This window comes from Coffea arabica, chromosome 10e (genome assembly GCF_036785885.1).
Source record: "Coffea arabica cultivar ET-39 chromosome 10e, Coffea Arabica ET-39 HiFi, whole genome shotgun sequence".
NCBI classification, from domain to species: Eukaryota; Viridiplantae; Streptophyta; class Magnoliopsida; order Gentianales; family Rubiaceae; genus Coffea; species Coffea arabica.
The window spans coordinates 47,841,315-47,904,282 of record NC_092328.1 but is presented as its reverse complement, the minus strand read 5'-3'; the positions used below and the strand labels follow the sequence as shown (position 1 = coordinate 47,904,282).

Sequence of the window (62,968 nt, the reverse complement as noted above, 5' to 3'; positions counted from 1 at the left end):
TACAAATCAATCGATCTAATACTCATAGAATACAAAAATGATTATTCGATTAATAAATACAAATATATGATTTCTTAATTTCTAATATCACATTGTTAAAAATCTTTAATTTATATATGTTGCTTCAATATCACATTGTTAATTTATATACAAGAAACAAGATACACACACTGAATACTAATAAAGATGTTGCTTCGATGATATTCTCTCTTAATTATTGTTTCTTTACTTTTGTTTGTTGCAGGCTTGCAACTGTGCAGCCGCTACCTTCCATTCTTTAATGCAGACGCGAATTTTTTGGGTTATCCAAATCTATATATATTCTTGCATCCTATTTGTGTGCCTTTATATATATATATATGTTCATTTTCTCCAAAATATATATGTCGACAAAAATAATGATTTTTTAGAAAAAATATATATAGACAGAAATTTTTTGTGTATCTAATAAATATAAATCAATTGTGCCACTTTGTATTAGCTTCATTAATACGACCAATTGTTTTTTAAAATATAGGATAATTTCCCTCTATTTAAAAAATGTAACTTCCATAATATTTGTTAACTACTAATTATTAATTTAAAGCTTTTGCATTTTCGAGACTAAAAAAATATTAAATATCAAAAAATTACGCAGGTCACTGAAAATCCTATGTATATCTAATACATACTAACGAATAAAAAATCTATATGTATCTAATCAATATATATAAATCGATTATAGTGTTTTGTATTAATGCAGATCAATGAAAATTATATGTGTTTAACTTATATCTAATGTATATGAATTAATAATACTGCCTTGTATTAACATATAATAAGTGTTATTTATATCAAATAATTATAATTTCAAGACAATTTCTATATTTATAATTTTCTCTCCTTCTTTATATTTATCCGCTTATTTATTAACTCGCTTATTAATTAATTTTGTCGAAAGTGTGTATATTGACAAAAATATTAACTATTAAAAAATACGCAAATCACTAAAAATGCTATGCACATCTAATACATAAAATAGCGTTCTTTTTATGTTTATTCGCTTATTTATTAGTTTTCTCCAAAATATGTATTAGCAAAAATATTAAATATGAAAAAAATGCAAATTCTTAAAAATCCTACGTACATCTAATATATGCAAATGAATAAAAATTCTATGTGTATCCAATTAGTATATATAAATCAATTATGCTGTTTCGTATTAAATATCAAAAAAATATGCAAGTCGCTAAAAATCCTATGTACATCTAATACATACAAACGAATAAAAATTCTATATGTATCTAATCAATATATAAAAATCGACTATGGTGTTTTGTATTAATGCAGATCAATGAAAATCATATATGATTAGCATGCATCTAATATATATAAATTAATAATACTACTTTGTATTAACATATAATAAGTGTTATTTATGTGAAATAATTATAATTTCGACACTATTTCTATGTTTATAATTTTTCGTCCTTCTTTATATTTATCCGCTTATTTATTAACTCACTTATTTATTAACTTTGTCAAAAGTGTGTGTATTGAAAAAAATATTAAATATCAAAAAATTACGCAGGTTACTAAAGATCCTCTGTATATCTAATACATACTAACGAATAAAAATTCTATATGTATCTAATCAATATATATAAATCGATTATACTGTTTTGTATTAATGCAGATCAATGAAAATTATATGTGTTTAACCTATATCTAATATATAAATTAATAATACTGCCTTGTATTAACATATAATAAGTGTTATTTATATCAAATAATTATAATTTCGAGACTATTTCTATATTTATAATTTTCTCTCCTTCTTTATATTTATCTGCTTATTTATTAACTCGCTTATTTATTAATTTTGTCGAAAGTGTGTATATTGACAAAAAATATTAACTATTAAAAAATACACAAATCGCTAAAAATGCTATGCACATCTAATACATAAAATAGCCTTCTTTTTATGTTTTTTCGCTTATTTATTAATTTTCTCCAAAATATATATTAGCAAAAATATTAAATATGAAAAAATGCAAATCCCTAAAAATCCTAGGTACATCTAATATATGCAAATGAATAAAAATTCTATGTGTATCCAACCAATATATATAAATCAATTATGATGTTTCGTATTAATACAAATCAATGAAAATCATATATACTTAACATGTATCTAATGTATATAAATTTAATTAATTTTCTCCAAAATGTATATATTAGCAAAAATATTAAATATGAAAAAAATATGCAAATCGCTAAAAATTCTACGTGCATCTAATATATGCAAATGAATACAAATTCTATGTGTATCCAGTCAAATATACAAATTGATTATGCTATTTTATATTAATACAAATGAATGAAAATCATATGTACTTGACATGTATCTAATATATATAAACTTAAAAATAAATCAATCCAATATTTATTGATTCAAAAAACAATTATTCGATCAATAAATACAAATATATGATTCTAAATTTATAATTTCAAATTGTTAAAAATCCTTAATTTGTATATATTATATTTATGAATTTATATTCTTCACTATATTTCTTTTCTTTTAGTTTTTCTAATACCAAACTCTTCCATTATCTAACACACGATTTTGAATCTTTGGTGAGTTTCATACAAATTACATTCCAATCAATATAATTCATACACTACATTGTTACTCTCATTTCATAATACAACTACATTTTTTCCCTATTTTCTATCTCAGGTACTCATTGGTGATATACCATCGCATATACAAACAGACAACATATGAGTCATCAATTGCTATCATGCTATAACTCGATGGATCTTTCAGCTAGAAGGAATAGAAATAACATAATGTTGGTCAATATTCACACAAAAACACTTCTTACATGAAGGAAGTGTCATCCTGTTCACCCTGCTCAATGAAAACAATTATCATCCGTAGCTCATCAGCAGAGACTTTATCCAACAATCATAAGTAAACATGTCCACTACAGCTTCTTGCACATAGCAATTATCTATTCCCTAAATTTTCTTTATTCTACTTCCACTTATATTTAACAATATAAAAATAAACATATCGAAATTATTTCGAATTATTAATTTATCTCAACTCTTAAAAAATGATTTACATTCCATTAATTTAAATAATATTTACATCCTATTACTCTTAAAAAATTAAATACAAATCACAACAATATTACTATATCTATTTATAAATATATTAATCCAATATATTGTTCCTCTATTTATTATTTCAACCCTAATATTATATAAAACACTCTAAATATTAATTATTAAATAAATCTTACATTACTTTTAAACAGTCAATAATGGGCACCCCGCGAAACTCGCGGGGCACAATGCCTAGTGATATATAATAAGCGAAAATTACCGAATCTGCAGGATCTAAAAAGGACAAAGAATAAGCAAAGAACCACCATGACTGGATCCTAACACAAAGCGGCCAATTACAACCACAAGTCCACCTTCAAACAGCAGCCCCTACCGTCGCCCGTTCAAGGCCGTTCACAGCTGACAAGAACCAGCCGCGCACGGACATCGAAGCTAAAAACACGTACTCCTACTCTAAAGTCCCTTAACGAAAACTATGTCCAGAGAAATGCAGAGCTCCTCACAACTTACAGGTCACCAATATGGCCTCTCCAAAGTGATTGGATTAGTACAATGAAGCTGCAAATTTAAAATTAAAAGTGTTCTACGAAGACTGAAATAGTAGACTCAAGCATTTCCTCCTAATTGGCAACGCGAATTCCTTGTGACTTCAAACCTCACTAAAATTGAAGTACGATGGCCACACAGATCATACGGCTGTGTCATTATAGGACCACCACGTAATTATGGTTATTAGCGCACAAGCCAAACTTAATTCGATCTAACATTTACTCTATTGTTTGTTGGCTGACCCCTCGACTTCACGTGCACAGGTGCAAGCATTATTGTCTTTCTCGAATTGTAGAATCCAATAAAGCATTGCCCCAAAAGGTATAGCCTGCCATGCACAGTTTCACTCTTGCACGGACCAAAAATAAGGATACACTATACAGCAGTGATGCACAAAGTGCAACAGATATATGTATATATACACATATATATAACGTTAAGGGTCAAAAATGAAGACTCAAAGAGACAGCCATCAGCTGCCAACAGAATTTGGAAAGAAACTACACAACGAAGAAGAGACAATGCTTGACAACTTTAAGCCAAAGTGCTTCACAAAGGTCATTGGCATCCACAATGACCAACATAATAACTTCAATCCCTGTTCCCCCTGAATGATAAATGTTGCATGCTCCAAAATTTTACATCCAGCATCCGACCACATGCAAAGAGATCAATGAGGATCAGAGAGAACGTCATTTGTTACTATTGGTGCAGAGTTGTATTTCATTAAATAGTGCAATTTGGCTAGTATTCCGTTGTTGTAATAGTTAAGAGTGGAGCGAGGGAGAGTATCTACAGGAATGCAAGAGTGGACTTTTCAACTATTGGAAGTGCTCGTTACCCTTGCACTTGAGGTAGGATGCTGCTAGCTCTGTGTGCACTCGAATGGATGCAAGCTGCCTTCTGCAAATTCATGCATCCGAAATCTTTCCAAGATTTCAAAGGGCCTGCCAAGTACCAAGGCAAAGGTAGACAGTCAGAAATCTTGTGGAAAGAACGATATTAAAATAGCCAAGAATATTTGACATGAGGACGGCAAAACAAAGAGAAATTGTTTGCTTAGCGTAATTCTTGGACATAGATCCAATTCTTCAATTTTTTTTGGATTCCTTTGAACTTCGTCTTCCCAGGAACTCAGAAATTATAAAGTACAATTTGATTATGGCTATTTTGAGAAGACAGCAATGCAGAAATATTAGGCACGACGACTAGGACAGAAACATCATTAGTGGCTTATGTTTGTGTACTTCTAAGACTGCTACCACTAATCTTTCCAAATGTCTGTATGACCATGCTTTTCTATATCATTTCTTTGGCGAGAAAGAGAGCGAGCGAGACAGAGGCCTTACAAGATTGCTTCCCGACTCTGACTTAACCTTCGCTGATTGTTTTCCATTGCATCTAGAACGTCTGAAGTCTCTGGTCCAGCCGCTCCACCAGCTACACTGGAAGGAACTGAAGCACTAGGTGTCCAAATCTGCATCAACACAACAGATGACAAACAAATTAAATCCTCACAGATACATGAAACAAATATGCCTGTTGTTTCTCATTCTAACCTTTATTGTATTGTCAATTCCACTAGTAGCCACAACACAATCAAATGGATGACACTGGATGCAATTCACAACTGTAGATCCACGAAGGAGAAGATTCAGATCAAATATACATCAAATTTACATATATATAAATTTTAACGGGAAAAAGACAAGCATTATAGAGCAGATCAATTGCCAATTGTCATTTAGTTTGAACAAGTAATAGTTACCCGCATCATCTCCATGTAGCATTTTTACTAATCTACCAGTTCTCTTCTCCCATATGAACCATCTGCCGTCGTCACTTCCACTAGCAATATATTCACCTGATTTGCAAAGAAAAGGCTGAGAAAAAATTTCATCAAAAGGTACTGAGCATCAACATGATTTCATGATCTAAAATCAGATAGTAGCAGCTAGCGCATATCAAATGCACTCAAGAGCCTCAAACTAAATAAACCTCACTTTACTCTCTTCAACAACATTGCACCCATTGCTTTACTTTATACCAAACCACTTCCAATACCAAATCGATTACAATAAACAATGAAAGGAGAATCTGTGTGAAAAAAATTGTTGCATGCATAAGACTGACAAAACAGCAACAAAATGAATCAAAGGTATACAGCACCTATGAAAAGATAATTTTAAAAAAGAAATCTTATGTTCTTTAAAATACAATTTCTAGTTTTAGCATGACAAGAATTTATATACACAAGATCAAAGAAGTCCAAGGAAAGTGCATTGAGATAATAATTTAATCTAAAGCTTATAAAAGGCATATGCCTTATTCAATATATATATATATATATATATTTATATATGTATATATGCATGTATGTATAATATTCCTATTTCCAGTCAAATTAATTAAACATGTTATGCTCAAAGATCTTCTAAGTTAGATTCGGCAATTACCTCTTTGCCCAAGAAAACTGGCTTGTTTTATATCAGTGCCAACATTACAGTGGCCAACATATCTTCGCTTCATGTCTGTGATTGCCTCAGGCTGCAAGGAAAAGACAACAAATGAATTACAGAGAAAACAAGGCAAGGATAGGTTCTGTCAATAACAGAAATTTGTGACAGCAAGGATATAACTATTGACTCTAATATGAATCCAAACGTGAGAAGATTCCTATATAATCTATTTAGAATGTGTGCATATGTCTGTGAGAGGAGACTACTATCAGATTTGTCCATGATAAATCCTGCACAAGACATTGCCAATGGGATTCAGAAAGCAAACAAAATATGATGAAGTCCACAGAACATATATTGAAGATATTAGTTTCTGCACAAAAATTGTGGAGGTAGAATATGCCCGGATAAAGAAAAGAGATATCCTGGATATAGGATCCACATTATTATACCATGGGAAAGCATATTTCCTCGGAAAATGGGGGAGATTGATACAAATATTGAGGCAAATAATAAGAGAAGCAAAGGACAAATATTTCTTTCTTTGTAAAACTCACACAACTTATAACATGAAATTACTCTATTTATAGAGTTTAAACCAACTCCACTAACTATCCCACTAACTCCACTAACTATCCCAATTACTCCACTTACTCCACTAGTAACTCCACTAATCCCACTAGTTATTCCACTAACTCCACTAATTAGGTAGCATAAACAAATATGATTAATTAACAACGGTAAATACTTCTAACAATTCCTCCCTTAAACTGAAAGTTTATCAAACATTCAGTTTAATATGATTTATTAACTGCACAGACTCCAAGCAGCTTCCTTAATTTCTGAAACGTGGATAACTTCAATGGCTTGGTCATTATATCAGCAATCTGATCTTCACTTTTGCAGTAGAGAAAATCAATTATTCCATCCCTTGTGAGCTCCCTTAGAAAATGAAACCTCACATCTATGTGTTTGGTTCTTCCATGTAGAACTGGATTTTTAGAGAGTTTGATGGCAGAACTGTTGTCACAATAAATTGTAGTAGCTCTTTCTTGCTGAAAATGCAACTCTTCAAGAATATTCCTTAACCAAATTGCTTGACAGGCACAGGCGGTTGCAGCTACATACTCTACTTCAGTTGTTGATAACGTAACAATTGGTTGCTTTTTTTAACACCATGAAATAGCTGCTGAACCCATCATGAACACATATCCAGACGTACTCTTTCTATCATCAGAATCGCCTGCATAGTCACTGTCAGTAAAACCAAACAAATCTGATTTTTCACCATTCTTGTAAAATAATCCATACTCAATGTTTCCCTGCAAGTATCGAAGAATCCTCTTGGCAGCTAGAAGATGTGTCTCCCTTGGACTTTCCATGTATCTACTAATAAGGCTTACAGCATGCATAATATCAGGCTTAGTTGCTGTCAAATACATCAAACTTCCCACAATTTGCTTGTAAAGGGTGCTATCAACCCTCTTTCCTCCTGGTTCTTTGATGAGTTTTAAACCCACTTCAACTGGCGTACTAACAGAATTACAATTCGATATTTGAAATCTATTCAGAATTTCTTGCACATATTTTCTTTGAGAGACAAAAATTCCATCAGCAGATTGCACCACGTCAACACCCAAAAAATAATGCATCTTTTCAAGATCAGACATATCAAATTCAGCCATCATAGATTTCTTGAATTTCTCAAACATGGCACTATCATTCCCAGTAAAAATAAGATCATCAACATATAAGCAAACAATCAGCAATTTACCTCCATCTCCAATCTTTATGAAAAGTGTATGCTCATATGGACATTTCTTAAATCCCTCCTTAGAAAAATAAGCATCTATACGACTATACCAAGCACGTGGGGCTTGTTTTAATCCGTATAATGCTTTCTTGAGTTTGTATACCTTATGTTCACTTCCAACCTTCACATAACCAGGAGGTTGATCAATAAATACCTGTTCCTGTAAATCACCATGTAAAAATGCTGATTTCACATCCAATTGGAAGATAGGTCATGAATTTTGTGCTGCCAATGCTATCACCATCCTAATCGTGTCATGTCTTGCGACTGGAGCAAAGACTTCTCCATAATCCACTCCAAACTCTTGTTTATAGCCTTTAGCTACCAGACGTGCCTTGTACTTGTCAACTTCTCAATTCTCCTTAAATTTCGTCTTGTACACCCACTTGACACCTATGGATTTTTGTCCTTCTGGAAGATTGGTGCAATTTCTTCATCCATTGCCTTCCGCCACTTCAAATCTTTGATAGCTTCTTCAAAAACTGTAGGATCACAATCGGAAAACAGTGCAAAATATGTAAGTAGGTCTTCAGATTGATCAATTCCAGTTACCTCATAATCAATCATCCATGCAGGTCTTTTTCTAATACGTTGAGGCCGTCCTTCATCTTCTGCTACTATTTGGGAATTTGATACATTGTCTAGACCATTTGATGGAATTTGTTCTGTCAACTGCTGCCCATTTTCTTCATCAACTCCATCAAAATCAGCAGGTATTTGTTGTTTAATAATATTGCTGCTTCATGGCAAAAAATTTTCCTCATCAAAAATTACATCTCGACTGATGACAATTTTCTTGGTGATAGGATTATACAGCTTATAGGCTTTGGATTGATCACTAACACCAAGAAAAATGCATTTTTCCCCATTGTTATCTAGCTTTGTCCTCTTTTGCTCTGGAACATGAGCATAGGCAATGCATCCAAAAATTTTGAAGTGATCCACTGTTGGTTTTTGTCCGCTCCATGCTTCCTCAGGCGTCATATTTTTAACAGCAAGTGTGGGACTTCTGTTCAATATATGAACGCTCTAGTTGACAACTTCAGGCCAAAAATTTTTTGGAACACCACCTTTTATCAAAATGCTCCTCACCATATTCAATATTGTACGATTCTTCCTCTCTGCAACACCATTCTGCTGTGGCGTATAAGCTGCTGTAAGTTGCTTCTGAATTCCATGCTCTTCACAAAAATTTATAAATTCTTGTGAATTATACTCTCCACCACGATCATTGCGAAAAAATTTTATGGATTTGTCTGTTTCCTTTTCAACAAGAGTCATGAAATTTTTGAACGCTGAAAATGCTTCAGATTTTTCCTGCAAAAAATAGACCCAAGTTTTTCGACTATAATCATCAGTAAACGTCATAAAATAACGTTTTCCACCATTAGATGACGGATTTATGGGTCCGCATAGATCAGAGTGAACCAGCTCCAAGACATTTTTTGCTCTCCACGATTTTCCTTTTGGAAAGCTATCTCGATGTTGTTTGCCAACAACACACTCTTCACAAACTTCTGAAGGAGTTGTGATTTGAGGTAAACCAGTTACCATATTTTTCTATTACAAAGTTTTCAGTCCTCCAAAATTCAAATGTCCATAACGAAAATGCCATAACCATGCCACATCTTTCGATTTTGTCGAGAAACATGAATGAGTCAAGTTCTGCAAATAGAGTGGGAACATACGATTTGCCGTCATCTTAACTTGAGCAATTAAGCCCAACTTTGCATCTCGAATCTGACATACATTATCTTTGATTGAAATCTCGTACCCTTTTTCGAGCAACTGATCCACGCTAAGCAAATTTGTCTTTAAGTCTGGAGCAAAAAGAACATCAGTAATAGTGTGGGTAGAAGAATTTTCTTTAGCTTGGATAATTACCGCTCCTTTTCCCGTAACAAAAATTGTAGAGTTGTCACCAAACTTGACAGTGCTACGGAATGACTCGTCCAATTCAGAGAATGCCATCTTATCTCCACACATGTGATTGCTGCAACCGGTGTCTAAATACCATGTGTTTTGTTGAGTTTCTTCACTCATGTGGCACACCATCAAAAGAGACACTTCTTCTTCTTTTTCTGCAAAATTAGTCCTTTCTTCATTTTGTCTATTCAAATTAGTTCGACATTCGGACTGATAATGGCCATACCTATGATATTTGTAGTGTGAGAACCCGAAAATTATATTTATATTGATATTCTCAAAAATTATATATATATATTTATATATTTGTATTCTAATCTAATTGCCTTGAATCATTGGTTAATCTAACGGTTGAATCGTGATTTTTCTCCTATTGCCTCATTCAATTTATTGCATGTTGGTTTTCGTGGGGTGATATACCAATTCGTCCAACTAGCGAGGTAGGTGCGATAAATTTTGTGAACTAGAGGGAGATTGGTACAAAAGGGGATATTGTGCTGCAAGGTGTTTTCGAACCGTATTTGTTTTGAAATTCTCTACTTTGAATGAATTATATTTCTTAGTAATTGGAAAATGATTTATATATGATTTTATACCTTCTTGTTTCCGTCCAATAATTTTGAAAACATTTGCAAGGGTTTAATTGAAGTAGTCAAACTTATTTGGTTGTGCAAACTCTATTGAGTGGAAATGAAGGATTAATCTTGGCTAATTACTTTTAGAATTATTGGATTTTTGACTTTGATCAAGACTAGTTTTAGTCTTCACCTTGGAAGCAAAATGGACCAAGACATTTCATTCCTTTTCTTACCTCTTGGCCGACCATGGAGTGGAAATATCAGCCATAATCTTCTTCTCTTGGCCGAAAAGTTTGACTAAGCAAGAGAATAGGAAAAAAAAATCAAGGAAAGCTGCAGGATTTTTTTGTTCCCTTGTCTTGCTCCAATTTCTCAACCGAGAGAGACAAGTTTTCTCCATTGCCTCCATTTTTGACCAAGTCCAAGTAGCATGCAAAAGTGGGCCAACCCAAATTTAGTTCCTCTTGTTTCTTTTCTTCAGTATAACTACCGTGACAAAGAAAACAAAACAAACAAGACCAGTCTCTGATTTTGCCCTACTTTAGCCGAGAGAGAGAGTAGACAGAGCTGAGAGGAAAGATTTGTGTTCTGCTCCAACCTTCCATCCGAGAGAAGCTTGAGAGAAAATAAAGAAATTTTTCTTGTTTTGCTTCTACTTCAGCCAAGAGCAACGAGAGAGAGAAAACTGAAAGGAAGCTTGTGTCTTACTTCCATTTCCAGCTTGCTTGATCGAGTAGAAGGACCAAAACAGAGGAGTTAACTTCTAGCTTGTTTTCAAGGTAACATGACTTGGAACTTCAATTTCTTTCACATACTTTAGAGGGCTTTTGATGTATGTTTGGTTGAGGTTGGATTGAAGTAGAAACAGGTTGTAGAGACTTATTTTTTTTGCTGGAAATTTTCCAGCTTGGATTGAACTAGGAATGACCTTTTGTTTTCTAGATTTTGGCTCTTGTTTTGCTGCAAGTTGCTAGGGAATCCTTGAATCCCTTTTGGCAGATGAAGCTTGGTGTAAATATAGCATCCATGTGAGCTGGTGGTTGCTAAAATGAAATTTCCAGATTTGACCGAGGAACAAACATGAGCTCAATTTACAGCTTTTTAGTGTGAATTTTTTTAGGAGTTTCCACTAGGAATTCATGCTATAAGTGTTGTATTTCTTGTTTAGTATGATATACAGCATGTTGTCTCTGATTTTGGTAGCAAATTGGTGGCTTACGTGTGAGAAAATTGGCAGCAACAAAGTTGAATAACTCCTGTGAAACCAATGGAGTGAAGCTGCAAGTTTGGTCCCTTTCTCCCCAGAAATCTTGCTGCAATTTATTTAAATGTACCGTGTATATCTCCTATTTCTCTTTCTAGAACCTGCACATATTGTATTGTTTACCTTCAAGAGAAATAAAACTTGATTTGTGAAGAAACCTTGCTGGAAAATCTGTTAAGTTCATGAGCCTGGACTGACTGATTGCATAAAGCTGGATATATCAGTTGTACTTTGAATTTGGAGTGATGTTTTGCTAAGATTTCATGTTTTGTATCATGACAACTATGTATATAGAAGTTGGTATGTTTATATGGTTGAATCATAGTTGTATGTTCTTTGATTTGGCTGAAAAATTGTCTAAGAAAGCTTGAACTTCGGGTGACAGTCACCTCTAGGCAGTTTTACCAAAATGATCATAACTTAGTGTAGGAAAATCGAAATTGAGTACCGTCAATTGCGTTTGAAACTAGACTCATAGATCTTTCCAATGGTATAAAATTGGAGGTGTGGTTCATTTTATATATGCACCAAAAAATCAGCAAAGTTGACTGAAAAATTGGTCCTGAACAAGTAAAAATTGGGATGCTGTGGTAACTTGTGACTCAATTTGGATTAACTTATGAACTAAATCTCCTTGAGACGTCTGCTAAAGATTGTTAGTATTTCAAGTCTAGTTTTAAACGAGATAATTTGTATGAGTTTTCGACATTTATAACTTAAGTTATGATTTTTCCAAAGAAAGAATGCTTGCTGAAATTTTAGCTTTGATCGCTAAATTTTCAAGATGATTTTAAGCTCAATTTGTTCAAAACACCCTAGAAGACTTTAAACTACAAGTATGTGTTGGAAATGAACCAAAACCATGGACCTTAAGTGGTTTAAACTCCATTTATTTCATTGTTTTCATGGCTGGAATTCTCCTTGAGGCTGACCGAAAGAGAGAGTGATTTTTTTTAGCTTCATTCTTGGTTTTGTGTTGTGAAATCAACTTGTTAATGTCCTAAACACGTGATTAAACATTAACTTTGTATGAGTAGGGAATTGGAGTAGAAAATGAAAGGTTTTGAGAGGTGAAAACTTCACTTTTACATGTTTCATGTCCCAAGCGATAAATTTCCAGTTTTAGTTGAGGAAAATGAGTGTTAATATGTTAATATCATATTTAATATAAACGTTAGCCATGTCATGTGATTTTTCTAGTTTGTACATGTTCTATTAGTTTGCTTATGGAAATTTCAGCTTGTAGAGTTGAACTTTTGCTTGATGGCCAGCCTTGGTATGGAGACATGTGAGTTGAATACTTGTCTATTTTTGGTGGCTTTATGGTCTGAAACTAGTAGCTTGTATAGCCTATCATTTGTGGTCTTGATTTGGATGGTTTAGCCATGAAATTTTGTATTGAATTCGGAGAGGAAATATAGGATAAAACAGGGGTTATGCTGTCCAAATTTTGGGGCAGCTTACTACCTTGATTTTGGACTGATTTGCTGATGTACTTGCCTAATATGCTTAGTAAACCTTTAAGCTTTGCTTATGTATTGCATTTTGGTTGAAATGGAAGGGTTTCATTGGGATTATCTTCCAAATTGCTGGCTAAAATTGTGCTTGTTTGTCGATGGAGAGTGCAGCCTATTACTTTGTTGTTTTTCTAACCTTTTAGTAATTGGTTTTGGCCAAAATTTGTTCCAAACTTTGGAGGAGCCTTTTGTGCGTGAATTTGAGTGAAAACTATGAAGATTGGGAGGTGAAAACCTCATGATTGTACTTGTTTCATGGCTGCGAAAAAATTCTGATTTGGAGGGCAGTTTTGCACCTTGCTACCTTTTAGCTTCAACGTCTTTAGTTTGAAAGTCTTTCGGACACGACCTCGCTGACTTGACTTGAGAAAACCTTGTTTCTTTTATTGGTTTGCCGCTGGAAAATTTCCCGCCATGAAGCGAATAAAGAACTTGTTGGCTATTCATGTTTCTTGAGTCCAAAATGCTCTCATACGCTTCAAAACCCTACTTGAGTTTTTACCCTAGAATATACTTAAATTTTTCCTTGATTTGCATTCTAAATATGGCTGTGTATGTTGGGTTTTGAAAAAAAACATTTAACTTGGAGAGGTATACGACTCACAGTCGAATCTAAATTATGAATTCTGTTCACTTGGTTATTCTTAGGGCTTGTTTGATCAAGGGGGCAATCCAGGAGGAAACTTTTGATGCTAGTTTTGCTTGAACTAGTGAGTGTTCCAACTGCAAGTTCCATGTTACTTGTTGCACCAATATGACTTGTAAATGACTTGTTAATTGAATTGACTTATTATTACATAGGTGAGTGTGTACTTTATCACACTCGACCTAACTTGACTGAATTCTTATTTTACTACTATAAGTGAATTGTTTACAAGTGAACTGAGATTCATGTGCATGAATTGAAAGTAACGGTCTGGATCCTAAACCCCATAGGCTAGTTAATCGAGTCGAGTCGGCAAGGGTCTGGTCGATTAGATAACGAACCCTGGGTCTGCTATTTTGTCGAGTGGAGTGTTATCTTCTCGACTAATTGGTATACTCGAGTATTACCACCACTGTTTATGTTTGGAGTTCGGGCCCGGTAGGGGGTTGATTGGTGGATGGAGATTGGAGTTAAGTGGTGATCTACTGGATTTGTTATGATTCCATGGTTGACGGAGTGTCAACAGATTCTGAACAAGCTATCACGGAACATGTTCCCGAGAACAGACTGTATCCTTTTATATGCATGTGTTATTGGCTGTACATGGTTAAATGAGTTGTTTGGATGTTATGTTCTTTATGAAAAATGTGATCATGCTATCATGTGAATGCTAAAATGCCTAATTGCTTGTTATTCTCTTGGAACCTCATTGAGCTTTTAGCTCATCCCTTCATTTGTTTTCCTTAACAGGGTACGGGGATGACAAGGACAAGATTAGTGCTAGTTGTAATAGAAAATCTTAATCTTGTATTTGGACGACATTGTATTATGGTATTAGTTTACAAGTTCTTATCTTTTGGTTTATATTTTGATTTGCATATTCGGATGATTGGTAGCATGTAGATGTTATATTGAAGAGTTTTAGCGTTATTGATTTGCTATCCAAAGAATAAGGAATTCAAAAACTATAGTTCTTATTTTAAGTAATTGTAATCCTATTTATACTTAGAGAAGTGATTGAACTACTTGCATTTCATTTCACTTAGTCATATACATAAGTTTTTTTTTTTGTGAAGTTGGATGGCTTGTAATATCTATTGGGGAGTTTTGTTCTTCCTTTAGAGTTAATGTTGTCTCTGAAATTAATGTTAGTGAGTGAGTCCTGGTGAGAGTTAGGCAGGCGGTCCGCTAACCTCTGGGGTTCGCCCTTGAGGGAAATGGGGTCATCACATGTAGCATTCAACATTGGACTTATCTGCTGACTTTGGCCTTTGATTTGTTAATTGATGGCCTCCTCGTCCTCTTCTTCTTTCTTGAAATTGATTTTCTTGGTGCTGGTATTGTTGTTGTTGGTTGCCACGATCATTATTTCCTCTACCTCTGCCTCTGCCTCTGCCTCTGCCTCTGCCTCTGCCTCTGTCTCCTCTCCATATTGAGTGACTTTCTACTGAAGCCACTAGTGCTTGCTCCTTTTTCTCTTGCTGGTTAATTTTTTGCTCATGAACCAACAAAGAACTCTGCAACTCATCAATTGAAATTGCATCAATATCTTTCGATTCTTCTATACAGCATACAACAAAATTAAATTTTGTTGTCATTGATCGAAGAATCTTCTCGACGATGGTGACATCCTTCAAATTTTCTCCATGGATCCTCATCTTGTTATCGATTGCCATCGTTCTTGCAAAATAATCAGTGACTGATTCGCTTGACTTCATGCGTAAAGTCTCAAATTCGGTCCGAAGAGCTTGAAGCTGCATCCGCTTCGCCTTTGCATTTCCTTGATACTTTTTCCTCATGGAATCCCAAATTTGTTTGGAGGTATCTTTGCCAAGAATTGTCTCCAAAATGGCTCGATCAATAGCTTGAAAAGATAATTTTTGGTTTTAAGATCTTTTAGTTTCAATGCTTCCAACTCCATTTTCTGCACCTCTGACAATATTTATCCGGCTGTTGGCCCTGCTACCCCAGATTCGACAACCTGCCAATACTCCTTGGATCTCAAGAAGTTTTCCATTAGCATACTCCAATGATCATAGTGACCATCAAAACGAGAAATTGCTGGTTGCACAAAATTGTCGGTGGCCATCGTAATTTACAATTCTCACAACTTACTTTTGTTTTCACTCACTAGCCTAGCTCTGGTACCACTGATACAAATATTGAGCCAAATAATAAGAGAAGCAAAGGACAAATATTTCTTTCGTTGTAAAACTCACACAACTTATAACATGAAATTACTCTATTTATAGAGTTTAAACCAACTCCACTAACTATCCCACTAACTCCACTAACTATCTCAATAACTCCACTTACTCCACTAGTAACTCCACTAATCCCACTAGTTATTTCACTAACTCCACTAATTAGGTAGCATAAACAAATATAATTAATTAACAACGGTAAATATTTCTAACAGAGATGGCAGATGCTAAACAGAAGACAATGACAATAACAACAATAAAAAATAGTAAAATCGCTATTCACGGCCTCATAAGGTGCTTTATCATTTTGACACAATGATGCAGGTGATTCACAAGAACCATTTGCTCGTCCAGTCTCCATATTTGCATCGTCTCTCCTATAGATCCTTAAATTTAAACTCCCATGAAGAACATTGGACTCAATATCCCGTCTTTCATCTTCTGGTAATGCTGTCTCAAAATCCAGCTCTAATTCCTCATCACATTTCATTCCAATGTCATAATACTACTTCAAGTTTGATCCAGCTAAACACGGCAGGCAGCTTTGTACAAAGGCGCTTCCCCAAGCAGATTTCAGCTCCACCTTGTAGATATTTAGATCCAATAAATTAAGCAGCTCAATTGAAATTGATTCGCGGAAACAATTTTCAATTTTGTATGTTTCATTCAATTCTTCCTCTTTTTTTTGTGACAGCTATAAGAGTGCCTATGGTATTTGAACAAAAAGAAAAGCTGAATTATTCTGTCATATCTTTTGTTCTAGACTCTATACAACATTTATACAAATGGAATTTAACTTTTGTCAATTTCATGAAATCTGTAATTTTCTAAAAATTAGGAGCTAATTTATTCTATCCTAAAATACATTAGGAGTAAATTATTCTATCCTAAAATAGAGCAGAAATCTTGGGATATAGCAGAAATCATGGGATATACATAGAAAAAGATATTCTAGATTTTCAACACTCCCCCTCAAGATGGTGAATAGATATTTTCCATTCCCATCTTGCATGTAATATCTTCAAAGTTGGAAGTTGGCATTCCCTTAGTTAAGACATCTGCCAATTGATTATTTGATGCTACATATGGAGTGCAAATCATGCCACTGTCCAGCTTTTCTTTAAGAAAATGTCTATCAATTTCGATGTGCTTTGTGCGATCATGTTGCACTGGATTGTGTGCAATGTTGATGGCAGACTTGTTGTCGCAATAGAGTTTCATAGGTTCTTCCCACTTGATTTTAAGATCATCAAGTATTATTTTGAGCCATAGCAATTCACAAACTTCATGAGTCATAGCTCTAAACTCTACTTCCGCACTTGATCTTGCAACAACCGATTGCTTCTTACTTCTCCATGTCACTAGATTCCCACCAAGAAATGTACAATATCCTGAAATTGATCTACGATCTACAACAGAACCTGCATAATCAGCATCAGAATATGCCTCTATGAGCAATCCTTCATTTTTCTTGAACAAAATTCCTCTACCCGGTGTCCCTTTGAGGTAGGATAGAATTCTATTGACAGCCTGCAAGTGTTTCTCTCTTGGATCATGCATAAATTGGCTTACTACACTTACAGCAAATGCTATGTCCGGCCTTGTATGGGACAAGTATATCAGTTTCCCAACCAACCGCTGATATCTTTCCTTATCTACTGTGCTATCATCCTTCTCTTCATTCAATCTCAAGTTAGGCTCAATGGGTGTGATTGCTGCCTTGCATCCAAGATTGCCTGTTTCTTTAAGCAAGTCTAAGACATACTTTTGTTGGGAAACAAAGATGCCTTTGCTTGAATATGCCACCTCAATGCCTAAAAAATACTTCAGCCTCCCTAGTTCTTTAATTTCAAACTCCTTTGCTAAGCACTTTTTGAGTGTTTCTCTTTCAATTGGATCATTCCTGGTGATGATGATGTCATCTACATATACAAGTAGAGCTATAACACCTCCTTTTGAATATTTTATGAACAAAGTATGATCTCCTTGACTTTGTTTGTATTGCATTGCTAGCATCACTTTAGTAAATCTTCCGAACCAAGCCCTTGGTGATTGTTTTAAGCCATATAAAGCTTTCTTTAACCTGCACACTTTCTTTTCAAAAAACATTTCATTGAAACCTGGTGGGGGTTCCATGTACACCTCTTCTTCTAAATCCCCATGTAAGAATGCATTCTTAACATCAAATTGCTGTAAACATCAACCAAAGTTAGCGGCTAAAGACAAAAGAACACGCACAGTATTCATTTTTGCAACGGGTGCAAAAGTCTCTTGGTAATCTATCCCATATGTCTGTGTATATCCTTTTGCGACCAACCGAACTTTATGCCTTTCTAATGAACCATCAGCTCTATATTTCAAAGTAAACACCCATTTACACCCCACTGTTTTCTTTCCTTTGGGCAGGTTTATAGTTTCCCAAGTCTTATTTCTCTCTAGGGCATTCATTTCCTCTTTTATAGCATGTAACCAGTTCTTATTTCTAAGTGCCTCTTGTAGTGTTTGTGGGATTGAAATGGAGTTGATGGTGGTAAGGAAAGTTTTATGTTGTGGAGAGAGTCTATGAAAAGACACGAAATTTGAGATTGGATGCTTAGTGCATTCTCGTGTTCCTTTTCGAACAGCAATAGGCAGGTCTAAATCATTAAATTCACAAGGAGCAGAGTCAGATTGAACACACAAAGAAACAGAATTTTCAGTACCTAATTGTGGTTCAGATTCTTGGATTTGCACAGGTTCAGAAATATGAACTTTCTTCCTTAAGTAGACCTTGAGTGGTGTAGTTGAATTTAAACCAGATTTTCCCTCAACTCCAAGATCAGGTTCAATTTCTTTACTGGCATGTTCAACTTCAAGTTCAGGTTCATGTTCACTGCTAGTATGTTCTCCTTTAGAATTTGGTGTATGGTCAGGCTTGAAAGACTTTAAGTTTAGTGTAGGACTTTGAAAATCAAGGAGAAATTCCTTATCTTCCCAAGAACTTTCCCCCTGGAGATGAGGATTGTTACTTTGAGAGTAAGGTTCATTTTCAACAAATGGGACATCCATGGAGGTAAAATTTTTTTTTGAAGGAGGATGATAACACTTATATCATTTCTTTGTGTTTGAGTATCTCACAAAAATACATTTTAAAGCTCTTGGATCAAGTTTCCCTCTTTGGTGTGCATGAACATGTACAAAAGCAACACAACCAAACACTTTTGGTGACAATGTGCAAGAAACATTAAAATCAGGGTAAAAAATAGAAAGAGCAGCAATGGGACTTGATTATTTAGTACTTTTGAACGTACTCTATTTATCAAATGTGCAGCAGTTAAAACAGCCTCCCCCCAAAAAGTTTTTGGAACTTTATGTTGAAACAAAATTGCTCGAGTCACATTGAGTAAATGTCTATTTTTTCGTTCAGCAATCCCATTTTGTTGGGGTGTATCTACACAAGATGACTCATGTATTAAACCCTCTTTTTGGAAAAAAAATGAGAGAATTTGATTAAAATAGTCTCTTGCATTATCAGATCTTACTCTTTTAATCAAACTTCCAAATTGTGTACAAATCATTTTATGAAACATTGAAAAAATACTGCTTACTTCTGATTTTTCTTTTATAAGAAATAACCAAGTAGTTCTAGTACAATCATCAATGAATGTGACAAACCATTTTGCTCCAAAAATACTAGAAATTCTACAAGGCCCCCAAATATCAGTATGTATCAAAGAGAAAGGTCTAGTAGATCTTGTATTACTCAATGGAAATGATAGTCTATGATGTTTAGCAATTTCACATGTATCACAATGAAAACTACTAACATCTTCATTCTTGAAAAGTGAAGGAAACATGCTTTTAAGTAGAATAAAAGATGGATGACTAAGAAGGAAATGATGAAACCAAATTTCAGATTTATTATTTGAGGAGCAGGTGAGGGATAACTGATTTTTGTTCTTCTTGTTGCCACTCATCTCCTCAAGGCAATAAAGCCCATCATTTACCTTAGCAAGTCCAATCGTCCTCCCCGTAACCAAATCCTGAAAAACACAATGAGTAGAATAGAAAATTACTCTACAGTTCAGATCTTTGGTAATTTGATAGATGGATATGAGATTGGAGGACAATTTTGAGACATGCAACACATTATTTAGGGACAAAGAATTTGATAGATTTACTGTCCCTTAGCCTGCAACAGTTATAGGAGATCTATCCACAACAGTAATTTTTCTATTTCCAGGACATGGGTTGTATGTTCTAAATCTGATCGGACTGTGAGTCATATGGCCAGTAGCTCCTGAGTCGATGACCCAAAAGCCTAGAGAAGATATGCTTGAGGCACTTAAAGCATAAGAGTTAAGGTACTTACCTGATTGAGCCAATGAACACGTACTAGAGGACTTTTCAAGGGAATTTAGGAGGTTTCTTAGTTTTTCGATTTCTTCTTTCTTGAATTCTCCCATACCAGCCTGGTTGGATTTTTCTTGTGTTTGATCTTCTCCAGCAGTTAAGTGGGCTTTTCCTCCTTTGAATCCTTCTTTACGACTAAGGACTTGTCCTTTCCCATGGAGTTTGAAGCAATCATCTCGTGTATGGCGTGATTTTTTGCAGTACGTGCACCAAATTGTGTCTTTATTTGACTTTGTAGAAATCATTGCCGAGTCTTCTAATGTTTTAGGCTTTAACATGACTTCTCGCCTATTCTCTTCAGCTCGAATCAATGATATTGTCTCATTCAGAGATGATAATCTTTCCTTCCCCAATATCTGGACTCTGACCTGATCAAATTCCATATTCAAACCTGCAAGGAAGTTATAAACTCTATCCTTTTCGATAAAGTTTTTGAAGGTGGCTGCATCTTCACTACACACCATCTAAACACACCGATATTGATCTAGTTCCTGTCATAGATTTTGCAGAAGGTTGGCATATTGAGTAACAGAAAGGTTACCCTGTTTAGTGGCCGAAATCTTTGTTTTGATCTCATAGATTAGGGCAGCATCTCCTGCCTTTGAATAGGTCTGTCGAATAGTAGTCCATATATCTTGAACTGTTGGTAGGAACATGCAAGTATCGCTTATTTCAGGTAACATAGAGTTCCACAGCCATGACATGACCATAGAATCCTCTTCATCCCAAGCAACAAATTTAGGATCTCCCTTTTTCGGTCCAGTTCCAAGCAAGTGGCTGATTTTGCCCTTTCCTTTGAGAAATGTTTGAACAAATTGTGACCAATTCAAATAGTTTTTTCCGTTGAGCCTGTAGGCTGCCTGGATACTCTGCAAATCCCCTGTTTGTGGAATATTTGAGGTCTCTTCTGATTTGGTATTGGAGTGAATTTCTGATATTTCAGTTTCAGATATGGTGGAGGTTTCAAAGAAAAATTGGCAATGAAGGCCTAATGAAAAAAAATCAGCAATGAAGGCTGGAAATTGCACTTGGCAATAAAGACTTGAAAAGAGGAAAGCACTCAGCAATGAAGGCTGACAAGAAGAGGTCCCAAGAGCAAAAGCTCTGATACCATGAACAAAAAGAAAAACTGAATTGTTCTGTCATATCTTTTGTTCTAGACTCTGTACAACATTTATACAAATGGAATTTGACTTTTGTCAATTCCATGAAATCTGTAATTTCCTAAAAATTAGGAGCTAATTTATTCTATCCTAAAATACATTATGAGTAAATTATTCTATCCTAAAATAGAGCAGAAATCTTGGGATATAGCAGAAATCATGGGATATACATAGAAAAAGATATTCTAGATTTTCAACAGTATTTCCTACATGTGTAGTGCTTAGAAGAGTAAAGATGAAAACTATGAGTAACCGCAATGAACTTGCATCAATATGCTCGCGTCATAGAGATGCTAAATTTGATGGCACCCATTAAAATGCTGATTGCATTAACAAAAGATAGCAAGCACCTTTTAGTTTCACCTTCTATAAGATTCTGTTTTCTCCTGTCTGAACTTCAGAAATTATGTGATTTCTCCTTTCATTTCGTCTTCACGAGCTGCTTCCTGGGGTTCTTGTGGAACTTTAACTGTTGCTTTCTCCTCTTCTACAGCAGATAGATATAAATTAGACATGGTCATCAATTACACATATAAGTTCAAACATAAGAAACTAAAGACTTGAGCATTTGATGCAAACATGCCTTTTATTCCTGATGCATTTTGGTTCCCCATTTCTCTTTTCATATTCAACTGGTTGATTCCTGTAATAGAACAGTACTCTCAAATAGGCACTTGATAGCCAACTATGCATTTTGGTAGCAAGTCTTTCCAACGCTGGTTCATTAATCATAACGATTCCAAATCACAAAATTGAATAAAATCATACCATCATGATGATGATGATGATCATGATAAACTGCACATGCTAATTGATAGAACCTTTAGAGAACAACATATTTTTGAACTCTTACTTAGACGTGCAATGTGTGAATACTAAATTAGTACGCCACAAGAGCTAATTTGGTGATATACTGAATAGAGAAGTTATATATATACTGAGTCAATGACTGTTAAAACAACGTCACCACACAGATACAACTCTTCAGCTAACCACACAACCAAGTTTCTTGGACTTGCCACTAAGTGTAATAACAACAAGCATAAATAATCACCTTCTGTTGACCTTGGCAAGAGACAAATTATGCAGCAAGATTTCATAAACAGGGAGAGAAGATTACTCTGAAAAAAAAAATTATCAGAAAGACGTCATAGAGTTTTACTTTGTTTTGACAAATCAGTTATAGAGAAAATTGCCCTTTCTTAAGTAACATCTGCAGTGCCAAGGTAAGATACAGAGAATCTGCTAAAAGATAAGGGACTGTGCGAAATAATACATAGACGGTGTTGGTGTAATATCAGCATGGCTACAATGCTGTCTGCAACATGGGCGTTTAGCCTAGATATTCACCCGGTCCCAAACTGAGGAGAAAAATAAAATGAGAGAAAAGCCCTTTCTCCTTGCTTAAAACGTAAAATTTCAAAACTCCAGGACAAAAGCAACAGTTCTTATTTTCAGTCGCCATGCTTAGAGAACAAGCACTGTGTCATGGTGTAGCCTATATTTGAACCCTAAAACCTCCCATTTGGCAAACAAAAAGCTACCTCATCTGGAAACTAGTGTCTCATTTAGCATCATTTTCCCAAAACCTCACCAACTTTCTCAACAAATAACATATGGATCAAAGAAGTGAAATGGGGCACAATAAAAACAGGAACAAAGACATGAAAAAGCATAACAAAAGCACCGTGGAAAGAGTAACATCAAATGAAGAGGTAAGATCAAGGAAGTTAATCAAGACAGAAAGCAAGAGAAGGCAAAGGTTACCCTTCCAAATTTCTGGACATCCTCTGTGCCTCAGGTTCGCTGGAATCCTAATAATCTGGAAACTTCTTCATCCTTTCTAATTAATCAGGATTCTAGCTTTATCCTTACGAAAAAGGATCGCAATATCTCCGGAACCGTATTTTCTCCTTTGCAAATTAAAACCATCATGTTCTGCCTCAATCCGTCACCAAAGTTGGTCTCCATCTACTTATAATGGTTCAGAAATGGTCCATTTCAGACCAAAAATTGCAAAAGCATCAGAAATCTTAGCAACTATATATGTGCACGAACCGGGACTGCTTCTATCTCAGCAACTACTGACAGGTGCCGAACCTGTACAATAATAAATACCTACTCGAGAAAAATACAGATTTTGTATATAGCGGTGAGCAGGGTCGAATCCACAGGGACTGGGGATAATTCATTTCTTCTAGAGTCCAGAGTATGGGGGGTTTTGGATTAAATGCTAACTAAATAAATTAACTGCAGAAAATAATTGATTAAGAGGAATAATTAAGGGAAAACTCTAGCCAATGGTACACTTCAGAAATGGTTCATACACTGATCATTGATGCAGAAATAATTTCAACATTTAGTAATAGATTAGTTATAGTTATCATGCACGCGATAAACAACCAACCCTTCCTTAATTTCTCGATAGTTAAGGTACGACCGTTAGCTATTTCTCTAACCCAAAAATAACCCTAGGTACGACCGTAGAATTTAATTTCTAAATTGCATTAATAATTAGAAAGGCCCAATCCTAACTAACAAACACGCTACGAGGGTTTGTTTAAACTAGATCGTATGCTCCCCTGACATAAATCCAATTACGCCAGTTGCTACTAAGATAGAGATAACGAACAATTCCGGATTCAATTACCTCCATTTAGCAAAATAGCCTATATGAATAATTAATTATTGCGCACTAATCAATCATACATAAGGACTAAAACAATTAAAAACAGGAAACACATAAATACCAATAAATGAGGAAGCGATTAAAATAATTTCGATCTCACAGTAATTGTTGAACCAAGTCTTCAGTTGTCCCCTTGACTAGAATTAAGAGATTAGTCCTCCATTAATGGAGAACAACCATGCGAAAGAGCTAAGAAAAGAAAATCTAAAACTATGCTAAAAGCCTAAACTAAAACTTGTTTCTGCCGAGAGAGAGAGCTCTCCTGAAGCCAGCGAAGGGATTGTATTTATAGAGTCCTCGTGCGGCTGTCTCCAAAAGAGACCCAGTAGTCTTCCTGCTTTTGTGGGTCAGCACTTTTAGTCAAAGAAGGAACCCAATCAATTGAAATCCAATTCAAGTCTTGTTGCCAAATGACTCTTCACGTGCAAATTGGCTAAGTCAGCATTGTTCCAGAATTGTCCCCCGCGAAGGAATCTCCAAATATTTGGAAGTTTGCACGTGGCCAACAATCCCGCAAATCCAGCTTTGGACATCATACTTAGGCGTGGGCACGCCAAACTGGGAGTCTGCTGGAATGACGATTTTCAGTACTTTTTTCTTCACCACTTCCTCCAATTAGCATCCAAACAAAATATTAGTAGAATCCACCCAATTAATGAAAATATTTAGTCAATTCATTGTGCAATAATGCCCAAAATACCCACTAAAATGCATCCTATCAACTACCCTCGGCTCCTCAATCAACAACTTCCGGAGAACTAAGAGGAAGTCTCACCTATATTGAACAAAAGAATCATCCGATTCGGCCTTCGCCTCGACTTCCGTTGAATAGTCTAAGAAAAAAAAGAGTTACCATTTCTCCATATCGATTCTCCTTTCCTTTTCCATTAACATTATATGATATACCTGCAGCAAATCCAAAGCAAAAAGAAAAAAAAAATTTGCTCCTTGGGAAGAAATTCAACAAATATGCATAATACTAGGAGGGATCACCGTGCAATTGCGCGGTGAACAGTTCTAAAATTTACGTACCCAGTTATGTTCTCATTACAAAATGCCTGTAACGAAACCAAGGATAAAAAAAATGCACGGTGTGAAATTTTAATCTTACCTAATTATTGCCCTCTAAAGATAAATTTTTTATGAAAAAACATATTATTACAATTGTAAAAGATTTTAAACTATAAAAAGTTGCATTTACAATTTGTCTAACAGTGTAAACTTTGACACTTGTTCATAGTCAAGGAATTCACATAAAACACTAAAATTAGTATTGTAGAATCTTGAAACATGAACTTGAACTTCCATGATTCCGATAAATACATATTTTAACTTAACCAAAAATAACAACTTTCTGTCATTTGTACTCGTCCCAGAAGTGAATGAGCAACTTTTGAAAGAAACTATTGATAACCTGCCATGTATAATAACAAAAAAGAAAGTAAGATATAATCCATCAAAATTAGATTACTGCTGAAAAACCAAGTTCAAAATAAATCAAGAGACTTGAATGATGCCAATATTGACCGGACAAATTCAACAAACATCTGCACTTTTGGTTACTAATAGTCTCATACAAAATTAGTCACCCCTTCTATTAATCAACCCATTTCACAAGCAAGAAACTTTTCTTTTTTTTTTTTGGTACTTTGTTTTGGGTACAGTAGTTGTCAAAGTCCAGAAATGAAAAGATTCTTACAGGTAAGCTAAAGTGTCTTGCTTGGTAACCCGAGTTCTTACCAAAGTGAAAGTATTAGATGTGATAGATCCCTAGAGATGGTATGCAAGTAAACATTTCTACAACTTGATCATGAAGCTGTGCAATTTACACAAAATGTCAATGGAAGATAAGGTGAAAAAGGAAATAAAATGATCATGCAATCAAATAGGCTAGAAAGATCCTAAAAAGTAAAAATGAAGCAGAAACTTCTCCAGAGAGGATGTCTTTATATTCTAATGACATACTCCATCCCAAAAGCCAAAATACATGCAACTCTAAATAAGGTCATGTAATTCAACTTTTATTTCCAATAATGTTCATATTACTCCAGCATCAAGAATCTATAAAATTTTCAGGTGTAAAGAAAAATAGTGAAGGCAATATTCACAAGTGTAAAGAAAAACAGTAAAGGCAATATTCATCTAAAAAATTGGTCTTCAATTATATTTCAACATTGCTCCTATTCAATATTCACAGGGTTTACATGGATTGTTGAGTCTTTTGCAACAACTTGTTTAATCAAACTTTCGATATATGTTCTATTCCTATAGAAAGAAAACACAAGTACATATGACCATTAAAAACCCCTGAAGTGAAATGCAAAACTCTAAATATATAGGGAAGGCAAATAATAAATAAGTTTCTATGAGTTGCTGTCCATTTTATCTTTTTTTTTGTAAAATCTCAAAATTAGTCCAATGTTGGTTATAAAGTTTTGCTAACCTTAATATTATTAAGAACACCAGTTTCAAAGTAGATTTATCAAGTACACTATTCCATGATTGTCACAATCAGTATTAGTTTGTTAATCATGGTTAATTGGGACATACTTCACACACTTCACATGGTTTGAAATTAACTACTTCAAATGTTAATAGCCTAAGGTTTTAAGCCAAGCATTGAATAAGTTCTGTAGATAGCATGCTTAGCAAAGCAAGCATGACATTCTAGGCAATGTTGATCCAAATCCAAAAAAAAAATAAAAGAAAATTACCTATGAAATACCTATGGAATGGGGGTAAAGGTAGTAGAAAATTACTGTTGAAAATTTAATCAAGAGAAAAAAGTATATATAAAATAGGAATGGAGAATCCAGCAGTTTTTAGAGAGAAAGAAAGGAAGATAAAAACAGAAGGATTTTTTGAGACAAAAGCCTCGAGTAGGAGAGGCTTGAGATAGGAAAAATTTTTAAATGGGATCAATTAGTTTTCTCAACATTGAGCCCAACCTTTTTGTTGCAGATACAGGAATTTGTATTTCACCCACCAGCAAAGAGGGGAAAATTGTTTTTGCATAGAAAGAAGAGGGAATAGTTTTTTTGTTTTTGATAGAAAGGATTGGAACACTCTGACGTGAGATAAATCCAGCAAGACATCTTCCCATCCATTAAATGCCAATCTCACAATTTATCATTTGTTCATTATCTTGCTCAAAATAATCATCTACTTTTTAACTGCACATACACATAAAAGGAAGCCTTGTTCCATTTTTTCCACTTGAACATATGTTTAGGAAAAAAAATAATTGAAGCACAAGATAAAAGAGACAAAAGAAAGAAACAAACATGAAAAATGCTTACTTCTCTAGTTCTTAAAAACCCAGGGAACCATAAGGAATGCCCTTTGTGAGCTAGGAGTTTAACAAACATTTTGCATGAAAGAAAAGACATGAAATAACTAAAAGGAAAAACCTACCAATAGTTGCTGTTCATTCTTCTTCTATCACATAACTGCCATGAAAACAATAAGCGAGTTTTAGAAGAGGGAAAAAAAGGAAACTGTAAAAAAAATTATTAAGTTAATAATCACTTCGTGAATAAAATAATGTTGGAACTTCCATTAAAATCACAATCATTTTGTCTTCACTCTTCTTCATCTTCTTCCACTTGAAGAAAGAAAATGAAAAACACAGCCATCTCTCCAAGTCCAACATAATCTACTAAAAAAATATATTGAAAAAGTCAGCTAAATCTTTATGAGAGAGAGATAAAAAAAGAAAAGAAAACCATGACTTGCATTCCGTATAATGATTGAGAAGTTTAGAAAAATTTTTAGGAACACAAACACAAAGACATGCTTTTTTTGTGAGGAAAAACCACTATAGGATGTACCTTAATAATAACATATTCATATAAACAGATGGAAACACATCTATTCCAAACATAATCCATTTCAAGAGACATCCTTGCAAGGAAGTTAAAACAACCCTCCAGATAATGTTTGACAAAAAAAAAACAGATAATGTTGGAGGAACATCAGTCCTAAAAAAAATCAAGTGCGGACATTATTACCGGAAGTAAGCAATAAAAACTGGTACCAGAGAGCTAAAACTAAATATAAAAACTTTAGAGCTTCATCGGCAGTAACAAGCATCTAGCAGCTTATATTTACAATGGAAATACTTCGTACAATAATTAACAGCTTCACTTTACCAACTAATTTCACATGCATGATGAAAGTTATGAATCTATTGACTGCTTTCTCTCTCTGTTTTATGTATTTATTTATTTTTGGTTGGTTGCATGTACATAATCTGAGGTTCATAGTGTTTCAAACAAAAATCGAGATTTATTTCCTCTTTGCAAATTGAGCTTATTAATTTTCTCTTACCTCTCTCCACATTAATCTCTAATTGTTTGAAATGTTTCTACAAACCCCTTTTTTTTTAAAACAATACTTCAATATTGTTAGCACAAATCACAAGTTACAAATAGGGGACAAGACTTGGCCTCCGGAGCGCATGCAAAGCTAACTGTCAGCAAACCCATTTTATTTAATGATGGATTTCTCTTTTCATGCCATGGGAACATTTTTTAAAGGAGATCATGATCCATCTGGAATAAATCCACCTTAAAAGCACTATTGCTTGCTTATGCATATATACCATAAAAAAAAGGAACAACAAAGCAGTTAAAGATGACTTTGTATGCAGTATGGGAATGAGAGCCTCCTGTCAATTTTCAAAAGAGATACAGAGAACAACAATGACTGTTAACTTCAATTAACTTCAAAGTCCTGAGGAAAAAAAAACACAGTATCTGAAGATCTTCATCACAGTAAAGGTGAGTAAAAAGATAGTCTACCGCGGCACAAAAAGATAAGAATTAGTTTCTTCATCTCTTGTTCACTACACTATTACCCCATATGTTAAACCTTACACATTGACAAGCACAAATTGGAAACAGTGACAAATTTTCAAAAGCATCTGTGACATCTAATGTATCAAATGAAATTCATATACGGTGTTCAACAAGCAAAGATAACACCATCTGTCAGATACTACCACAATTTGAACATCAGATGGACATTAAACACATGATCTTACAATAAATGCCCTCAAGCAGACAAATGCAGTGTAAAATAGAGAAGTGATGTCAGAAACAAACTACCTGATACCCATTCCATTCAGCATTTGAATTCATGCCTAGGGCTGGCGGAAATATCAGTGATACTGTAGAGCAGGGTGAGGCACTTGTCTAGGCAGCACCATGCAATTGAGTAGATCCTTCGGTAACAAAACCCGAAGTATGGTCATTTCCTACTACAGAAATAGGATTAGGATTAGATGTACCCCAATAATAACACATTCATATAGAGAAAAGAACCTTTAAAGTTGCTAAGAAGAAAGAAGAATTCATAAAAAATAGCAATAACAGAAATAAGAGAAGAAATCTACTGAGAGAGTATAAAAGCAAGTCTTACCAACAAAAATCAAACAATAAAAATAATGTCACTGATGAAATTTCCCCAAAGGGAACAAAATACTGTATATATATGTGGAATTAAATTTTAGAGAAGTTTCTATGCATTATTTTCCAATTTTTCTTTTTTTCTAAAAATGCGAAATTGGGTCCAACATCAAAGGTCAATACTGTGAAGCACAGGGATACTATTTTCTGAACATATTTTTTCCAACGAAAGATCAACCCAAGTTTCTTCAATAATTTAAAAGAGCAAAGACTGTATCTTCATAGTAGATTACATGGATTTTGCTTTTGAAACTTCATTTACCTAATTCATATAACTATGCATTCATGAATCATGAAATCAGCCATGCTCTATCTAAGTTTGCTGTTCAACTAGTGAATGATATGGAATGGGAACAAGATTTCCCAGTTTGGCTGATGGATTTAGTGAGGAAACAAATGAGGGTAGTAGCCCCTTTTTGTAATTAATTCTTGTATTATCAAGGGTTTATCATATATATAACGGTTAACGTTTGTGAAAAAAAAAATGCATTCATGAATCATGAACTGGTGAAAACATCTTCAAGGAATTTAGTCATAATAATGATTTCACTTTGCACATTAAAACCACAAAACCAGAAAAATCGACTATGAAATAAAGATTTCATCATACAACTTCCCAAATCTTGACATTACCAAGAATACCAGGTAATTTAAATAACAGATTCATCATGTTCACCAGCCAAGGAAAGAAAAGAACATAGAGAAAAAAAATATATTCATATCTAATTTACTTTGACAAAGACAATAAAACCCAAAACACAAAACACACTTGAAGAAATTTGCTCATTTTTCCAATCACTTTTACCTTTATCCTTTCTCTGACAAAAACCTCAATAAACAAAAATAGGCTAAATTAGGTGAGAGAAACTGTTTATAGAAAAAGACTATGGTTTATAGGATAAATAGTAGAACACAAATAAATATTACCAGCTTTAACTATTTAGAGATGTCAACTTCAAGTCTTCATATTCCTTCCTGTAACAACAACTAATTATATACTCGGAAAAGTAACACCAAAAGAACAAAAAAAAAGGAAAAAAACATCGTCCATCAAATCCTAAATTGGGAGTGGAAGGGACAAAATTAAATGAGAATGATATAACAAAACTTATGTTTTTCCTTACCAGTTGTTTTTCACGGGTGGCCATTTTTCCTCCCAGCTCTAGAAAAATCCAAGAAGGGCAAGAACGAAAGATGGAACAACAAAACACCAAGTAAATAAATATCTAAAAGCCAGCTAATCATCAATTATTCATCATCACGGACCATATTAAAAGTTTTTCTTCTAATTAAAAATAAAAAATCAACGATAAAATAGAAATGAAATAGAGACATTAATCATGGAAAGAAAGGGAAGAAAAGTACCATATCTGCATTCTAGGAATTCACACCAGATAGCAGAGATGAAATATTGACCTTCCCCTTTCTCATTGTTTCACAAAAGGACACAAAAGAGATGGGAAAAAAAGATTTGCTGCTTTTAGCCAAGAAAATAGAAATATTAGGAAAATTTTCAGAAAAACAGAAAAAATTAGCCCTAACTGCTCGAGGGAGGGAGGAAGATGAAGAAGAACAAGAGGGAGAACCGGAAGTGGAAGGGGAAGAAGCTTACCAGCCATTTTCTGTCTCGAGCCCATCGTCCATCAAATCCTAAGCACCCACTCCTCAGAAGAAGAAAAAAATCTAGACCCTCCAATTGATATTGCAATCTCTTCCAAGTACAATCAAATGCCAGAAATTGAGGGGAGACCTCTGGGTCTTATGGAAAAAATGGAGTTTTGTCTGGGAACCGGTCTTCAAGAGCTCTTGACATTGATTGATGTTGCTATGTTTTGAATGAAAGACAGAAAGAAAGAAGAGGGAATTTTGTCCAGAGGATAATAGCAATAAGAACTGGTCCTAAAGAGTTGTTGACATCGACAAATGCTTCTGCACTTGAATGAAAGAGAGAGAGAGAGAGAAAGCGGAGAAAAAAGTGGTTGAAGATTCATCCCATAGGCGCTGTTTGGTTGATAAAAAAAAAAGAGGAGACAAAAAAGGAGAAGAAAAATTTGTCCAACATCAGCTCCACATCATCACCACCAGTCAATCCGCACGCGCCACATGGGCGGATGACCATCCTAGATGGCAGGGGCGTTTCCCTCTTTTTATCTATATGGTTGGTTAATGAAGTTAAAGTTCCTTGAGAAGTGATTTAAGAGGCACCATTTCACCATAGTTATTTTACGAGACAGGTATTCGAACTATTCTCTCCGGTCAGTTAACTCACTATCAGCATGTTTTGCATTTTATAAACCCCAGTGGGCAGATTCTAAATGAAAAATCAAAAGCCACAACCTTAGAGTAATGATAATACTTCACTAATCAATTTTGGGGGAATGTTGAACAACTCTTTTTTCCATTATGCCCATAAAAACCCTTAAAACTTAAAAGGAGCACAAGTGCATATACGCAAAAATGCAGAGGAATACACCATCCTTCCGACACATTGGACGTCTCTATAGGCTAGAAATATTGAAAATTCATCTTCTCCATTCTACGCAATTCAATTCCTCCTCCTCCTCCTCCTCAGTTTACTAGCTGCTTGGTTAAAGGGTTTGGGAATCACAGAAAGAAATGAATCCCTTATTTGTTGCTTGGGTTAAATCTATTGGAATGCAAATTTTGGAATCATTTCTAAAAAAATCGGACTTATCCCATTCCCTAACAAATTGGGAGATTTTGGACAAAACCCTCAATTGATTCCCTCAGATAATATTTATGACGGACCTACCCTCTCTTTCTCTCCATCACACGCCGCACTTTCTGTTCTTCTTCTTCATCAGATTTCCTATCTCTTCTTCTTCATCTCTTATCCAAAATTTCTTCTCCATTGATTCTACAATTTTTTTCTCTGTTGCCTCTGCAATTTTCTTCTCTGTATGCAAGTTTTTCTCTTCCTTCTTCTCTGTTTTTTCAGGCTATTCACTGGTTAGCTAAAAATAAAAAAAAAAGAAGGGAATCTGACACAATAACACTAATTGGACCAAAATACTATGCTTTGAACCCATCACCTTCTCACTTTTATTCCACTCATGCTACTCACTGTGTTTTCTTGAATTACGCATTCAATGGAAACTCAGAAACAAAGGGTCAATCGATTCTTGATCTTTTGGTTATTTGATCCGTGAATACTGGTATAGTTTGGGTGAACTTCTGGTTGCCTTGTATCTATTTATAAAATTGTTTGCCTGAATAACTTTCAATTTCATAATTATGGGTATTAAATATAAAATCTGCCAATTTCTCATAAAGAGCTAGTATGTTATGAGCAATTTCTTTTTTTTTTTTTTAACTTTCACATATTTAATTTATGTTAAATACAAAACATACTACTTTTCCTTTGAGCGCTATTTAACCAATTTTTCTCATAAAGATCTGGTATGTTTCCCATAAAGAGTTGGTACAAAATATACTACAAAATCTGCCAGTTTTCCATAAAGAGCTGGTATGTTATGCGCTATTTAACCAATTTTTCATATTTAAACAAATTTATGAAAATTAAAATAACGTATTTGAAAGTTGTATTTTTATTTGGAAGAACGCATTCCTTGGATGTATTTTTCACCCTTTGGGAAGAGACTCAAAAATCGCCACCCTTTGGAAAGTTAGTTTAAAAACTCCCTCTTTTTAGGAATTTACTCCTTGTTAATGCAGCCACTATATTTATTTTCTGTTATTAATTTTTTTATGATTTATAATTTTCTTAAATTTTATAAAACAAAGCTAATAACTATTGTAGTTACAATTATGGAGATATTAATTTGTCGTATGTGTAATTCTTTTGTTTTATTAGAATTGTTATATCAGGGGTAAATTTGAAATTTAATTGCATTTAATTCCGAAACACTCGTCAAACCAAGTATCAGGAATTGGAATGATGCTAATTCCAATGTGTGAAGCAAATTAGATATTGAAATGAAAAGTTTAATTCCAAAATCAGAGTCTATGATTCCATTTCCATTTCCGATTCCAATATGTAAAACAAGCACCCCTAAGGGTCCGTTTGTTTCGGGTGAAAATGTTTTTCAGGAAAATATTTTCCTAATTTCTCGTGTTTGGTTGCACAAAAGTTACTGAAAACATTTTTCTATGTAAAATATTTTCACTCATCTTATGGAAAACAACTTTCTTTCCAAACTTACTGAAGTTGTTTTCCGAAATACATGCATCCCGCCTGTAATATGTTCCAAATTTACTGAAAACATCTTATAGTATGTTCTTTTTTTTTGTGTGTAAACAGGAGGACTCGAACTCAAGACCTCTTCCTTACACTCCCTCTCCCGTACCACCTAACCCAACCCAACCCTCTCCTTAGTATATTCAAAAAAAAAAAAACTTCATCCTACTCATCCTATGCTAGTAATTAATTATGTATAATAGGGATATTCTTTTCTAGAGAAACTTTCAGCAGTGAGAGTGCAAGATATATGTCACAATAAGCATTGCATGTGATTGATATTTGACACTAAATGGCCAGTAATTTGTTTATTGCTTAAGGAGATATTTTTTATTCATATATACATTTCTCCAAGATTTTTTAAAGTTAAACAATGAGATAAATTTTCTTATTTTGCATGAGAAGAAGTATGTAATTATAATGTGTAGAAAGTAAAGATAGAGATAAAAGTGAAAATATTTCAAAAGTTAAACAAACACCAGAAAAATGAAGTAAGAAAATATTTTCAATAAGCTAACCAAACATCTAAAAATGATGAAAGGGAAATGATTTTCATGGAAAATTATTTCCACGGAAAATATTTTCCCAAGGAAAACATTTTACTTCCAACCAAACAGACCCTAAGTCTTACTACCTCACCTGGATTTATAGCTCAACGATTCCTTGGAATCAGGGGAAGTTATTAGCTTAAACAAATATATTGTCAAAGAAGTAAGAAAAATAAGGACAACGATTTTTTTTCCCCATTTTGAATATCACGACTTATAGACGAAATGAGATCCGCCTGGCATGTTTAAGTGGGACCCTTATGCGTAACTTTTTTATGGATCTGAGTCATCTGACAATTATTACATGACAAGTCCAAACCCGTATAAAATTTTCCAGCATAACTTAGCGTGTGAATATATATACTATTCGTTTGTTTAAAAAAAAGAATATATATACTATTTAGTTTATCTTTTTTTTTTTTGTGGACCAGTCAAAGGATTTGATCCATTTACCTACGTCAAATAGAACCTTGATGATCTTTTGGTAGCCAGTTACCCTAAAAGTAGTTGGTTAATTAGTATTAGTTTATCATTCTACTTTGTATTTATGAACTTTTTTTCATTCAAAATGTTAACACTTAAACTATATCATAACATCTTGTCTACTTATTATAAAAAAAATTTTCAGTTTAATTGCTTAGGAAGACTCTACATATATCTAGTTTACTTTAACTATTAGATAAATTAATTTTGAATAGATACACTATTAGTGTTGGATCAATAAAAATTATAAAAATTTTGAATTTAAAATGGAATTTTTATACATGTGTAATAAATATTTTTTAAATTATTGTCCAATAAAGAACGGGTAGGACTTAGAAAGTAGGGAAGGAGTAAGGAGATTTGAATCATGATCTCTAACATCTGGAGTCACAACCTTACCCACTAAATCAATGTCTCATCGGCTCATGACAAAAATTACTAAACATGACAAGTAGTTGCTCCAAATTCGTATAATATTTTCCCACATAATTGACTATGTGAGTGCATACACTAATAATTAGTATTATTTTATTATCTTACCTTATATTTATGGACCTTTTTTCATTCAAAATGTTGACACTTAAACTATATCATAACATCTACTATGTCATAACATCTAGTCTAGTTATTATCAAAAAAAAATTCGAGTTTAATTGCTTAGAAAGACTCTGCATATATCTAGTCTACTTTAACTGTTAGATTAATTAATTTTGACTGTATGCATTATTAGTGTTGGATGAATAACAATTATAAAAAATTTGAATTTAAAATGTAATTTTTGTACATGTATTATAAATCTTTTTTTATTTTTCCAAATAAGGAAGGGATGGGACTTAGAAAGTATGGAGGGGGTAACAATTATAAAAAAAAAAATTGAATTTAAAATGCATCTTTTGTACATGCGTTATAAATCTTTTTAAAAATTTTTTTTCCTAGTAAGGAAGGGATGGGACTTAAAATGTAGTGAGCGAGTGAGGAGATTTGAATATTGATCTCTATTACTTGGAGTTTCAACCTTACCCATTAGACCAATATTTCATTAGTTCATAAATCTTATATACACTGCTTGTTAGTGTATAGACAAAACCCTGAACTGTGTTCTATTAAAATTAATTTCAATGAATCTCGTGCTTTAAATCTTATTAAAGGCATAATGATCTTTTTTATTGCGATTGTAAATTAATTCCGTAGAGTGTTTGTAATTTCTCCAGCCCAAGCGTGGACCTACTGGACGTATAATCCTAATGTACAGCTGTTCTGTTGCGATTAGTGTTTTCCTATTTCTATTTTGTTTAAAAATGAAATTAAACACTTGTTATGTTTTTAATCTAAAATACAATATAAATATGTTTGATTCATAACATTAAAAAAACAAAAAGATGATCGATTTTTGGTTGAACAACACTATTTGGTATGCAAAAAAGAGTAATTAGTAACATCAAATGCATTCCTATAATAGTTGTGTATATTAAAATTAATAATAATATTTTACAAAATAATTGTATGGTTGTCAATAATCTATTTATCCTAATGCACTAACTTTTATTTATGATAATAATTAGTCATTCGTTACGAAAACTACTTGTCAACTAAGTAACATCAATTAGACCCCAACATCGCTTGCCTCTGGCTAACATGAGAACCCACTGGAGTCGAACCCTCCGCAACCATGTCTTCTTATTTTTTCTTTCCCCTAATGTTTTCCTTTTCTTAATTCGTTGATGGAAATATATAAAATAAGGGTGTCAATGAAGGCCATGAACAACTTTTTATCAGCTTAGCTACCTGGATTGGAAATTTTTGTCAACATAACTATTTGGATTGGATCTAGGATGCGCAAGTTGAGTGTTATTCAATTCAAATTGATTCGTATAATTCTTATTATCTTTAGTGTAAAGCTGTCTAATTGATTTAATTGTATGAGTTATAAATTTAAATTTCGGTTCGTCTATTCCGTGCTCTTCGAGCACATGACGAGGTGGAATACCAAGTGTTAGTTGTTCGAAAAAATTTAACATTTTTTTTATTCTGTGTCCAAGGGCACATGATAGAAGAGGTGGAAGGAACCAAGTGTTAGTTGCAAGTATTAGTTGTTTAAAATTTTTTCGCTAAAGTTTCTTGAATTCGGTGGGGATGATAATGTTTAAAATTTAAAGTTTGTCCACCCTTATATTTTGTATGTTTATCCTGTGCATTAAGGACACAGAATAGAAAAATCTTTTAAATTTACACTCAAGCATACGAGTTTATATTAAAAGTCGTAAGAATTACATCTATAGATTGAGTTTATTTAAATTTGTATTCAAACATACAAGATTTTTCTATCGTGTATTCAAACATACAACATATTAAAAGTCGTAAGAATTACATCTATCGTGTTGTAAAGAATTACATCTATCGTGTTGTAAAGAATTGAGTTTTCTTTAAATTTATGCTCGACATATGGGTTTATATTAAAAGTTGCAAGATGCAATATTCTTGCGACTTTGAATATAAACTCGTATATTGAGTATAGATTTAAATAAATAAAACTCAGGTCCTATTTGGATTGGTATTTTTAGAAATTTATATAACAAAGATGTACTGTGACGATTTGATATCTATGAGATAAAAATAAATTGAAAAATATATTTATAAAAAATGTAAAAAAATTTTTGCAGAAAAATACAATCCAAACAAAGCAGCAATGAAGGCGACAAAAAATATGGAAGTTGCAGTCAATTAGTTAAGGATAATCAAAATAGCAAACCATCCACTGTAAAGACGGTTTTCAGTGCTGGTTATCCAATTACAGAAGCGATCCATAGGCTTTCACTTTCGCTTCTCTCTAAAATTGCAGTCATGGTAAAATCTCAGTTTACTTAATTATTAAATCATCAAGGACTCCCAAGCACACAAATTCTTTATAAATAAAAAGTGGAAGGCTTGTTACTCAATAGTATAATACCGTGTCAACCAATATCGATTTAACTTAGTTTGGATTGTGTTTTTTTTGTAAAAAAATTTCGTGTTTTTCGTAAACACAATTTTCAATCATATTTTACGTTGCATATATCAAATCGCTACAGTACTTTTTTTATATAAAAACTCCTAAAAATAGCAATTCAAATGGGACTTGAGTTTTCATTATTTAAATTTATATTCAACATATGAGTTTATATTAAGAGTAAATATTATATACACTGACGGTGTATACACTATCACGGTTGGATACACGACACATCTGCAAAATTTGAGTTTTAAATTTAAATTCGAACTATATGTCATGCATCTAATGATAAAAATGTATATATTTTCATTGTATAGAAGATTAATCCTAATATTAATGGCCGCAAGAATTACATAGGTCTTGTTTTGGCAGCTAGGTTTTTTGCCTAGTTTTTCTCTTACAAGTTTTCTAAGAACTTTATATTCCATTTGGCAAGTGAATTTTTTGGGTGTTTGTCTAAAACTTTAATTAACTTACTGTAGAAGTTTTTTAAAAAAAATTTGAAATGTGTAAATTTTTGAATATTTTGAGTGTATAGTTCAAAATTTTTAAAAAGTTTTTTGAGATTCCTGCAACTAAAATTTTTAAAAAACTTGTAGTAGACAAACTTGGCAAAAAACTTGCCTTCCAAACAAGGTCTTAGTTACAGTAACCTTAAAAACTTCTCGAAATTTGTAAAACATACACTTCAAACTACCCAAAAGCACTAAAAATTTTCCTTCTTCCCTTTTTTTTCTTCTTTCCTTACTTCAACCCACCATTACCTCCACCGCCCGCCAACACGGCAACACCAGTTGGGCACCTCTTTCGGCACTGACAGAGAATTTTTTTTCTCTTTCTCCTCCCTCTTCCTTCCTCCTCACCTTCCTTCTCACCTGCTGACTCTCTCCCCCCCATCCCTCCCCTGCCACCTTTCCCCCCTCCCTTCATCGCGCAACAGAGGGGGAGGGGAAGGGTGGTAGGAGAAGGATGCAGGGAGAGAGGCGATGGGTGAGAGGGGAGGGAAAGGGAGAAGGAGAAAAGAAAGAAAAGAAAAAGAAAAAGAAAAAAACAAAGCCTGCTGCTGCGATGCCGACGATCGGTGAGTAGTGAGGTGAGGAAGAAGGAGAGGAGAGGAAAGAAAAAGAAAAAAAGAGTTTTCCATCTTAAAATTTTTTTTTACAAATTCTACAATAAATTATAGGAAACCAACTACCATTAGAATAGTTTGCCACCATATGTTTTTGTGAGATGGGAGATCAAGAGTTCAAACCTTGCCTCCCGTCATGTTACCACTAATGTGGTTTCTCTTAGATTCATATGAGTGTGCAATCCGATGGTGATTCAGTCCCTGTCAATTTCTCGTGATCCAATTAGGTCAATCCAATTAGTCACTCCCTTAGAATATATTAAAGTAGTAGTAGATGATGACAATTGAAAAAAGAAAATACAATAAGTTATAATAAAATTTTAGATAAATTTTCAAAAAATTCATTTGGCAAACAGGCTATGATATTCAAAGAAACTTAATGTATACTGTTAATGTGGGCCATAAACAAAGCTGATTAGCACACGAGGCACGCACCATGCACTAGGGGTGGCAATTTTCGACACGACCTGAAAACACGACACGAACCTAACACGAAATTAATGGGTTTGGGTTGAGGTTTCGGGAATTCGGGTCAGAATCGGGTTGGACCCGATGAACCTGAAAAGAAAACAGGTCGATTTCGGGTCAACCCGTGGTGACCTGATATGACCCGATATGACCCGTTTACGAATTAAAAATAATTTAATAAACATAAAAATAATTTTATCTAACTAAACTAAGTTATTCTTTTTTTTCAAAGGCATTAATTACTTAATCCTAAATGAATTTATTTAATTTGTGTGAAGTTGAAATTATTATATTTGGACAAATAATATATTATATTATTTTTTACTTTTATATTGTTTTAATTTATTTTATATTTTGTTTGGGATAAAACACTTTTACGGTGTTTAATTTATTTTAGATTTGGTTTGGAATTATTTATTTAAATTTTTATTACTTGATTATGTAATTAGTTTTGTGAGAAATTGATTTTATTAGAAATTACAGTGATAAATTAATAAATTAAAATTAAGTTTCGGGTCATTTCGGGTCGACCCGTCAACCCGTCAACCTGAAATTTTCGGGTTCGGGTCAGCATACCTGACCCGTCACGAGTTGGCGGGTCGGGTTCGGGTCAACAGATTTTCTGACGGTTGATCCGAACCCGACCCGCCAACCTGATTTGGACCCGAATTGCCACCCCTACCATGCACCCGTGTTCCCGTAACGCTCGAAAAGCCAGCCGGGGCAAAGGTATCACAAAAAAAAAAAAACATAAAATGGACGGGAAAAACCATGAAGATGACGTTGTTAAAGCAAAGACGTCGTCACTCGTCAGTGTATTGCCATTGCGCCAACCCAGGTCAGGCTAGCCCAGCCCAGCCCAGTCCAACCGACTCACTGCATTTTTTTACTTCCGTCACCCAGCTCTTCAAGTCTATTTTGATCATCAGTGTAAACTTTTTTTTTCCCCATAATTATCATCATCAACACCATCTTCGATTCCAATTACTGTAAATTGAGCTATGTTAGGGCTTGAGTTTTTGTTTTCTCTCGTCTTTAATTAGACGTCCTCTTGTTCTCCCTTTTTTGGGCTGTTTAAGTAAATTAGTTCTGTCTAAAGTTCCGTTATTGGAAGGTTCCGGAAATGGAGTCGCTGCGTTTTCACGACGGTAACATCACCGACTTGATCGATTCTCGTATTCTCGGTCTTCGTTCTGTACGTTATCCATGCTCTTTCCTTCCTTCCCCCCCCCCTCTCTCTCTCTCTCTCTCTCTCTCTCTCTCTCTGTTTTTGGCTGATGATCATTATTCATCAATGCTTTTTCCTCAATTTGCTATGGTGCATTAGAATTTGGTTGTAATAGGAATATTATGGAATCTCTCTCTCTTTTTAATTTCAATTTTTATTTGTTTCTGATGTTGGAAGTTATTTGCATTTCAGGTGGTAATGTGACGTAGTATTCTGGGGGGTTTTTTTTTTTTTTTGATATACTGGATTTTTGTACTGCCTTGATTGCGTCATAATGTGATCGAGTATAATTAAATCAAGTTAGTTCCTGATTGTTTCGATTGTTTTTCTTGTAAAGCTATTGCTGGCATTCGGACTAAAATGTGCTTAGTGAACATTAATGTGGAGCGGAATTGGCTGTCTGTTTTTATACAGCAATTGGACAATATTGATTCTTGATTAGTTTAATAGCAGTGTTTACAAAAGATTCTTTGGGTCAATGACTGCTCATGCTGTAGAGACAAGTAATGAATTTTAAGTGTTAGTGGTGTTTTTATCTTTTCATTCATAATGGAAGTGAGGTACTTTACATTTCCTCATAAGCATGGTCAAGGTGTCCTCAACAAGCTTCATAGCCAGAGTCCATCTCGATGATAAAAAAGTAGACAGCAAGAAGTGGCTCAAAGGTGGAATTGCTGAATTTGTGAGGGTTTGTAACAGAGAGGTAGGTTGAGAGAGATTGGCCTCTTGGAGGTGTAATTAAGTGAATAAGGAGTTGGCTCAATCAGCTGATCAGGTGATGAGTGACCTATATCCTGGAAACCCTTTTACTTGCTTTGCAAGTAGTGTGCCCCGTGCTTGGATGATGTGATCTAAACGTGACTATCATCATTATTTACATGCTGGGGAGAAAACATTAAAACATACGTATTATCTGTTCACATTGAGTTTTGATGAGGTCTGATAACAACATCACTGGTTATGGGCTGTTTTGTCATTTCCCATTTTGGTTTGTACTTTCCTTAAGACTCGTTTTTTGATGAAGCAAATTCTTTTTGAGTGAGTCATGCATCATCCTTCAGAGTTGTCAAAGTTTTCCATCTGATATTTGAGCTTCCTGAGAATGGCCCATCTGATTTTTGAGCTGCTTCTTGAAGACCTGATAAATTTCATCCAAGCACGATGCTTGGGTTCTTGTCTACTCATGACTTTTTCATGCTCAAAATGGCTTAAACTGAAATTCTGTATCACATGATAACTACATACATCCCTGTTCTATCACAAAAGTTTTATAATTCCATATCCAGTATATGTATGTATGTATGTATGTATATGTACATGTCTGTATATATATATCTCCAGCTTGAAAAGGTCATGCAAGCTAGCAATATGAACTTCTGCCTTTTGGTTTAATTTTTTTATTCATATATACTCTTTTTTTTATTCAATTATGTTGGTTGTTTCATTCGTTGTGCCCTCCCCCCAAAAATAATTCTTGCACAACGTATTTTTCTAATATATATATGTGTATATATATATATCTTTGCTCTTCTGATGCTTTTGTTGCTTAATAGGACATTACTCACAGTTTGCAAGTGCACTCCTCAATGGTGCGAAGGTTGTTCTTGGAGAGAGAATTGGAGGTGTGTAAATGTTAAACAGATACTCTGCTACTGGTAGAAACTTGACAAAAAGAAAAATATAGCTTCTTCATGTCGTGTTTCTGGCTAACATGCATATATTTTGATAGCCAATTATCGTCCCTTTGTGTTTCTTCTTAATTATTTCCATTAGTTCTCCACCTGAAAGATGCCAATTCCTGAATGCTAATTTTTCTTGTTTGCTAAACATCTAATCTCCTGAATATTATTGCTTATTTAATTGGAAGCTGCACTTCTTGCCAATCTATGCTCTTTAAGTTTTTGTGAGAACAATGTTGGGTTTTTTTTGGTATGTTCTAGATGATGTTTCTAATTCACTTTCTCCATATTTTTTGACAGGGGCATAGGGGTTGTGTGAATGCTGTGGCTTGGAATTCAGAAGGCTCACTTTTAATATCTGGATCTGATGATACACAGGTATGCATTTGTGGCTTTTTCATTTATTGTCCGTGATGCATGCTATTGCAAATTCACTGTCAGAGGCTTTTGTTCCATTGTTACTCTTGGTGTGAATTTGAACAAAGTTCTTCTCTTTTTTATAGCATACTTAATGAGGACAAGTTGAAGCACTTTGGATTGAAAATGTGATGAATAACCCAAAGTAGAGACATTTGTTTAAAATTTGAAGCTGGATGTCTCAGGAGTTATATGAAGGATCACAATTTCTTCATTAGTTCGTTTACTTTTTTAGTCAGTTTTTTGTTCCCTTTCTCCATAGTTTACAAGGAAAAGTATGAAGCTCTTAACTCTGGAGATGCTTTGTTCTATATTAGAACATGATGTGGATATGCGTAAAAATATTAAATGTGACTCATCTTAGGATAACTTAGCTCAAAATATTGTGCCAAGGCACATGAAATTACTCAATTCTGGGTTGGCTGTTGCTGTTTTAGGTGGGGAAAAAAATTTTGCGTTGTATTAATTGTATGAATTTGTTACCAGAAAGGTATTTAATAGTTGTGTCTTAGTGCATATGTGATAAAAGATAGGATGTTACAATTTAGGAGTTTTGTCTATGCTGATGAAAAGTAGTTTCAGCCAGTGATGGGCCTTATAATAACAGTACCATGATGGAATTCTTGAGATGAAGATTGGATTTAAGCTGAAAAAGGGCGGATGCAACTTTGTTGTGGTGTTTTTGAAAAAAAATGCTGAAAATTACACAAAAATATTGACAGGATTGTGAGAGGAAGATTTTTTTTTTTGTGTACCTCATTGACAGGATTTGAGTTTTTAAACTGAAGATTCTGAGGCTACATGATGGTCACCTGTTTTGATAGGCATTAAGAAGAGATTGTTGAATAATTGTTCAGTCCATGTACTTGCTGCTTGTTTATTGTGTAGCAATCTGTAATATAGCCTTTGAATGGCATGCTGGAGGGATTTAGTGCTGGTTTGGCTGCCTTTAATGGTTATGGATAGCTTCAAATTTTAACTTGTGATCATGATGATGAGGTTTGTACTCAAAATAATTATCTGGATCAGAGGAATACCTCCTCCTCTAAATTGTGTTCTTCAAATTGGATTTTAATATTCTTCCATTGAAATATATTAATGAACGTATCTATTTTGGATTTATTACCTGTGATGTGATATGTCTAGTCTGATAAATGAATGCACAAGTGATGTGGTGCTGCTGCAGTACTTTTGCATGTCATCTAGAATTGGTTTACATGTGTGTGTTTTACTACCTTGCTTACTGTGCATTGTTGTTGCCAACTTACTTACTTTTTGTGTTGCACTGTTATTCCCATGATGAAAGAATACTCTTTTCTTGTAAGTTGGTGTGATGATTTTGGTTTATTGTATTTTAGTTGTACGTTCTTTTTCCTTTCCTTTTTTTAAAATTTCCAAGTTTCACTTCATACATGCTTTTATCTACTGCAGATTAACATTTGGAGTTATTCAAGCCGGAAGCTTTTGCACTCTATTGAGACTGGGCATTCTACTAATATATTCTGTACAAAATTTGTTCCTGAGACTTCAGATGAGCTTGTGGTTTCTGGGGCTGGAGATGCTGAAGTAATTATATATTGATAGTGATAACTCGTGAAGAGTTGGGTGGATGAAATTTTTTCTTAGTGTATATTCTTGTATGTCAGGTTCGGCTCTTTAATTTGTCTCGATTGAGTGGTAGAGGACTTGATGACAACATGATTACTCCTTCAGCAATTTTTCATTGTCACACCAGGAGGGTTAAAAAATTAGCTGTAAGATCTCACTGTAACTCCCTAAGTTGTTGGTCTTTATTTCCAATTCTTTGTTATGTGTTATTTAAGTGAAAAAGTTCAATTACATATTCGTTGCCAGGTAGAAGTTGGAAACCCAAATGTTGTGTGGAGTGCTAGTGAAGATGGGACTTTGAGGCAGCACGATTTTCGGGAAGGTGCTTCATGCCCCCCAGCAGGATCTTCTCACCAAGAATGTCGCAATATTCTAGTTAGTTCTTAACCCTCATGTACCTACTCCCTGATTTTTCCTTCCTGCAGGCACTTTGTTCCTACTATCACTTTGTTCCCATTATCCCAATATTTCTTGAGATGCAATCTTGGATTTTTCAATGCTGTAGTTTACTTGAGATGGGACTAAACACATTCTGTAGGAGTTTTCTGAGATAGTGTGGGTTAGGTCGTGTGGCATTTCATTCTATTGGTCCCAAAAAATATGGGCCTTTCAGGCTTGTGATTAAGTGATCAAGAATGATCTTTTTGGTTCCTTTCTTTAAAGTATTTCCCCTAGATTCTTTTTGAATTTGGTGGTTGTATCTATATCTGCTCTTAGTTGATCAAGCTTTGAGCTTGAACTAATTATTTTTAGTGTAAATGTCCTTATTTTGCTTTGTTATTTGAGAATTTAATCTAGTAAGTTTAAATCTTGATCTTACCCAGTCTTTTTGCCTCTATTTGCATTTCCCTTTGTGTTCTTTTAGCTCTACGGTGCTTGAACTTTGTTTGTTTAAAGTTATCAAATTCATGATAAAGTTTGACATTCATGGCAGCTTGACTTGCGTTGGGGAGCCAAGAAGTCATTAGCTGATCCTCCCAAGCAATCTCTTGCACTGAAGTCTTGTGATCTCAGTTTTACGAGGCTGCATTTGCTCCTTGTTGGTGGGAGGTAAACTTTGTAGTTAATGGTAATTGAATATGTGGTTTTCCACGTGTTACTGCTAAAACTAATCTCCACAATTAAAATTGCAGCGATGCATTTGCCCGTTTGTATGATAGAAGAATGCTGCCACCATTATCATCTAGTGAGAAGAAGTTGCCGCCACCTCCTCGTGTCAGCTACTTTTGTCCAATGCATCTTTCTGATCGTGTTAGTCTGGCCTTTTTAAATAATTATATGTTTATAGTGCCCAATTTTTGCTATTTATCTGTCTAAGATTTTCATTAGTCTCACTATGAATTCGTATTAGTATTTTATGGGTGTTGATGCCAAATCAGCTGAGCTCTACTTGGCTTGTATGCACTGTTATTATGCTCGGAACTACTGTTTATGCTTGTTGGTAGAGATTTGCACTGGACTATTTACATTGTTATATTGGATAAACTTTTCTGTTGATCTTTTGTTGCAGGAAGGTGCATTTGAGGTTTGTTATTCTTGCTCGCTTTTATTCCTAGTCATTGAAAATTAGCTTGCAGTACCTTGTTTAAGTGAGCCCTTGTGCTCTGGTAGTGAGGCATAGAATTGCAAAATATACTGAAGAACTTTGGTATATTAATGCACAAATTACTAGGAATAAAAGGAAAAAAAAAGTTTCTCACTTAAGGTATAGTGATAAGAAAGCACAACTATCTTGGTTGTATTTCCATTGAATCTTGTAAGTTACTATTCTGCTGGTTGTGATTTGTCCATAATTGTAATATCCAATTCTTTTTACAGGATAGATATAGTGTGTTTTGTAGGCTTATCATACCATAGCTTGTCTAAATCGGACTGATTTAGTTGAAAGGAAATTGGTGAACGGAAATAGGCGTTTTATTTGTTTATTTTTTTAAATAACTGTAAGCTGAGTTATCTTGACAATCAAGTTGATTTTTGAAGAATATGGTTCTTGTTTGGCTTTTCTTTGAGAAGCAGAAACTCTAGCGGTATCCTGGTTCTTCACCTGAAGAGACATGAATGATTTAATTAGTAGAAAGAACTCAAGTTGATCAAAAGCGGCTTAGATCATTTTTTGGTTGTTTTTGACAAATATTGGCATTATGATAAACTTGTGTTTAGATTTTTTTTACCTACAGGATTGATGTTTCTAGATCTATTCATAGATGAAAGTAATATTTTGACTGTGTTTTTTGGGGGGTACAGTTATTGCACTATGTTTTGGGTTAAGAGTCTTATTGGTCTATACCTGCGAATTCTGATTTACTCGTTTTTGTCCAGGGACGTTCTAGCATACATCTAACCCACGTTGCCTTTAGCCCCAATTCTGAGGAGGTTCTTCTCAGTTATAGTGGGGAGCATGTGTACCTGATGGATGTAAATCCCGGTATAGTTTTCACTGGAACTCATATGTATGTATATATTCACGTGTTGTTTAATTTATGATGGTGCTCTGTACTAGAAAAGCATTTCTACTCTGGTTTTTGTTTTCTGATTTATGTTTTAGTGATCTAAAATGTTCCTCAGTAATTGAGGATAACCTTTACTTGAAATTTGAGTCCAACATGTCAACAAATGAAGGAGGGACTACTAATGTCTGGATAAAATATAATTATTATAGGAAAACTGGCACCTCATTTTTTAGGCACAATTGCTCTTGTCTATTCTTTCAAACGCTCTGATTCCTCAAGTTGAAAGAGAGATGATCGTTCTATCAGTGGAGTAGGGCTTCAAGCTTACCTTATTGATGGTTTTAGAAAAATGGCTTGAATACCTTGAACAAAAAAAAGGGTTAAATACCTTGTAATGGCAAGTCAACTATAACACGTATTGACAATTAAAAAAACAACGTATTGAAAATATGCATAATTAAGACCTTTATATCCATGTTAAATTGATTTTGTATATTATGCTTTGCTCAGCCAACTACTAAGGGCAGTTCATTTCGGAAATTGGGAATTAGAAATTTTCATTCAACGTGCTGCTCAACCCCAAAAACTTTTTAAGTCTTTTCATCGAGCTTCTTTTGTTGGTCTGATTCTATTATATGAAAAACAGGATACCAGATTATTGATGCTACATTGTGTTTGCAGCAACTGGAAGTAGTATGCAGTACACGGTAGGAGATATCACAAAACTGACAAGCTTTACTCCCATACTCAATGGAGTGGAATTGCAACAGTCATTTCCTCGTGTCTGCTCTAATGGATCTAGTAAAGGCCATGTTGCTGCTAGGGTGTGCTTCTGTGTGTTCTCCATTTTTATTCTGTTTGTATGGTCTTTTAAAGCCTTGTGTCATTTCCTTTAAGAGATGGGAACTTAATTTTCTTTCCCTTTTGGGTTTTCCCCAGCTTGACAAGTGCAGAAAACTGATCCAGTTTGCTGGAAAATCACTGAAGGGTGAAACAAGCTCTTATGATGGAATTGAGGCTTGTAATGAAGTTTTGGATGGCCACGGTCATGAGATTGGACCTTCATTAATGCTCGAGTGTTTATGTATACGTGCAGCTTTGTTGCTTAAGGTTACTCAAAAGTCATTGTCCAAGAATTTAATGTTTTACTTGCTAATAATGTTGCTTAGATTAACATATATACTCACTGTTTTTCAGCGGAAATGGAAAAATGATGTTCATATGGCAATAAGAGATTGCTATGGAGCTAGGAAAATCAATTCTTCTTCTTTGAAGGCACTGCTTTGTATGTCTGAAGCTTTATTTCAGGCAAGTGAACTTTGATATTTTTGGAATGGACATAGATTAATTTTTGATCTAGACAAGGGTTGAAACTGATGGCACTGTTTATGCTTTAAAATTATTTTTTCTTTTAAATCTGAGACAAGTGATAAGATTGAAGTTGTGGCTAAATTTTCATGGTCACACTTGGTTTGTGATTTTTGGTTGCTATATGGAACAGATAGACTTCTAGCATATGCAAGTTCTTTTATGAAATTTATGTGAAACTCTTTAAGATGTAGTGGTTTGTCTGTTTATTGTCATATCTTTTTTTGATGTTTAACTTTAAATAAGCTGTCCTTTGTGCATGTTGGTTCAATTAGTTTGATATATCAGGATCATTTGTTCTATTTTTATTACGGACAGACGAATAACATATGCAGACACATGCGTCTTTTTTTTTGGCATTTAAATATTCTTCAAAATGCAAACCTTGAACATTGGTATGTAGCTCTATGTTTAATTCTGCAAGGTCTTTCTGTTCTTATCTAGCAGTTGGGGAAGCATAAAGAAGCGCTTGACTTTGCTTTTGCTGCCCAAACATTGGCTCCATCTGATTCTGAAGTTCTAGAAAAGGTTGAGAATATAAAGAATCTCATAGCTGCAGGTGAGTTTTAGTTCCTAGTAAAAGTGCAAGAAGATGTGTTTCACTGAATATATTGTGGATAGATAATATAGTCATAAGTTTAAAACGTTGGCAAGGGACTCTCTCTGTGTGTATTGCTTGTCATGTTTCACTGTTTTACTCTAAAGGACTAAAACAGGATTGCATTTTCAATCACATCTGTCTTCGTTCCCTCTTCTTCTGGAGGTTTTTTTGTTTGGGGGGGGGGGGGGGGGTGGTTGTGTGGTGGACGCATTGGGAAGGGGGCCCACTTTGAAGTGACCTGATTTGCTATTAATTTTGGTGGACTAAATACTATTTGTAGGTGGCTAATAGCTCGATACTGATTATAATATTATATAGCTGTCAGGTGATTGCCCTTGAAGTATCAGTCCATCTCAATTCTCTTTGACATGTTGCCCATTTTCGATCCTCACATATTTGTAAAACTGTTACTTCTGCTGTCCACCAATAACTCCATTTGCCATGGTATGTGCTATTGTTATCTCATTCGTAGCTACCTTTGTAGCCCGTTTGCATACTGCCCTAATGCTTTAAAAGCATGTACTCCTCCATCATATGGTGAAGGTGTCATGCTTAACCAGAAGAAATCTTGAAATTTGTTGTGTTTGAAGTGTTTAAGGCTTTATTACCATGGTATTGCTGGACTGTTGAATTTTAATTTTTGAGAGGCTTCAAGTATGCCATCTATATGTCATATACAGTAATCATAGTAGCTATTTCATTGTGGCTAATGATGTGTTCACCTGTTGCTTGACATATTTAATTGACAGCTGAAGCTGAGAAAAACAAGACTACCAATGGAGGATCTAATTCTGAACCTCGATCTGCAAGGTTACTGTCGTTGAGTGACATACTTTATCGTTCTGAGGCTAATAGTGATGCTTCACAAGATGGTCCAAGGTCTGAAAGAGAAGATTCAGATTATGATGAGGAATTAGAGCTGGATTTTGAGACAGCATTACCAGAAGATGAAGGACGGGATATTGAGTCCAATGTTCTTCATGGGAGTTTAAATTTAAGGATCCATAGGAGAGATGATGCAAATATGGAGACTGGACGTGTAAATGGTTCTTGTGAATCACCTGCATCATTGTGTCAAAATGATAAAGCACCTTATGAGGTCATGAATAGTGGTTTTACTATTTTTTTTGTTGTTTTATTGTCAGTGTCTTCTGTTTAGCATCTGCCATCTCCCCCATTTTCCGAGGAAATATGCTTTCCCATAATAATGTGGATCCTATATCCAGGATACCTCTTTTCTTTATCTGGGCATATACTAACTCCACAATTTTTGTGCAGAAACTAATATCTTCAATTTATGTTCTGTGGACTTCGTCATATTTTGTTTGCTTTCTGAATCCCATTGGCAATGTCTTGTGCAGGATTTACCATGGACAAATCTGATAGTAGTCTCCTCTCATAGACATATGCACACATTCTAAATAGATTATATAGGAATCTTCTCATGTTTGGATTCATGATAGAGTCAATAGTTATATCCTTGCTATCACAAATTTCTGTTATTGACAGAACCTATCCTTGTCTTGTTTTCTCTGTAATTCATTTGTTGTCTTTTCCTTGCAGCCTGAGGCAATCACAGACATGAAGCGAAGATATGTTGGCCACTGTAATGTTGGCACTGATATAAAACAAGCCAGTTTTCTTGGGCAAAGAGGTAATTGCTGAATCTAACTTAGAAGATCTTTGAGCATAACATGTTTAATTAATTTGACTGGAAATAGGAATATTATACATACATACATACATACATACATATATAAATATATATATATTGGATAAGGCATATGCCTTTTATAAGCTTTAGACTAAATTATTATCTCAATGCACTTTCCTTGGACTTCTTTGATCTTGTGTATATAAATTCTTGTTATGCTAAAACTAGAAATTGTATTGTAAAGAAAATAAGATTTCTTTTTTAAAATTATCTTTTCATAGGTGCTGTATGCATTTGATTCATTTTGTTGCTGTTTTGTCAGTCTTATGCATGCAACAGTTTTTTTCACACAGATTCTCCTCTCATTGTTTATTGTAATCGATTTGGTATTGGAAGTGGTTTGGTATAAAGCAAAGCAATGGGTGCAATGTTGTTGAAGAGAGTAAAGTGAGGTTTATTTAGTTTGAGGTTCTTGAGCACATTTGAGATGCGTTAGCTGCTACTATCTGATTTTAGATCATGGAGTCATGTTTATGCTCAGTGACTTTTGATGAAATTTTTTCTCAGCCTTTTCTTTGCAAATCAGGTGAATATATTGCTAGTGGAAGTGACGACGGCAGATGGTTCATATGGGAGAAGAGAACTGGTAGATTAGTAAAAATGCTACATGGAGATGATGCGGGTAACTATTACTTGCTCAAACTAAATGACAATTGGCAATTGATCTGCTCTATAATACTTATCTTTTTCCCATTAAAATTTATATATATGTAAATTTGATGTATATTTGATCTGAATCTTCTCCTTTGTGGATCTACAGTTGTGAATTGCATCCAGTGTCATCCATTTGATTGTGTTGTGGCTACTAGTGGAATTGACAATACAATAAAGGTTAGAATGAGAAACAACAGGCATATCTGTTTCATGTATCTGTGAGGATTTAATTTATTTGTCATCTGTTGTGTTGATGCAGATTTGGACACCTAGTGCTTCAGTTCCTTCCAGTGTAGCTGGTGGAGCAGCTGGACCAGAGACTTCAGATGTTCTAGATGCAATGGAAAACAATCAGCGAAGGTTAAGTTGTAGTCGGGAAGCAATCTTGTAAGGCCTCTGTCTTGCTTGCTCTCTTTCTCGCCAAAGAAATGATATAGAAAAGCATGGTCATACAGACATATGGAAAGATTAGTGGTGGCAGTCTTAGTAGTACACAAACACAAGCCACTAATGATGTTTCTGTCCTAGTTGTCGTGCCTGATATTTCTGCATTGCTGTCTTCTCAAAATCGCCATAATCAAATCGTACCTTATACTTTCTGAGTTCCTGGGAAAACGAAGTTCCAAGGAATCCAACAAAAAAAATTGAAGAATTGGATCTATGTCCAAGAATTACGCTAAGCAAACAATTTTAACATCGTTCTTTCCACAAGATTTCTGACTGTCTACTTTTGCCTTGGCAGGCCTTTTGAAATCTTGGAAAGATTTCGGATGCACGATTTGCAGAAGGTAGCTTGCATCCATTCGAGTGCACGCAGAGCTAACAGCATCGTACCTCAAAGTGCAAGGGTAACGGGCACTTCCAATAGTTGAAAAGTCCACTCTTGCATTCCTGTAGATTCTCTCTCTCTCTCGCTCCAATAAAAAATATTACAACAATGGAATACTAGCCAAATTGCACTATTTACTGAAATACAAGTCTGCACCAATAGTAACAAATGACGTTCTCGCTGATCCTCATTGATCTCTTGCATGTGATCGGATGCCGGATGTAAATTTTTGGAGCATGCAACATTATCATTCAGGGGGAACAGGGGATTGAAGTTATTATGGGCAATCGGGTGGTCATTGTGGATGCCAATGACCTTTGTGAAGCACTTTGGCTGGCTTAAAGTTGTCAAGCATCGTCTCTTATTCGTTGTGTAGTTTCTTTCCAAATTCTGCTTTTTGACCCTTAAGGTTATATATGTGTATATACGTATATCTGTTGGTGCATGCACTTCTGTATAGTGTGTCCTTATTTTTGGTCGTGCAAGAGTGAAACTGTACATGGCAGGCTCTACCTTGGGGTAATGCTTTATTAGATTCTACAATTCGAGTCTTTCATGCCAATAATAGAGCAAATGTTAGATCGATGATTTAAGTTTGGCTTGTGGGCTAATAACCTAATTACGTGGTGGTCCTATAATGACACAGCCGTGTGATCTGTGCGGCCATCGTACTTCAATTTTAGCGAGGTTTGAAGTCACAAGGAAGTAAGGTAGTTACGGCTATCAATCGAATGATTGATTTACTAGCCCGTTCGGTTAACCAGCAAGGTCAAGTACCTGGTAGCCAGCAAAGGGACCATGAAGATAAGGACCTGAAACGGTTCCAAAAGCTCTGCATTCATTTCTCTGGACATACTTTTCGTTAAGCGACTTTAGAATAGGAGTACGTGTTTTAAGCTTTGATGTCCGTGCACGGCTGGCCTGGTTCTCGTCAGCTGTGAACGGCCTTGACCGGGCGACGGTAGGGGCTGCTGTTTGAAGGTGGACTTGTGGTTGTAATTGGCTGCTTTGTGTTAGGATCCAGTCATGGTGGTTCTTTGCTTATTCTTTTTCCCTTTTTGATCCTGCAGATTCGGTAATTTTCGCTTATTATATATCATGTATGCTTATTTCATTCACAACCCAACCGGGTGTCTTTGACCTGATGGATTCCTCCTCTCCTCGCTCATTCCATTTGAGCTTTTATACTCTGCTGTCTCTGCACATTTAACTTTTAAAAAGGAAAAGTTCTTGGTGAACTTGGAAAGTTTTTTTTTTTTTTTTGGGGTCCTTTTAAGGTTTTTTTTTGAAGGACGGACTACTAATATGATTCCAAAGTAGCTCATATTATATTAGTGGGATCAATACATATGGATGATAACAACAACAGTGGAATAATGAAGGCAGCAGCTAACCTAGAGTTAGTCCAGTTACAAGAAGGTTTCAAGTTATTGAATAATCTTCATAAGCGTTTTAACGTGTCTATCCATGCAAGAATTATATTCATAAATTATAAGGCGTAATACAAAGCCTTTTTCGTTCAAAACTAACTCCGTCTTCTTTTAGAATTATACTACTGATGAGAAATCTCTCATGATTTACAAGCCTACCGTTATGTTCCTTCGTCAACTTTCATTCACACGGCGGTTAACTAAAGTAGACCAGATGAAAGCAGTCAGCGTAGTCTGACTGATTCCTTTCATTCACACGGCGGTTAACTAAAGTAGACCAGATGAAAGCAGTCAGCGTAGTCTGACTGATTCCCTGGTTGCGAGTTCTTTGGCCAGCAAAACTTGGAAAGGAGATTTGTAGAAGAGGACCTGGCAATTAAGAAACATTTCTTTGGCAAAACCCAAAAAATAAAATAAAATTTCTAAATGTAGTGCCGCATTTACTCTGTAAAACATAGGGACGCCAAAGAGTAAAATTAATGTCCAGTGACCAAGTCAGCAATTTGGCGATGACTTTCTGAGCGTTCTAATCTAAGTGTGTGTGTGTTTCTTCTGTCTATGAAAAAACCAAGTTAGCATTCTTATTTATTAATTTTCTGAGTACCATTTCTTACCGAAAGATAATATATGGTTTAGAATTTGTATAGTTTATTAAGGCAACTATTTAATATCTTTTGGCGACTAATTCTTAACGCACTGTATCTTGTGTTTTAATTAAGAACTTCATACCTGTCTGTCGATCAGAATTTTTCTAAATTTTCTCCTGAGGTTGATTTTCTTTCTTTCTTTTTTTTTTTTTCCTTTGTGCTACTGCTTGCCCAAAAAGAAAGAAAGGGAAAAAAAAAATCCCTGTTACGTTAAGGGTTTGCCAGACTCCTACCCATTTATTAAACCCTAATCTCTGTTCAAATTGCAATGATGAATACAAGGAAAATGAAACGATCTTTGTCCAGCTAGCCCTCTAACACCTAATGGTAGATTTACATATTGATTGTTAGCAGTGGCGGAGCTAGGAATTGCAATTAGGGGGGGCGAGTCTCTGTTATTTGGACCAAGTCCAAATAACTTTCAAACATTATTGTTTGGGTCCTTGAGAGGGGGGCAAAGTGAAATTTTTTATCAATATTTTGGGGGGGGGGGGGGGCAAAACAATATAATAAAAATTTTTTTACTTAGAAATTTTTTTTATAACAATTGGAGGGGGGGCAAAGTGAAATTTTTATCAATATTTGGGGGGGGGCAAAACAATATAATAAAAATTTTTTTACTTAGAATTTTTTTTTTTAACAATTGGAGGGGGGGGGCGGTTGCCCCCCCTGGCCCCCCCCTTCCCTCCGCCCCTGATTGTCAGTGATGGAGCCAGGATTTTTTTTTTTCTAGGAGAGGCCTTAATATGCTATGTTCAAAATAATTTCCATCCATTTAAATATATTACATCTAAAAAAATCAAATATTAATTATAAATATATATATGTATATAAACTCTCATAATAAAAACTAAAATTATAAAAAATTAGAGAGGGCTAACTTTGTTTTACACATATATTTACACTATAAATTAAAATTTTCAAAACCTAGGAGGGGCATGCCCCATCGACCCCCTTAGCTCCGTCATTGTTGATTGTGATGATGGTCTAAGTTAGCGTTCTTATCAACTCAAGGATTAGAATGGGTGAAAAAGCTTCAAGTCGATAGCTGATTGCACTATTAGTGATAACCTGTGGGGTTTCGTTGGATGAACCAGCTTCTTTTATATGCCTAGCTCGACAAATGAAGCTAAAATTTTTGTTACAACCGCATCAGAATAATTGTACAGCCTGACAACCAGCTTATTTTGATTAAAGAAGCTTACAACCTTAGCCTAAGTGATATATATATGATTAACATCACTAGCAAGAACGGCATGCTGCAGTGCATCTATGTCTTAATTAAGCCAAATGCATCCCAATGAACCTTCATAAATTAATTAATGGTCCAAAATTTCTTTCATCCTTTAGAGTGGGATATCTTTTTTCTTTTTTTTTTTTGTGGGTTCTAGATTGATTGATCCTGTGTTTTGAATGTTGACTAGCTAAGTAGTTTCAGACTGGGATTTGATTAGAATACATCCGTGATACACGACGGGCCAACCAAGATGGAAGTAGTTGAGCTTTCCCACATATGAATTAACAACATCATCATTCATCAATTCTATTTGTTTCAAATTCTTGCACGAATTAATCAAGAAATGGTGTCATACATTGACTTTGAATTTGCATCTTAGTTCACATTGCTTTGCCAAATCAATAATATTGCATGGTAGGACCGTGGGAGAAAAGCAAAAGCTAAGGATGCATGACGTCAAAAAGAAGTAACCGAGTCTTTGATGTCCTTTTTTTTTAAAAAAAAATCTTTTTTCCTTTTGAAAATCAAGGTTTAAGTTTCGATAAACTATGATGGGAGCCCTTAAAATATTCAAATTATCAGCTTTCGGTACCTTACCTATTTCGAGTCTCAAATGAACACCTCAATGATAAAATGCATTAAAAATCTTGATCCTTTAGTCTATTTTTTACAATTACAAGTGTTGAATCTAAGGGCCGAAATTTGACACATTTAATAGTCAAAATAAATTGAAAGATCAAAAGTTAACATTTTTTTATTATATGTGTGGTTAGCATAAAAAGTTAGGTACAAGTATCTTTATTTTTTCATCTATTGTTTCTTTATTATTATTAATTTTTTTTTTGACACCTAAGAACAGGGGGATTTATGCAATGAAAACTTGTCTTCATTACCTAGCCCCCATTTCTTTAGGAAGTGGAGGAACAGTTCACTTTCTTGCTTTCGACAACAAGAAACCAAAAGAATCGCAATAATGGGCATTTTAAAACTACATACAAGGAACAAAAAAGCTCACCTACCTACCTTAAATTCGTGTAGCTTTTCGTAAACTCGGGAAAGGTAGAAGCTAGGGCCTAGGCCAGAAAAATACAAGTCATATGTCCTTCTAACTCCTCCTGCCGCTGGAAATTTCGTGACTGGGCTTTGTGCTGTTGCCGTGTTTTCTCCATTCTCCTCTCTAAAGTCTAAAGTGGTCTAAAAAAAAATCCATATACTAGCAACATTCGTATACCAGAGATAGCCAGAGCCATACATATGCATGCACCACAAATTCAGAATCCTTTTAAAGAGTAAGTTTGGATTGTTATTTTCTCAAGCTTTTATAGAATAATGTACAGTAGCGATTTGATATACGTAAAGGAAAATGATAATTGAGAAAAACTATAATCTAAACAATAAATCTCGTAGTTTGGTCGCATGTTAAAAATATCTATCTACCGAACCGAAAAAGAAACAAAAAAATAGTAGTATATATCTGTCAATAATCCATCATTATTGTCAACAATGTGAATGGTTGAGGTTTCAGTTTCCATATCCTTATTCCTCTTCTGGCAACAGCAATAATTTTATTTCATCACTGATGGGTTCGAAGGTTTTTAGCATTCTGCTATTCTCTTGACCTAAAACTGCAATCCTGTTGCATCAGGTCCGCGGAAGCTGCTTCTGTCATCCTTTAACAGCAAATTGTTTGCAACAGGGTTAATACTGATTATGACGGGTTCAAGTTTTCAAACCCGCTCGGCCACGGATTGCGTTTTGATTAGGATAAAAAGCTATCATTCACGACAAAAGTAAAATCCCTCGCCAAGAAAAATGTTTATTTTCTTCGTCTTCTTACAATATCATATCATGCAAAGCTAAAGATTTTTTTTTTTTTTTACGTGCAACATTGGCAAACCTAATTAGCAGTGCATGAGATTAATTGCGTGGTATTCAAAACAAAACAAAAATTCGGGAATAAGTTAAGTAAGTGTGGTTATCAGATATTGAATTATGTGTCTGTCTTAATCAACTTTATTGTTTGTTTTTTGGGGGGGGGGGGGGGGGGGTGTGACTGATTGCTCTATTTACTTTTGTCAAGACAAGATAGGACCATACCATAGCGTTGTAAATCAAGAATATACAATAAGTGAAGAATAGGGTCAAGAAGAGGACCACCGTGGCTTTTGGTTTTGGGCAACAAATTGTCAAATTATAATGAATTTTTTTTTTTAAGCATTAGCTACTTGTCATACACGGCCGGCCGCACACGAAAATGATATCATGCTTGAATCCCAACACCCACCGCCCTCCACCCCTCTTTTCTCTCCAAAATAAAATATAACACCGTCTTCTCTTCTCGCCTCTGTCTCTACAATGTACATACATCCACTCATTTTTTATAATTTTCTTTTTTTTTCTTCTGGCGGACAGCCCACGGATACACACACTACACGCACCGATGTAACGTATAAAACCCTTCTCATTTTTTGCTTTTTTTCTTTCTTTTAAAAAAAAAAAAAAAAAATTCTGTCCTCCACAAGTCTCCTAACTGATCCCAAAGCAATATGATGACAACAAGCAAAGGTGGAACAACTGCCCCTCCAGCAACATCTCAGCCTAGCCAAGATGAACAGCAACGACAACGAGAGTGCTGCATGTGTGGCGATTTTGGCCTATCTTCTGAGCTTTTCAGATGCAAAATTTGCCAATTCCGATCTCAACATAGGTAAATTTTGCTAACAAATCTATCCCACCATTAATTCTGTTCTGTTCTGTTGACCCTTTTGCGTCAATAATATTGCAGTAAAACTCACTTTGTCCAATCGTTCCAGATAACGCTTGCATCAATCATCCTCTGTCTCACCGCCAACTTTGCAGGTATTGCAGCAATACATATCCAAGAGCGGAGTCTTATCGCGCTTGCAATTGGTGCCTGAATGAGAAGGAAAATTCATTCAACTCTTCTTCATCGAATAAAAATGCTACTAGCACCGAAGACGACGTGATGAAGGTCGCCAAGAAGAAGAGTGTTCATGGGGGCAACGGCGGCGGTAACGGCAATCTTCAAAGAAGTAATAGTAGCATCAAGAGCGAAAAAGGGTCTCCGAAGTTGAGTGTCATTATTAAAAATAACCGTTCCATCAAGAAACAAAAGTCACCGGAGAGATCATCGCCGTTATTAGCCGCCCGAAAGAGGATTACCACGGGTAGTGCTGTCCAGGAGAGTTTGAGGAGGACAAAATCGGACATATCAAATAGCGGGATGAAGAAACACGTTTTCAAGAATAGAGTTAGAAGATATAAGCTGTTGGATGAGGTTTCAAGCTAGGTAAGTCATGATCAAGTGTATAGGAATATGATACTACACCCTTCCCTTTTTTTTTTTTTTTTACCTTCCCTCCTTCTCATCTCATCTGGGCTGTAGCAGCTCATCAATATTTGCCTTTTCTTTATCTCCGGTGGTGTCAATGACCCCACGAGGCTGTTGACGGAAGAATATACTACAAAGAAATGGGGTTTATCGTACAGACCGCAGAGCGCTGGATCTTGATATAAGAGATGACGAGAATCCACATGTATATGAATGGAAGGTGAATCTGAGTTTTGACAATCTTCTAAACTGAACAAATGTATATCGCGCATATTAATTATCCCAAAAAGTGGAAAAGAAAAAGACGAAAGTTGCAATTTAATTTGGCAGCACAAAAGTTGTTATACAAGTTCGGCTTGTGAAAGATCTTTTTATTTTCTAGGATCATTCACATGAAATTAAGTTTCTTGAATCCTTTTATCTTAGCTATAGCATGTATGTGGTTATGCTACTAGATTTCCTTGGAGCTGACAAATCTAGACTACCCTGTGAATGTGATTATCCATCCGCCCGCATAGGCGTATGCTTAAGGTTCTAATATCATGCCATCTGCATAAAATTGCTACTAGCATTAAATAATGGCCGTAATTACCAGTCACCATCGCTATCATGCTACAGTATTACTAATCACAACCTCTTTTTTTTTTTAAATTTTTTTTTTGGGGGGTTGAAGCATGAGATGATGAGAAATGATTCTTAGCTATCTTTAAGCACAGTCATCAGCATGTGTCGAAGCTGCATCAATCATGCATCTGAGCCAACATAATTTAGTCACAAACAATAGAAACTTTGGCACAAAATATATACGGCGCCATGTTCATTTGATCAAACATTTCTCTAAGATCACCTGTGAGCTGCACTCTATTCTTGTCAATCTTGTGTACGAGTGTTTAAGCACTTGTATGTCTCTCCATCACAAAATATAGCAACTTTTTTTTTTTTGGAAATTGTTTTTTTTTGGGGGGGGGGGGGGGGGGGGGGGGGGGGGAAGAGGGTAAGGGGGGTTATCTTTAATTGTGTTTCCAAATGTTTTTTTTTGGGTAGAAAAGCGACATGAAGTTTTGCGTTACCACAAACGTCTGCACTTGCTAACGTGCCAAAATGCAACATGAATTGTCGCCTTCACTCTCTATGGAGCGCGATGTGAAAATGATGTGACAGGAGCGTCCTCTGGCTCTGGTTTAATGAAGCAAATTGAAAATTCCAGTTTCACTTAAATCCTACTGCACAAAACAAATTGATAATTATATGTACCATCACCATGTGATGATACGCAGTTAATAGAATATTCTTTTCATTCTGGTGCTGCACTCAAAAGCACCATTTACAACATGATACAAGAAAGTTGAGAAAGAACAGATTTAAAAAAAAAAAAAAAAAAAAAAAGAAGATGATGAAATTAACATAGATGATAGATCTACTAGTGTTAAACGTGTTTAAGTCCATTAAACATGCGATTCTGAACATGTTTTTTTAACAAAAATGCTGTGGACCAAACACGTTCTAAGTTTGCTAATAAATATTATGAGAGTCTCTTAAGACCTCATTTCATTGTACTGCAGGCCTGATTCACGATGCTCGTGCTCTCATCTGTGTGTGTTTCCACCATTTGATGTTGAATGATAACAACCGTCTTGCCGGGTTTTCATTGGGTAATACCACCTAATCATCACGTGAAAAGTGGATATTAAATGTGCCCATCTATCATTCGGGATTAGTACTGCATCATCTTCCTCCAGCCTCTTTTATCCTTTTTTTTTTTTTTTTTTGGTTTAGGATTTCAACTCACCCGTAATATCGAAAGTGATACAATAATAAGAGTTAGTATCATATATACTATCATGTTCCCAGCGGATAGCTCGGTTGATTCCGGTCGTCTATCTTTACAGTAAGATTCTAGGTTTGACACCCACTTGCTATCGTTGCTAAGCATTTTTGGGGTGAGCTCTACCCAGCCTGAGGGGGGATTAGTTCGGGTGATTCCGGAATATTCCTCCAGACCGTAAAAAAAAAAAGTATATATACTATCATGATCAATACATATATAAAATTTATATTTTAAATTAAAATTAATTATCATACATTTAATGATGATGGTGTATATATGAGCACGGTATAAAAGACTAATACTACAAATAATGATGGTTATCAAAACATAGTCACAATTACGCCACAAATGGTACAATGAAATCTCTTCTCTTTGTTTTCTTGTTTTTGTTTTTTAAGGAAACGAGGGCAATTGTCGCCACAAGACTGGGCTTCGTGGTATATGTCTGAATTTAAGGTACATTTGTTCATGTCTGGATGGGAAATGCAGAACCATTAGGCCTGGCCTACACGGTTGATCTGTAAACACTCAGAAATGTATCGATGAAAAATTAATAGGCTCAAGGCCCACTAACGATGGATGTCCAGTAGTCCGTAAATGGCCCATGGTCTTATATTCATATATCTTCTCAGTTGGGTCATGACGGCAATGAGTTGGGTCATGCCTTAATCAAGTTGCTTTTGTTGGACCCGAATACAAGAAACAGAATCGAGACGATATTCATTTGTGAGTCCAGACACCTCATACCTTAGATCCGTTTGGATTGAGAATTTTCCAACACGATATCTACTGTAACGTTTTTTTTTTTTTTATGATGTAATATATATTTTAAGAAGAAAAAAAAAGTAGTAAGAAAATAGTGTTTGACAAAGCTTTTTTTTGGGCAAATAATGCCCAAATTTTGTTAACAAAAAGCCAGATAAGTACACTACTGAACTCTTGATTTTTTGAACAAAAACAAAAGGACAATGGTTGCTTGCAAGTTTGTAACATTAGAATGAACCAACACTAGAAAAGTAGTATACTGTTGAAGAAGCGCTAAGTTTGTTACAATTCCATCGTACTATCTGTAAAGCTAGAACTGAATGTTGGACCAAAAAGCTTTGTCTGAAGATGATGAGCCAAAAAATACTTAAAAGAAAGGAGCTCCGGGTGTAAATGAACACGGGCAAATAGTAAGTCAAAAGATGTTGGGCTGAAAATGTGTAGTGAAAAATCAAAAGCATAGCATCAGATTAAGGATTGCAGAGTGGAGGTTTCATTTATCTCGGTGTTGTCTAATTTATTTGCACCGCAGCAGTCGTCGTATTCTTAAATGCCATTCATGCCATACGATCCAATCTCTTTGTATAGGCGGTGGGAAAATGCCATTCATTGCCTAACATCTATGCTCTTTTTGCTACCTTGTATTGATTGCTTCAGATTATGGTTTCCATTTCATATTTGGAATGAATTACAGACAGGCAGTTGGAGTTATGCATCAGTGGTCGGGAGCCAAAGGGATGGTTCAATTCTCACTCAATCACCTGATTCTTCTCCGTCACTCCTATTTTCTTGCTTTCCTTTCCCTATCTTCAAGAACGTACGCAGTTCTTGGATGAGTGAAAGCGAATGAGGTATTGAGTACTCGAGCTTACACATTGCAAGAATCCACAGAAAAAAGATCAAAGAAGGGAGGAGAGAAGAAGAAGAAGAGATGAGAATCGCAAGTGTGCAATGAATTTATGATGGAAAGCCCATGTCATGTTACGGTGTAAGGCTCGAGCAAAACGTGAAGAAAATATTGGAAAAAAAAATGAGTAGGGGACCAAAAATCTGTTTATAGACTGCCGGGAAGAATTACAAAACTTAGGATTCATTACGAACTCATCTTAATAGTTAGAAGTTATTTATTATAAATCTCTATTATATGATTGTACAAGTAATTAACAATGAATTAGAATATATTCAAAATATGTTGTCTCCTAGGTTCTTCTCCCCGTTTGGATTGCTATTTTTAGGAGTTTTTGTAGAAAAATATACTGTAGCGAGATTTGATGTATGTGAGATTAAAAAATAATTAAAAAATGTATTTACAAAATACTTAAATTTTTATTTTGCAAAATATTACAACCCAAACAAGGTGAAGTCCCGTCCCTATAAATAGGGGTGTCAACGGGTCAGGTTCGGATCCGAAATTTCGTATATCTGACGGGTCTTGACCTTAGAGTTCCATAATCAGATCCGACGGGTCCCAGGTCAGGTCCAGCTATCCGAAAAGAAAATGTTCAAATTTAAACATTCCAAAATTAAATCCAAAACCAAT

General features: G+C 34.8%; 1 protein-coding gene, 3 long non-coding RNA genes and 1 pseudogene across 8 annotated transcripts; 3 read left to right on the top strand and 2 right to left on the bottom strand.

The window, feature by feature from the left end:
* Positions 1 to 4,154: 4,154 nt before the first annotated feature.
* Positions 4,155 to 16,563, bottom strand: LOC113713011 (protein ALTERED SEED GERMINATION 2-like). Its single transcript, XM_072067209.1, has 6 exons — positions 16,360 to 16,563; positions 6,123 to 6,213; positions 5,435 to 5,530; positions 5,226 to 5,296; positions 5,016 to 5,143; positions 4,155 to 4,613 (listed from the first exon to the last, which is right to left on the bottom strand). Exons 1-6 carry the CDS (start codon positions 16,561 to 16,563, stop codon positions 4,532 to 4,534), a joined length of 672 nt encoding a protein of 223 aa, XP_071923310.1. The 3' UTR covers positions 4,155 to 4,531.
* On the top strand, positions 10,854 to 14,905 carry LOC113713012 (uncharacterized). Its single transcript, XR_011822048.1, has 4 exons — positions 10,854 to 11,221; positions 11,385 to 12,994; positions 13,872 to 13,933; positions 14,620 to 14,905. It is a non-coding gene; the product is annotated as an uncharacterized lncRNA (long non-coding RNA).
* Positions 16,564 to 24,375: 7,812 nt separating the features above from the next.
* LOC140015537 (uncharacterized) lies at positions 24,376 to 31,780 on the bottom strand. 5 transcript variants are annotated; one of them, XR_011822187.1, is made up of 8 exons: positions 31,398 to 31,780; positions 31,151 to 31,259; positions 30,910 to 30,947; positions 30,713 to 30,760; positions 29,426 to 29,577; positions 27,732 to 27,975; positions 25,093 to 25,223; positions 24,376 to 24,926 (listed from the first exon to the last, which is right to left on the bottom strand). It is a non-coding gene; the product is annotated as an uncharacterized lncRNA (long non-coding RNA). The 5 variants fall into 5 exon arrangements; XR_011822188.1 differs by having other exon boundaries at positions 24,376 to 24,922; XR_011822189.1 differs by having other exon boundaries at positions 24,376 to 24,883.
* Positions 31,781 to 40,557: 8,777 nt separating this feature from the next.
* LOC113712712 (protein ALTERED SEED GERMINATION 2-like) lies at positions 40,558 to 52,294 on the top strand (annotated as a pseudogene).
* A 5,308-nt stretch (positions 52,295 to 57,602) lies between these two features.
* On the top strand, positions 57,603 to 59,209 carry LOC113712018 (uncharacterized). The gene is made up of 2 exons (XR_003453205.2): positions 57,603 to 58,190; positions 58,343 to 59,209. It is a non-coding gene; the product is annotated as an uncharacterized lncRNA (long non-coding RNA).
* Positions 59,210 to 62,968: the final 3,759 nt, after the last annotated feature.

What these genes read in the sequence shown, in the direction of transcription:
- LOC113713011 (XM_072067209.1), bottom strand. Translation starts at nt 16,563, where the DNA reads ATGAAATGTGATGAGGAATTAGAGCTGGATTTTGAGACAGCATTACCA. An exon ending in CAGTTTTCTTGGGCAAAGAG is followed by an intron (nt 5,531 to 6,122) that starts GTAATTGCCGAA and finishes TTTGCAAATCAG; the next exon opens with GTGAATATATTGCTAGTGGA. An exon ending in GCTACATGGAGATGATGCGG is followed by an intron (nt 5,297 to 5,434) that starts GTAACTATTACT and finishes GTGGATCTACAG; the next exon opens with TTGTGAATTGCATCCAGTGT.